This window comes from Ochotona princeps, chromosome 3, assembly GCF_030435755.1.
Source record: "Ochotona princeps isolate mOchPri1 chromosome 3, mOchPri1.hap1, whole genome shotgun sequence".
NCBI lineage: Eukaryota > Metazoa > Chordata > Mammalia > Lagomorpha > Ochotonidae > Ochotona > Ochotona princeps.
Window position 1 is genome coordinate 26,881,221 of NC_080834.1, and position 69,477 is coordinate 26,950,697.

Below are 69,477 nucleotides of genomic sequence, written 5' to 3' on the forward strand. Positions count from 1 at the left end.
GAACACCTGCTGCAGATGTTACCACAGCAACCCTAAACTTGGGCTGCTGGCCTGGCGCCCCCTGGCACGGGGCAAGGAAGCTGGCGTTAGCTGCAAAGCATGGAGCCAGGAGCCCTGCAGCTGCCACTTAATTCCCAGTACCTTGGCTGCACTCCACGGCTGTCTGACCAGGGGTTTGTTTTCATTCTTAGGTGTCCTGGGTCCCGTGTCCACTGCTGGGCAGGTGCCGGCAGGACCCCTGGGCCCCAGGACACAGCTGCCATCACGTGTCTTCCTGGGGTGATTTTTGGGTGGAATTTCACGTGATCAACTTGTCGGCCAGCCGTCACGTTCCCATGACCTGTAAGAGAAGGACAGCGGCTTCCCCTGCGAAACAGGCTGACTTGCTTGAAGCTCATCAGGGGAGAGCCGAGACGCTGGCCAGATGGTGCTCCATACCTAGACAGGTGCAGGCGGGCCCTGAAACCTCCAGGGGTTCACTGGGGATCTTCAGCACATGCCCATGTCTGGGGTAGGGGGCCTGGGACTCTGCATTTGAAAAGAGCCCACCCAGGCTCTGAATGGAATTTGGCGGTGCCAAGTCCAGAACCCAGCTGAGGGCCAGCGGCGGTGCGGTTGTGGGTGGCCATTGTAGCTGGGACCAACAGGAAGCCCCTCGGCTGAAATGCTGCGGCCTCCTTCAGGGCGTGATGGAGTTGGTACAGGCTGCCTGCCAGCGCTTCCCTGCAGACAGCTCTCCCAGCGCCTGTTCACTGGCAGTAGCTATGGGCATCCACGAGCCCACCGGGGAGCAGTGACTGACAGCTCCTCCGAGAGTGGAAATGCAGATGACAGAAGCTTGATGGAAATGCAAGAGGCACTATTTTTAAGGGCGTGGGCAGGGAAAGCAGCTGGTGGGGCTGTTAGTCCTTCGGCAGCACCGCTGGGAGCGTCGGCGACCGAGACGACGTGACAGGCGTTTCCATCAAGGTCACAGGCGTGTTGTCGGGGGCACTGTGAGCATGGTCCCTGGCGGCAGTCTCCTGAGCCCCACTAGCTCCAGCCTCAGGCTGGGAACCCATGGGCTTTCCCCCTGGGCTGGCAGCTCCACTGCTCCCCGGACACCTTCCAAGCCAGGCACATTTGTCAGCGACCCCCGGACAGTGCCAGCTGGGATGCTCTGGCCAGGTGGGGAGGGCCAGACATGGTCCTGTCTCCACACACGAGACACCTCAGGCCCTAAAATCAGATTCAGAGTGTCCCAGGAGCTGGCAAGGTGGCGCAGCACGTGGGCTGCCATCTGCAGGGTCAGCAGCCCCCTCCAGGCGCTGCTTCAGGCTTGAGTGTTCTGCTAAAGTGCCTGCCTGGGAAGCAGCAGAGGGTGGCCCCAGCGGAGGGTGGCCCTAGCGGAGGGTGGCCCCAGCGGAGGGTGCCACTCAGCTGGGAGACCTGCATGGAGTTCCCGGTTTCAACCTGGCTAGCCGCAGCGGGTGTGGCCATCTGGGGAGTGAACCAGTGGGTGAACAATCTGTCTCTCCTTCCCTTACAAGTAAATAATAGAAATCTTCTAAAAATTCAAAAAAAGAAGACCCCAGATTGTTGATACATTGGGGTGTCTGAAAGTTACCAAAACATCATAGGGAGAGATTCTTATCAATAAATTATTTCTACAAAATGCTTTGAATGCAAAGTTGAGCATATAGTCAAAACTGAACACACAGAGAAAAGACAGTGTGGGCGCGGGGCAAGAGAAGTGAAAGACAGGGCCCGGCGCCGTGGCCTAGTGGCTAAAGTCCGCGCCTTGCACCCACCAGGATCCCCTATGGGCGCCGGTTCTAATCCCGGCAGCTCCACTTCCATCCAGCTCCCTGCCTGTGGCCTGAGAAAGCAGTCGAGGGCGGCCCAATGCATTGGGACCCTGCACCCCTGTGGGAGACCTGGAGGAAGTTCCTGGCTCCTGGCTCTGGATCGGCGCAGCACTGGCCGTTGTGCTCACTTGGGGAGTGAATCATCGGATGGAAGATCTTCCTCTCCATCTCTCCTCCTCTCTGTATATCTGACTTTGTAATAAAAATAATAAATAAATCATTTATTTCTGTATTTGAATTTTTAATAAATATGTATTATTTCTAATAAAAAATAATAAGTAAATCTTTAAAAAAGAGAGAGAGAGAAGTGGAAGCCAGTGGATGAAGGAGCCCTGCAGGGGCCAGCTGCTCAGACCAGCCGGGAAGGCCTTGAAAGATAGAAGTAAAAACGTTTTTAACAGATCGGACAGATGTTTAACCGTACAAGTACAAATGTGATAACTGCAATATGCAATTGTGGAAACAGCTCGGTTTTAGAAGCGCGTTAGACCAGTCCATGAGAAAACCAGTGAACGTGGACTTGAAGAAGCTGTGCTGAATAAAGCACATTGGAAAATCACAGCTCGATACACAGGAATCATGAACAATACCACAAACCTTCATTTAAAAAAATATTCATTTATTTTCATCAGAAAGGCAGATGTACAGAGAGAAAGAGACAGAAAGAGCTTCCATTCACTGGCCCACTCCCCAAATGGCCGCAACGGCCGGAACTGAGCTGATCCGACACCAGGAGCCAGGAGATTCTCCTGGGTCTCCCACGCGGGTGCAGGGTCCCAAGCACTTGGAGCATCTTTTACTGTCTTCCCAGGCCAGTCAGGGAGTTGGATGGGAAGTGGAGAAGCCGGGACACGAACCAGTGCTCCTATGGAATGCCAGTGCTTGTAGATGGAAGATTGGTCTGTACACCACTGTGTTGGCCCCAAGAAAGAATTTAAACCTCAAGAAAGGCGTGTGGGACTGGGATTGCTTTTTTCTGAGCATTGCTCCGCTGTATCCCAGCACATCTGAAATACAAGAATACAGACGCTCTAAAGCAGCTGCCAAAATCCACATACAGCAAGTGGGTGCTTGCCTTTAGTATCAAACAGGAAGCACTGCAATCCGCCAAGGTGCTTCAGAAAGTTCCTGGGAAAATCAAGAGAAAGGAGAAAGTAACACATTGTTACAAGTGTGTTATGTGGGGGAGGGCGGAGGAGGTGATGGTTCAATGGGTCAACGGACTAGTCCTCCCCTCATGAGCGGCAGAATCTCATCTGGGTGTGGGTTCATGTCCCAGCTGCCCTGCTTCCCATCCAGCTCCCTGCCTGTGGCCTGGGAAAGCAGTCGAGGACGGCCCAAAGCTTTGGGACCCTGCACCCGTGTGGGAGACCTGGAAGAGCTCCTGGCTCCTGGCTTTGGATCAGTTCAGCTCCAGCCGCTGTGGACGCTTGGGGAGTGAACCAGGGGGTGGAAGATCTTTCTCTGTCTCTCCTTTTCTCTGTAAATCTGCCTTTGTGGAGAGAGAGAGGGGAGAGAGAGAGAGAGAGAGAGAGAGAGAGAGAGAGAGAGAGAGAGAGACATTGCTGTAACTGGAAGACTTGCTCCTGATATATACACATCTCATTATCTGATATCTACAGGAAACATAGCTTTGTGTATCTAACAACAGGAAATACACTTTTATGCACCTAACAACAGGAGACATACTTTTGTGTATCTAACAGAGTGAGGATTGGTTTCAAAGTCCACAGTTGCAGGCAGGTATTTGGCTAACGGAGACGCCTGTTCCTGTGTCAGTGCCTGGGCCCCAGTCTTGGGTTCCTAGTTCCTGCAAACCCTGGAGGAGGCGGATGACGGTGCAGGGAAGTGGGTTCTGCTCCCAGCCCCGATGCGGAGATCTGGACCGAGCTCCCGGCTGCTCGCTCCAGCCCCGACTCAGCCCTGGCCACTGGCAGCACTGGCGAGTGTGAATGGTAGCTCTTGTGTCTGCCCCTCCTCTGCTGAATTTTTTTTTTTTTTTTTTTTGGTAGAAACCATAATTCCAATCAAAGCAGGCAATCTCGGCATACTCTTGTCCTTCATGCCCAGGGAACACGGACCAAAAGACTGTGGAGTGTCTGAATAAAACCAGCAAATCCGACACAGGGAACACGTGGGGTCCTTAGTGAACACGTGGGGTCCTGAGTGAATACGTGGGGGTCTCTAGTGAACAAGTTTGGTCCTTAGTGAACACATGGGGTCCTTCAGAAAGCTCGTGGAAAATGGGTTAAAGATAAGCTTGTTTTGGCACAAGGAAAATTTTGAAACCTCTACAGTTTTTTGGAAAATACATGCTTTTAAAAAAAGCATGTTTTTTTTTTTTTAAATTTATTTTTATTGAAAAGTCAAATTTACAGAGGAGAGACAGAGAAAGATCTTCCATCCACTGGTTCACTCCCCAAGTGGCTGCAACAGCTGGAGCTGAGCCGATCCAAAGCTAGGAGCCAGGAGCTTTGTTTGGATCTCTCATGCAGGTGCAGGGTCCTAAGGCTTTGGGCTGTCTTCCACTGCTTTCCCAGGCCACAGGCAGGGAGCAGGGTGGGAAGTGGAGCAGCCGGGATGTGAACTGGCGCCCATATGGGATCCTGGTGGATGCATGGTGAGAACTTTAGCCACTAGGCTACCACTCAGGGCCTGGAAATACACATTTTTTGGAGTACTTTATATTTGGAACATGAGGCCACATAAGTACTGAAAACCCATTCCTCCTGAGCACATTTGAAACATTCATCAAAATAGACTGCGGCGTCCCAACAAATTTCAAAGATTGAGCAAATCCAGAGTTAGTTCTCTGACTGTAAGAAAATTAAGTCAGAAAGCAATAACAAAACAAGAAATCCCCGTGCTTAGAACACAGTGTTTCTTAAGACTCCCAAGTGCTAGGAGACACAGCAGAGGTGCCAGATGCGGCATACCAGAGCTGCAGGGGAGTTCTGCCACGCCGAGGGATAGAGCCTCCATCATTTCACAGAAAGACGGAGACTAAAAATGCCCGAGGATTTGTTTCAAGAAATGAGGACCAGGAGAATCAAGATGGCGGAATAGGGTAAGGACACATTTAAACGGATGGAAAAACATTTAATCAGGATGAAGCAGAGAGGACACATTCCAGGAAATAGGAGAGGACAGAACAACAGCAGAGGGTTACCTGGAGACCGACAGACACGGGAAAGCAGCGGACATAACGGTGTGGTGTTGCAGTGACTGATACCCCAGCAGCATTCAGCTAACGGCGATCCGAACTCCACCAGCAGCCGGAACTCCACCAGCAACCAGGTGGGAAGGGACTTTCACTGGGAGCTTGGGAGGTGAACCCAAAGAACTGTCCATCCTGCTGGTCCGTTTGACTTGACCAGGAGCAGAGACACAGCAGCAGATCCCAGACGGGCAGTGCGAGAACAGGGTGGATTTCACAGCCTGGTCAGCCCCCTAGAGCTGAACTGGGCGCCATTTTGCTTACGGAGGCAAAGGCAAGGGAAAGGACTGAGCATATGCTGAGCTGGGAGTGAACTCATTTCTGACTCAGTGAACAGCAGCAATGTGGCATTCTACAGGTTCCACCCAAGACAGGTCTGGGTAGCCCTCAGGCCTGACGGCCAGCAGATCAAGAACTCTAGTAGTGGTACGTCAGGCACCATTTTGTACACTGTGGCAATAGCTTTAGGACTGCAGGGGACAACAGTGAACTGCGCATGTGCTGAGCTTGCGAGAACTCACTGAGTTCCGTGGATTGCACTGGTCCCGCAGAAAAATAATACCGACTGTGACATCGTACAGGTCAAAATAGGTCTGTGTGGCACCCAGACCTAACGTCCAACAGGTTCCAGCAAGATTAGCACCACCAATAACCTAGCTATGTAGGACACCTGTGTCTCTCTAATCCTGGACCTGCTCCAACCGGAAGTGGGAGAAAGTTTGCAGAGACAACGGTGCAGCCTCAGCATGGTATCACAGAGGGTGAAGAGTGGTGAGGCAGGAGCTGGGGCTGTGGAGACCACGGTGGAAATCTAACAATAAAAACCCAGACCTGGAACTTGCTGGAGGTTGTGGCACAAGTGGCTGCAAGCAAAAAAGTTGTGTACCAACTGCAATAAGTAAAATCTCATTGTAGACCTGTGGGTGACACAGCTTAGAAACCTGCCCCAAGGAGAAGACTCTGCTAACCAGAAGTACAATGATCAAGAGCAAAAGAAGAGACAAAGGCACAATGAATATTACTGAAAACTCCCCTGTAAAGGAGCAAAACCGTATGCCAACCTCAGAGTTCACTGAGGAAGACATCGAGAAAATGGGGGACACAGAACCCATAAAATTCATTTTAAAGATTCTGATAAAAAATGAGAAGCACATACAAGAGTTCAAAGAATTTAAAGAGGGGGAAGGTTTGGGGAGGGGTGGGGGGAATCCCAGTACCTATAAAACTGTGTCACATAATGCAATGTAATTAATTAAAAAAAAAGAATTTAAGGAAGCAATAAAGCAAATCAAGGCAGATATATCAGAAATTAAGAACACAGTAGAGCAAATTAAAAGTACAGTGGAGAGTCTCCAAAATAGAATGAAGCAAGCAGAAGAAAGAATCTCAGAATTGGAAGGTATTTCCTGTCATCAGGGGGAAGCAAACAAAAAGCTGGAAGCTGGATCAGGCCAAAAAAATATATAAATGAATTGAAAGACACTATTAAGAGGCCAAATCTAAGAGTTATGGGAGTCCCAGAAGGTGCAGAAAGAGAAGCTGAGTTTGCAAATGTATTGAATGAAATAATAAAGGAAAATTTCCCTACTCTAGAGAAAGAATTGGGAAACAAGATCCAGGAGGAGCACAGAACTCCCAACAGGGTTGATCAAAAGCGATCTTTACCAAGACACATGATCATCAAGCTCTCTTCAATTGTACATAAGGAAAAGATATTTAAATGTGCACGTGAAAAAAAATCAATTGACATATAAAGGAATGCCAATTAAACTCACAGGAGATCTCTCACAGGAAACTCTACAGGCAAGAAGAGAATGGAGTGACATATTCCAGATTCTAAAACAAAAATATTGTCAGCCTAGGATAACATATCCAGCGAAGCTTTCTTTTGTCTTTGAAAATGAAATAAAGGGCCCGGCGGCGTGGCCTTGAAGCTAAAGTCCTCGCCTTGAAAGTCCCGGGATCCCATCTGGGCGCCGGTTCTAATCCCGGCAGCTCCACTTCCCATCCAGCTCCCTGCTTGTGGCCTGGGAAAGCAGTTGAGGACGGCCCAATGCATTGGGACACTGCACCCGCGTGGGAGACCCGGAAGAGGTTCCAGGTTCCTGGCTTCGGATCGGCGCGCATCGGCCCGTTGCGGCTCACTTAGGGAGTGAATCATCGGACGGAAGATCTTCCTCTCTGTCTCTCCTCCTCTGTGTATATCTGGCTGTAATAAAATGAATAAATCTAAAAAAAAATTCTTCCACAGTAAAGAAAAGTTAAAAGAATTTGCCTCTTCCAAACCTGCCCTACAAATGATACTTCAAGATGTTCTCTTGACAGAGAAGAGGAATAGCACCCACCAAAACCAAAGGCAAATGGGAAGAACATTCCAGTAAAATGACAACAGAAGACTAAACCAATGAACAACCCATTCCTAAAATGACAGGACCAAAGTACCATCCATACATATTAAACTGAATGTGAATGGCTTAAGCTCAATCAAACATCATAGATTAGTACACTGGTTTAAAAAACAAAGCCCATCTATTTATTGTCTGGAAGAGACACACTTTACCAACAAAAATCAGCGGAAACTCTATCGCATGGGTTTTGATGTTTTCTGTTAGTTTCATCTCTTCAAAATACTTTCTTCTGATTAAATCATTCAGTGACTTATAGATCATGCAGTGACATTATTTTCTTCAAGAAGGTTCTTGATTTTCATTTATTCAGCTACACATTAGTCATTTAATAGCATGTTATTTAACTTCATGGTGTTGTTAACTTCTTTTTTCTCCCGGATGTTGATTTTGTTTTGTGGCTCTTCATTTAAAGGGATGTATAGTAGCTGTGTAATAGAGACTGTCATACCTAGTAACATGTCATTTAACTTCATGGCATTATAAATTTCTATTTTTCTTTCTATTGTTGATTTTGAATCATGACTTTTCATTTAAGGGGAAGTACAGTAGCTGTGAAATGGAGACTAACATCCAGACGTGAGGATACAATGCAGTATGCATTTCTGCTTCCAGACAAAGATGGACTTGCAATGAAACTGTTCATTGTATCTTAACAATAGGATGCTGGACTCTGCCATTGTCCATGCCCGCAATGATGGACATATGACTGAGTATGAAGAACTATATGTTAGTAATGATATAGAGGAACTAGGTGGGGGGAGGGAACTGGGGAGGGGATAAGGGACATGCCAGGAGCCTATGGAACTATATCATAAAATGATAATAATAATAAAATATAAAAACAAAATTTAAAAAAGAAATTAGGACCCAACACATAAGCAGAAGGAAGGAAAAAAGACAGAAATGATGAAAATAGAAAACAATCATACAACAGAAAAATCAACCAAGCAAAAATGTATTGGTGGAAAAACAAGGCAAAAAGGGCAAGGGCACCAACAATTTATGCTGCTGTTCGAGGAGACGTCTCTGCCACGTGTACACACTGCACACACACCACACACATCACACACATCACACACACTGACACGTGCTCACTGACACGTGTACACACTCCACACACACCACACACACTGACATGCGTTCACTGACATGTGTACACACTCCACACACTGACGCGTGTACACACTACACACACTACACACACATCACACACACTGACGCGTGTTCACTGACACACTCATGGTACATGCACTGTAGACACCACACGCACACGTATACACACATTCACTCACACACACTGACACACTCCACACAGACTCACACTACGCAAACACTGACACGTGCACACTCTTGTACACTCACACTTACACACATGCACACATACACATCAACATACAGACATTTACACACTGATGCACTGACATACACGTATCCACACAGACACACTTACACACAATTTACTCTCACAGTTATGCACATTCACACATACACACATTTGCGTGTACACACATTCACTCAAGCACACTCACATTCATTCACACACATTCACTCACACACCCCCCCACATTCATTCACACACTTCACACACACTGTCACACACATTCTCACAGATTCTGTGATCAGTTTTGTGCCCATGACTCTAAAAACGGAGGGGGCCACACGTCCTGCACACGGGCCTTTCCAGAACTAGCTCAACAAGAAGCAGAGGTAGGGTGGCTCTGTGGCATGGCAGGGTAAGCTGGCACGCAGGACACGTGCGGGCTGCAGGGGAGTGCCAGCTTCAGCTGCTCTGCTGCTGACCCAGCTCTTAGCTAGGGGCTCTGGAAGGCAGCTGAGTGTCCGGCAGCAACCCAGCACAAGCCACCTGAGTTCCTGGCTCATGGTTTCCTCCTGGGGTGGCCCTGGTTGTTGTGGCCAGTCGGGGTCTCTTCCCTAAGAGGCCAGCCCAGCTCTCTTCTAAGCATCTGGCGGTAGGACAGGAAGTCACCTCTTCTCCTTGGCAAGTGGGCTTGCTGGGGTAGGCACAGTGTGTGAGACCAGAAACCTGGGTGATGGCTGTGTCCCCCAGAGTAGCCTGGAGGTCCCAAGCCATGGGTGCTGTGCTGGTGAGCAGAGCTCTGGCTCTCCTGTGTCACCCAGGGTTGGCCATAGGGGAGGCCCAGAAACGAGAGGTCCAGAAGCCGGGTGCTGTGGTTCAGGGGTCTGTTCCCAAGCATGTGTGCCCAATTCCTGGGCCTCACGACCCTGAGGGTGGGCCCTCGTTATAAGGAGTTAGAGCCTTTCCAGAAGGCAAGTGGGCCCTGACCGGCACCGACTCCACCTTGACCTTCAACTGCGTGGTTTCCCAGACCGTGGATGCACCTGCCATTCACGGGCTTCTGGCTTGGGTGCTCTGACACAGTGGCTTGGGTGCTCTGACACAGTGGCTTGGAAGAGCGAGGATGGCAGGCTGTGGCGCTCAGATGTCATTGCTGCCGGGAGCAGAGAGGCCAGTGTGCCTGCAACCTGTGACGCTGGCTAACAGACCACAGCGTGACAAGACGGGAAAAAGGGCTTCAAAGAGAACTCTTTCTTGGTGCAGTGCCTTCTTGGAGGCTCAAGCACTGTTTCCTTGCCATGGTGATCTTCTAGAAGCTTCTGGAAGGCTCTGTAGACCTGCCCTGCGGGCATGAATGGCAGTTGTTTTTGCATCTGAAGTTTTATGTCAGAATCCTTCCGCAGCGTGGGAGTGAAGCCACACTGTCTACCTGCACCTCCGAGAAGCTGCTGGGGTCCTGCTGCCCACCCTGAGCCAGGGGAGACACTGAGCGTGCCACTGGGTCTACTCAGAACCAGCAGGATTGCAGGGTGAGGGTTGGGGATAGTGGTGCTGTGATGCAGCAAGTTAAGCCACTGTCTGCAAAGCTGACATTCTATGCATACACCAGTTGGAGTCCTGGCTGCTCTCCTGATCCAGTTTCCTGCTAACGTGCCCAAGAGAACAGCAGACGTTCCTAGGTCATTGGCTTCAACACGTTGCAGCCATCTGGGAGTATGAGCCAGTGGCTAGAAGTCAAGAAATATATACACATATATTTTTTAAAAGACAGAAAACTCATGAATAATGCCTGATGCAGGGGAGGAGAGTTCTGGGAGCTGTAGAAACAGGTACCCGGGCAGGCGGGCGGCGCCCTGTCCTGTCGCCCCACCCTCCATGGAGTTCTGCACCCTCTCCTCATGTGTGGCTGCTGCAGGGGTGAAGTCACAGTGAAGCAGCCCAGGAGGCACACTGGCTGGGTGATGCTCGGGTCCCCAGGCTGCCCAGGGCCAGCCCCAGTGGCCTGCTTAGCACCTCCCAGCCTTGGCCAGTGTTGTGCTTTAAGAAGCCTTCCTGTGGCCGGAGCTTTGGGCCTGTTGGCTTGTCCACTGGGTGTGGAAGCCAAGGCGGCCAGCAGGGAGAGAAGGTTCTTGAACTGGGGCCAGGGCGCTGCTGTGGCTGTCTGGGATGCCGGGAGGGACAGGGGAGAGGGGAATGGTGGCTGGGCACAAGGCTGTTGCTTAGAGTTGGGCGGAGTCGTGAGGGCCCCTGGGTGGCAGCGGACAGCACGCTTGGTGGAAGAGGCCTCGAAGGCCCCACTGAAGGGTAATCCCCAGCTGTTCTGGCCCACACATGCCAGCCTCATGGGCTGCATCTGCTCAGATCTCACCATGGGGCCACAGCTGCGCCATACCCAATGCCATGCCTGGTGCTGGCTCCTTCCGGTAGCCATCGACCCCAAGGGTCTACACTGCGCTGGCATCCGCCTGCTGGCCCATTTCCTGGGAGCCCACCTGCGATGCCCACCCTTTCCAGGAAGGACGAGTCAATGAGGCTGTGCAGTACCTGTATCCACACAACTTCCCCGTCGCATGATGTCCCTCAACCATCACTCAGACGCCCACTCCCTCCCTCACCAACTGTGAGCACCAAGCTTGGCAGGCCTGGGGGTGGCACCAGAGGAGTGTGTGTGCCCAGTACTCCTCAGCGGGTCAGGTCGAGATCTGACAAGGACATGTCTGCTTTTTTTTTTTAAAGATTTATTTATTTTATTACAAAGTCAGGTATACAGAGAGGAGGAGAGACAGAGAGGAAGATCTTCCATCTGATGATTCACTCCCCAAGTGAGCACAACGGCCGGTGCTGCGTTGATCAGAAGCCAGGAACCAGGAACCTCTTCCGGGTCTCCCACACAGGTGCAGGGTCCCAGTGCATTGGGCCATCCTCGACTGCTTTCCCAGGCTACAAGCAGGGAGCTGGATGGGAAGTGGAGCTGCCGGGATTAGAGCCGGCACCCATATGGGATCCCAGGGCGTTCAAGGCAAGGACTTTAGCTGCAAGGCCACGCCGCCGGGCCCCATGTCTGCTTTCTTGTCTGGGCTCTACGTTGTAGGCAAGGACCACATTGCCCCCTTGTTTTCGTGATCATTTTGTTTACAGTGGCTGTGGCACTGCTCTTAACTTCTGCCCCACGTGCCTAACCAAGCAGGCTGTGACGTGCCTGACAGGGACACGCCGAGAGAGACGGGCTCGGCAAGCAGGGCACAGCAGGGTGCAGTCAGTGGCGTCTTCAAGCAGAGGCCCTGCCTGACTGAATGTCCATGTGCAAGGTGGCTGGGTCTCAAGGGTGTCTACAGGGGCGCTGGTGCACACTGGCTCATTCTCTGCTCAGTGATTCCTAGAAGGCTACTACTGCCATCACCTCAGAAAACAGCACCACCTCTGTCACGTCAAACATCACCATCAGCGTCATCTCAGGGAAAAGCACCACCTTTGTCACCTCAGAGAGCACCACCTCCGTCACCTCAGAGAGAGCATCACCTCCATCACCTCCGAGAGAGCACCACCTCCATCACCTCCGAGAGAGCACCACCTCCATCACCTCCGAGAGAGCACTGCCTCCATCACCTCAGAGAGCATCACCTCCATCACCTCAGAGAGAGCATTACCTCCATCACCTCAGAGAGCACCACCTCCGTCACCTCAGAGAGCACCACCTCCATCACCTCAGAGAGAGCATTACCTCCATCACCTCAGAGAGCACCACCTCCGTCACCTCAGAGAGCATCACCCCCATCACCTCAGAGAGAGCATTACCTCCATCACCTCAGAGAGCACCACCTCCGTCACCTCAGAGAGCACCACCTCCATCACCTCAGAGAGAGCATTACCACCTCCATCACCTCAGAGAGACCACCCCTCCATTACCTCAGAGAGCACCACCTCCATCACCTCAGAGAACATCACCTCCATCACCTCAGAGAGAGCATCACCTCCATTACCTCAGAGAGCATCACCTCCATTACCTCACAGAGCACCACCTCCATCACGTCAGAGAACATCACCTCCATCACCTCAGAGAGAGCATCACCTCCATCACCTCAGAGAGAGCATCAACACCTCCATCACCTCAGAGAGCATCACCTCCATCACCTCAGAGAGAGCATCACCTCCATCACCTCAGAGAGAGCATCAACACCTCCATCACCTCAGAGAGCATCACCTCCATCACCTCAGAGAGAGCATCAACACCTCCATCACCTCAGAGAGCATCACCTCCATCACCTCAGAGAACATCACCTCCATCACCTCAGAGAGAGCACCACCTCCATCACCTCAGAGAGCATCACCTCCATCACCTCAGAGAGAGCATTACCACCTCCATCACCTCAGAGAGAGCATCACCTCCATTACCTCAGAGAGCATCACCTCCATCACCTCAGAGAACATCACCTCCATCACCTCAGAGAGAGCATCACCTTCATCACCTCAGAGAACATCACCTCATCACCTCAGAGAGAGCATCACCTCCATTACCTCAGAGAGCATCACCTTCATCACCTCAGAGAACATCACCTCCATTACCTCAGAGAGCATCACCTCCATTACCTCACAGAGCACCACCTCCATCACCTCAGAGAACATCACCTCCATCACCTCAGAGAGCATCACCTCCATCACCTCAGAGAGCATCACCTCCATCACCTCAGAGAGAGCATTACCACCTCCATCACCTCAGAGAGACCACCCCTCCATTACCTGAGAGCACCACCTCCATCACCTCAGAGAACATCACCTCCATCACCTCAGAGAGCATCACCTCCATCACCTCAGAGAGAGCATCACCTCCATCACCTCAGAGAGCATCACCTCCATCACCTCAGAGAGAGCATCACTTCCATCACCTCAGAAAGCATCACCTCCATCACTTCAGAGAGAGCATTACCACCTCCATCACCTCAGAGAGACCACCCCTCCATTACCTGAGAGCACCACCTCCATCACCTCAGAGAGACCACCCCTCCATTACCTGAGAGCACCACCTCCATCACCTCAGAGAACATCACCTCATCACCTCAGAGACCACCCCTCCATTACCTCAGAGAGCATCACCTCCATCACCTCAGAGAGAGCATCACCTCCATCACCTCAGAGAGCATCACCTCCATCACCTCAGAGAGAGCATCACCTCCATCACCTCAGAGAGCATCACCTCCATCACCTCAGAGAGAGCATCACCTCCATCACCTCAGAGAGAGCATCAACACCTCCATCACCTCAGAGAGCATCACCTCCATCACCTCAGAGAGAGCACCACCTCCATTACCTCCGAGAGAGCATTACCACCTCCATCACCTCAGAGAGAGCACCACCTCCATTACCTCAGAGAGCACCACCTCCATCACCTCAGAGAACATCACCTCCATCACCTCAGAGAGCATCACCTTCATCACCTCAGAGAGAACATCACCTCATCACCTCAGAGACCACCCCTCCATTACCTCAGAGAGCACCACCTCCATCACCTCAGAGAGAGCACCACCTCCATTACCTCCGAGAGAGCATTACCACCTCCATCACCTCAGAGAGAGCACCACCTCCATTACCTCAGAGAGCACCACCTCCATCACCTCAGAGAACATCACCTCCATCACCTCAGAGAGCATCACCTTCATCACCTCAGAGAGAACATCACCTCATCACCTCAGAGACCACCCCTCCATTACCTCAGAGAGCACCACCTCCATCACCTCAGAGAGAGCATCACCTCCGTCACCTCAGAGAGAGCATCAACACCTCCATCACCTCAGAGAGCATCACCTCCATCACCTCAGAGAGCATCACCTCCATCACCTCAGAGAGAGCATCACCTCCATCACCTCAGAGAGAGCATCAACACCTCCATCACCTCAGAGAGCATCACCTCCATCACCTCAGAGAGAGCATCAACACCTCCATCACCTCAGAGAGCATCACCTCCATCACCTCAGAGAGCATCACCTCCATCACCTCAGAGAGAGCATTACCACCTCCATCACCTCAGAGAGACCACCCCTCCATTACCTCAGAGTACCACCTCCATCACCTCAGAGAACATCACCTCCATCACCTCAGAGAGCATCACCTCCATCACCTCAGAGAACATCACCTCATCACCTCAGAGACCACCCCTCCATTACCTCAGAGAGCATCACCTCCATCACCTCAGAGAGAGCATCACCTCCATCACCTCAGAGAACATCACCTCATCACCTCAGAGAGCATCACCTCCATCACCTCAGAGAGCATCACCTCCATCACCTCAGAGAGAGCATCACCTCCATCACCTCAGAGAGCATCACCTCCATCACCTCAGAGAGAGCATCACCTCCATCACCTCAGAGAGAGCATCAACACCTCCATCACCTCAGATAGCATCACCTCCATCACCTCAGAGAGAGCACCACCTCCATTACCTCCGAGAGAGCATTACCACCTCCATCACCTCAGAGAGACCACCCCTCCATTACCTCAGAGAGCACCACCTCCATCACCTCAGAGAACATCACCTCCATCACCTCAGAGAGCATCACCTTCATCACCTCAGAGAGAACATCACCTCATCACCTCAGAGACCACCCCTCCATTACCTCAGAGAGCACCACCTCCATCACCTCAGAGAGAGCATCACCTCCGTCACCTCAGAGAGAGCATCAACACCTCCATCACCTCAGAGAGCATCACCTCCATCACCTCAGAGAGCATCACCTCCATCACCTCAGAGAGAGCATCACCTCCATCACCTCAGAGAGAGCATCAACACCTCCATCACCTCAGAGAGCATCACCTCCATCACCTCAGAGAGAGCATCAACACCTCCATCACCTCAGAGAGCATCACCTCCATCACCTCAGAGAGCATCACCTCCATCACCTCAGAGAGCATCACCTCCATCACCTCAGAGAGAGCATTACCACCTCCATCACCTCAGAGAGACCACCCCTCCATTACCTCAGAGTACCACCTCCATCACCTCAGAGAACATCACCTCCATCACCTCAGAGAGCATCACCTCCATCACCTCAGAGAACATCACCTCATCACCTCAGAGACCACCCCTCCATTACCTCAGAGAGCATCACCTCCATCACCTCAGAGAGAGCATCACCTCCATCACCTCAGAGAACATCACCTCATCACCTCAGAGAGCATCACCTCCATCACCTCAGAGAGAGCATTACCACCTCCATCACCTCAGAGACCACCCCTCCATTACCTCAGAGAGCATCACCTCCATCACCTCAGAGAGAGCATCAGCTCCATCACCTCAGAGAGAGCATCAACACCTCCATCACCTCAGAGAGAGCATCACCTCCATCACCTCAGAGAACATCACCTCATCACCTCAGAGAGCATTACCACCTCCATCACCTCAGAGAGACCACCCCTCCATTACCTCAGAGAGCATCACCTCCGTCACCTCAGAGAGAGCATCACCTCCATCACCTCAGAGAGAGCACCACCTCCATCACCTCAGAGAGAGCACCACCTCCATCACCTCAGAGAGCATCACCTCCATCACCTCAGAGAGCATCACCTCCATCACCTCAGAGAGAGCATCAACACCTCCATCACCTCAGAGAGCATCAACACCTCCATCACCTCAGAGAGCACCACTGCTGTCACCTGAGAGAGAATACTTCCATTACAATCTGTATCCCTGTGCTTTTCTTTCCATGAGCATGGATTTTTGGGCAACAACATACCCTCCTCCCCACATGGTGGTTGGCTTCTGACCGCAGCCTTGGAGAGGGCCTTGCAGGCCTGCTGTGGGGGTGGGCAGCCCCTCCTCGAGCAGTCGTGTCTGGTGGGAGTCTCTAGGCATGCCTCCACCTGCTGGCCATGGGGCGCTGTGCCTGGCCACAGCCTTGCCTGTTGCTGAGTCCGAGGGGCTGTCCCTTCTGGCGGTGTCTCTCCTTTATGCCTTTGCCGTCCTGTGAGGAGTGCTGGCTTGCAGATCCCACCCGTCCCGGGCTGGTTTCCAGTTCCCTTGGAGCCCTGTGTACACCTGTCCTCTGATCTCACCTTTGCCCTTGGCTCGGCTTCTCCAAGGCAACCAGCATCTGCTCTGTTGGAAGCGCAACCCTGCCGACCACAACTCCCAGGTGACAGTCCCCACACCCTGCAGACACAGCCCGTCTGGCCTCTGGGCCCCTCGTGTCCTGCTGTAGTCCTGTCACGTTGGTTTCCGGCTGGGGACTCTGCCTACTATGTGTCCCAGCCACTCTCATGTCACCATGCGGCTGGTCAGCACAGTGAGGGAAAAGGGCTCCTCCGTGGTGGCCTCTACCCAAGCCAGAGGGGACACGTCATCACTCCAAATGCAGCACTTTGGCCAGCACAGCAAGTAGCAGTGCAGGTGCCAGAGGGAGTGAGGCCCAGGGAGTCTTGGCAACAGCTACGGAGGACGCTTGAGAGACTGGAGGGGATACGAGGGGCTCCCAGGCCTGGGTGCGGTGCTGGACGTGACCATGACGCTGTCCTGCGGGCAACCAAGGCAGGTGGGACAGCAGGCTGGGTGCCTGGTTCCGTTTGGGGTTCAGGTGGCCTGGGATACCTTGGAAGGGAGCTGGCTTTCCCTGGAGGATGTCACACCCACGGCCCCGAACGTGCTCTTGGAGCTCCCTGTCCCCCCACGTGGTCAGGGCGTCACCAGCCCCAGGGGGAGGGCTCACCGTGACGCCTGTCCCCTGGAGGGTGCCGTGTCCCCCCACATAGCCAGGGCGTCACCAGTCCTGGGGGAACGGGGTTCACGGTGACGCCTGTCCCCTGGAGGGTGCCTGTCCCCTGGAGGGTGCCTGTCCCCTGGAGGGTGCCTGTCCCCTGGAGGGTGCCTGTCTCATCGTCCCCTCTCTGCCAGAGACACTTTGCGTCTTCATTTCATGTTGTGATTGCTAAAAATAACCCTGCTGGTGACTCCAACTTCCGCCTCGTTTCTCTCACCTTTCAGCAGGGGCTGACGGGATGTGGCAAGCTCGGCGGAGCACATCGCCCTGGAGTTTGTCCTTGCTACCCAGTCACCCCGGGTTGGGGCGGGTGGCATTTGGGCGATGGCTGCTCTCCACCCTGGACTTGACTGGCCCAGCTGTCATCCCAGCATGTGCGCCTGTGCTCCAGGCCAGTGGGACACGCGTGGCTGGACAGAGTGCTAAGCTGGGGCTGTGTGTGTGGAGTGGGGAGGCGGCAGCAGCTGCTTCCAGGCGTCTACAAGGAGAACATGCAGCGTGACGGAGTAGGATGACGCCCGGGACAGGAAGTAGAGAACACTGACTGCGCTGTGGGGGACTGAGCCAGGCAGCGAGGAGCCAGCGGCCAGAATGACTGCTTCAGGGAGAAGCCCTGCAGAGACGTCACAGCCAAGCGAGTCAGGGGAGCCTGGGGGCGGGGGTCTGGCTTGGAAAGAAGGGAGCCATAGGCCAGAGACGAACCCAGTGCTGGGCTGTGCACCAGGGGCCGGGACCGCAGTGCTGGGCCATAGACCAGGGGCCGGGAGCTCAGTGCTGGCTGTGCACCAGGGGCCGGGACCCAGTGCTGGGCCGTAGACCAGGGGCCGGGAGCTCAGTGCTGGCCGTGGACCAGGGGCGCCGGGACCCAGTGCTGGGCCGTAGACCAGGGGCCGGGACCCAATACTGGGCCATAGACCAGGGGCCGGGAGCTCAGTGCTGGCTGTAGACCAGGGGCCGGGACCCAGTGCTGGGCCGTGCACCAGGGGCCGGTACCCGATGCTGGGCTGTGGACCAGGGGCCGGGACCTCAGTGCTGGGCTGTGCACCAGGGGTCAGGATCGCAGTGCTGGGTCGTAGACCAGGGATCCGGGCTGCAGCCCTGAGCTGTAGACCACAGGCCTTGGGCCCCAGACCCAGCTTGGCCAGCTTGCCTCTGAGGCAGCCTGAGCAGCTGACATGCAAGGTCTTGCTTCTCTGTCCATGGAGAGCAGAGAGGCCTGGTGGAATGGCGGGGTGGAGGGGTAGGAGGGGGTAAGAGGTGGTAAAATGGTGCCCCTGCCCCGTTCTGCTCCTCAGCCCCTGTTCACAGGCCTGCTCCCTCCAGGGCCCGCACCAAACACACCTGCCGCTGGGGAGGGAGGGAAGCCCCAGTGGGTGCCAGGGAGGGGTGCTGGCGGCAGTGGTGGGAGAGCTGGTCCTGGAGGGAGGATACCTGTAGGCCTCCTGACCCCTGAGTTCTGGTACTGGCCAGCAGGGATACTGGGCAGCGGTCCCTTCCACCTGCACGGCCTGGGGGTGACCCAGGTGGGGCTGGAGCGCCCTCTGGTGGCAGCCAGGAAACTGGCGCCCAAAGCCCAGGCTGGACCTTTTAGGGAAGCTTCAATTTGATTCACGCAGATGCTCTGCAGTAGCCTTGACCCAACATCAACCAACTGGTCGCTTTTACCCGAAGTTGGGGCGGGGGGCGGTGGACACAGGGTTGGCATGTGGCCTCTTGGGGTCGGCCTGCCCTTGTCTTGTACCACCTGTTTCCCAGGTTCCCACTGGAGTGGCCCCAGATACACCTGGCGCAGGGACCCCCATCACACAGGGGCTTCCAGCCCTGCTGCTACGCTGGGCATGCCAAGGCCACCGGCTCGTTTTGACTCAAGGTCATGCATTTGTCTAGATGCCTCCATTTTCAGTTACAGTGGCCCTGGTCTTGCTCACACACATTGGACCGAGTCACGCTCGCAGCCGTGAGCCAGCAGGTACTGTGGGGACGTCCTCAGCCACAAACCCAGAGCTGAGGGGAGGAGGACATGATTGACATGGGACGGGAGGGACGGGAATACGAAGAGGTAAGCTGGGCTGGCCCTATGGCTCAACAGGTAAAGCCGCCACTGGCTGGAGTCCTGGCTGCTCCACTTCCAGCTCCCCACTGATGTGCCTGGAAGGGCAGTGGAGGACGTCCCCAGAGCTTGGGCCCCTGCACCCACGTGGGGGACCTGGCTGGAGTTCCAGACCCCTCACTGAGGTAGGTCTGGCCTCCCCCTGGCTCCCGCTGCCATTCGGGGAGTCAACTGGCAGATGGAACATCAGGCTGTTCTGCTCCCTGCAAACCTGCCCTTCAAATAAGGAAGCTGAACTTAACTGGCACAGGCTGGGAAGGCTGGCTGCGATGCTGGCCATGGTGCCGAGCCCGCCCACTCCCCATCCCCAGGCGAGCGGCACGGACCCTCCAGCCACGCCACTGTTTGGATGCTCAGGTGGTGGGGGGTCGTCTGTGGAAAGTGATTAGATGCAGCTGTGGGGGTGAGGCCCCGAGATTGCCCCTGGTGGTTTATAAAGGACATGGAGATTTTTCAACTGGTGATTCACTCCCCAAATGGCACAGCAGGCAGCGCTGGGCCAGGCTGAGCCAGGAGCTTCACGTGGGTCTCCCACATAGGTGCAGGGGCCCAAGCGCGTGGGCCATGCTCTGCTGCCATCCCAGGCGCGTTAGCAGGGAGCTGGACACTGGATGGAGGCGCCATGGGCAGTGGCTTAGCCAGCTGTGCGTGCCACAATGCTGGCCCCAGAGGCTGGCATTTGATTCCCTCGGTGTTTGCCGACCTGAATGGGAAAACCGGACGTCCAGTGGCATTGCCATGGCAACCCAGGGCTTCCTCATCCTGGCCATTTGGGGTGGACGTGGTCACGTGGTCATGTGGCTGCTCTGACGACAGAAGAGGTACTACCCAGCAAGTCCATGTTTCTTCCTCCGGGGTTGTGCGGACTCTTCTGCCCACACAGGTGGCCGGGCTACCGTTAAATGGAATTTTGTGTATTTGTTTTCAGAAAAGAGCGGCTGACCACCTCTTTCTGAAGAGCTCGGCCTAGAAGCTTCCAGAATGTGAAGCTGCCCCTTCCCTTGTAGGTTGCACAGTTTCCTTCTGCTGTCAGGCAGCAATGGGCAGTGGCCGAGGGCTGGAGGCCGGGCTGGCATGGCTGCTGGATACCCTCACCCCCGCATCCGGCCAGCCTTGGAGGGATTGGCTCTGCAGCGGCTGGGGGCAGTGGCATCTCCGTGTACTTCCTAAGCCAGCTCTGGGGTGTCAGCTTCGTGCCCCAGGCAGACACCTGGGGAAAAGTGGCTGGTGCTGATGGCAGCTCAGGGCCACTGCAGGCAGCGTGGCAAGGAGGCAGAGGGGCCTCCGGGGAGCAAACTGCAGGACAGGAGGCATGGGTAGGGGTGTGGCAGGGGTGCCCAGTTCTGCGCATCCAAGGCTGAGGAAGCCAGAAACCCCCTCCAGTGTCTGTAAGCCCCTCCTCCCACTTGACGGACTCATCAATCTTCCATGCACCCTGCTTGAGGTTTTTGTTAAAAAAAAAAAACACTTTATTTTAAAGGTCAGAGAAGCACTTTTGCGAGAGAAACGAGGAAACAGCCAGCCAGGGGATGCCTGGCACCTGTTGGAATAAATAACCAAAGGCTATCTCTACTCCATAACACGTTCTGAATAAATAACCCAGGGGTGCCTGCACCAGGGAGGGAGCGCAGCCCAGAGCTCCCGGCGTTGACCGCGAGGGGGCGCCCGCCTCCTGGCCCGCTGCCCTGCCCGGGACCCTGCAGTGGACCTGCCACGTGGTGACCCCTGGGTGACAGCGCACGCCCAGCAGCTGGGAGCACGGGGCCAGGACCCTGTGGCTGGCGCACCTGGTGTCTCCATGTCACAGCTGGGCTTATTGCTTTATGACTGTAGACTTCCCGGTGGCGACCGACCTCGGGGCAGGAGTGTGGAGGTGCTGAGACCGCTGTGGGGCGAGGGGACTGGTCAGCCCCTTCTGTCCCGGTGCTCCCGGCCGGGCGCCAGCCCCAACCCACGCAGGTGGACTCTCAGCCTCCCCAGCTCGGCCACGCAGCCGCCCACAAGCCTTGGTGCTCTGCACAAGCACCTAAGCGGGGACAGGGTGGTTCCTGTCGCCTGTTGTGTCGGAGTGAGGTCTGCAGCTGGCTGGGCCACCGTGCCAGGGGCACAGTTAAGGCAGTGGACGGCAGCAGTCCCTTGAGGCCATCCTGGCCTCCATGTGTGGTGTGAACGGTGGCAGGAATTCTCCTGCTGGACTCTGTCATTGCCGGGGTGTGAAAGGCAAGCTCAGCCGTGCTCCCCAACACAGGATGCCTCAGCTAACTTCTCCAGGGACAGCATGTGACGGACAACTGGCTGTCAGTGTTCCTTCAGTCTGAAAGAGAAGGATGAGGAACAGCAGGTCACGGGTGGGAGCTGGGCGGCACGTGGCGCACGTGGGCCTGGCCCCATTCACACAGGAATCTCACAGGACAGCGGCACAGCCGTGCGCCACCCCCACGGTCCATGGCGGACAGAGTGTGGGAGGGACGGAGGGGAGTGAAGGAGCCACAGCCCACACAGCCGCAGTGGAGGAGCCCTCTTTGGGGAGGGATGACCCTACTCAGCCCACACTGGTCCAGGAGCGGGGGAGGGGGCCGTGGCACCCTAGGGACACGCTGGCCAGGGCACTCGGAGCTGCCCTTTGACCCCCGGATGGGCCGGAGTGGGGTCCCGCCGTGGACTTACGGAGCCTGGTCACTCGCCACTGGACCTGGACAGCTCAGCTCCTTGTGGATGAGGCGGATCAGAAACTGCACCCGAACAAAGGCAGGATGGCTCGTCAGGGCTCATGGGAACCGGGGCGCCGCTGCTGTGACCCCCACGGACGCACATGTGAGCTACATGGCACGGGAGCCTCAGGGACACGCCCAGGCCACAGCCACGCCGGCTGGCCGGCCAGAGGACAGCAGCCCTGTGTGCCCTGGACCTGCCTGGGACTGTAGAGCAATGCGCAGCCCCACTTGATGTCTTCTGTCGGTTTCTGGCCAGGGAGCCCCGGGGCCTTGGGGGTCACACAGAGTGCCCTGCAATCCCAGGGGCCACCTTACCAGCAAGGCACAGGCGTCAGCAAACATCAGCATGTAGAACACGTTGCCCCACCCGGACGGGGAGATGAGGCCGGCCAGCAGAGGACCCAGGGCGGCTCCTGGAGTGACACGGAGGGAACAGTTAGCCTGGGATGACGTGGCTGTGCCCTGAACCAGCTCTGTCAGATGGGGTGGCAGGCGCAGTCGGAGTGGGCGTGGTGGAGTGAGGCAGGGCGTATGGACAGCACCCTCTTCCGGACGATTCTAGATGCATATATTTAGTTACGAAATGTCCACTGTTTGGCTCCAGCAGGCCTACTCCTGGTGAGTTGGATGCCATGATAAACATGACCCGGGGGAGACAACGTTGGCAGATGCTGTGGCCGGGGCTCCGGCGGCCACTGCCCTCGTCCTGGGAGCCGTGTGGATGAGGAGGACGGGCAGGAGGCAGAAGGGGTCTGCAGCATGGGGGTGGGGCCGGAGCAAAGTCGGGGGCAGCATGGGGTTGGGGACGTGTACAGACAGGAGCCATGTAGCGTGTCACCCCAGAAAGCACGGGGTGCTCAGTGGGGACACAGAAGCAGCCACAGCGTGAGTGGCACGGGCACGTGGGGCATGTGAGGGGTGAAGCCCAGTGCAGGGCACATATGGCCACGGCCACAAGTGGGGCGGGGGGCCTCCCCAGCTTCTCAGGTTATGGCCATTTTTCATTCCGACACAGTGAGCATTAGCCAGGGCAATGGGGCCATGGCACTCGCCCCATGGCCGCAGTGGCTCCCCTCTCCCCCTTGGGGCCAGTGTGCCAGGTCCCCGCCACATGGGGCCTCCACCGCAGGCCTGCTCTGTCCCCGTCTCCCAGGAGGCAGCGATGAGTGGACACAGTGTGTGCCGCTTCCACGGTGACCATCCACAGCACTCACTCCAAGGTGGCCCAGGACAAAGGAATGCTGGGGGAGAGTGCTGCCCAACGCAGGTGGCCTGTGGAAAGTACCTGCCTGCTTGCCACCACCTTCCTTCCGGGCTGGGGGTGGGCACTCTTCTCACCCACACAGCCAGGAAGGTGGCATCTGGTGCCCTGCCCCAGGCACAGAGGGCACAGATGGGGGGCCACCACCTGCAGCCCCTCCCACTTGGTTGACAGCAGGGAGAGTGAGTTATCCCGCTGGTTGGTGATTTTCCTCTCTTTAAACTTTGCTCCTCTGTTTCAAAATAGCCACCAGGGCTGCCTGCAGAGTTCCAAATTAGCTGCAGGGACCGGACCCCACACAGGGAATCAGCCCCATCCACTGACCTCCGGGGCCGTGACCAGGCTGCTGGGACCCAAGCCCAGCCCTGGTGGCTCCTGTCTCCAGGCTTCTGGAAGCTTCTGAAAGCTCCGCTAGCCATGCGGGTGGGGGAGGGGGAACTGGGCTACTCCATGGGACCCATCAGCAGATGCAGCCTCAGCCCACCCGTCCTGACCTCGTCCCGGCTCCAGGAGGGAGTCTTAAAGGGAGCATCAGCCACCCATGGCATCTGTCTATTAAAGTCATCAGCTGGGAACACCTGCCACCCGGCCAGCACCGAGGCCACAGCGCCTGCTGCATGGGGGGGTGTAAGAGCCGGGCTCTGAGTGAAGGCCCCAACCCCCTGAACTGCCTGTGTCCATCCATCCACCCGTCCCTGGTCAGCAGGAACAGGAGCAGTAGAAGGTACCAGGCAGCCCCCAAGATTCAGTCTCACAGGGGCAGCATGGGCTCCCCAGGGCTGGTGCTGTGAGCGGCCAAGGTCAAGGCCACAGCCATCTCCGACTGGCAGGTTAGGAGGGGTCTGCTAGTCTCCACTGCCTGTGCTCCAAGTTCACTGATTCCACCATGTCTGTGCACTGCACAGCCTCTGGGAATCACACGGATGCTAAGCGTGGGAACCATGACCCTGCCCAGCATGGCCAGGTCAGGAGGAGTGTGTCCATGCGTCCTGCCTAATACCACGGTGATGGTGGCCAGTGGTCAGGGCACCAGGCTTGGCACCTGCTCTCAGATGGAAACTTGGACCACCGCCACATGCATGCCCAGGGAGCTGGATTGTCTAGTTTCACACCTGCCTCCTCCCTTCCCTGAACCCAGCCGGCCACACAGGATGGCTGCCCTGGCGTCCCCCAGGCCCAGAGAGGAGGCCACATGTGCCCCGACCATGCGAGGTTACGCACCTACGGAGCCAGTCCCATCAATGATGGCCGTCACGGTGGACAAGGCGTGGGAGTTCCCCTTCAGACTCTTGTGAGTGCCCTGGGGAGGTGGGGAGAGGGCACGGGTGAACCATGAGAGAGCGAGAGAGAGCAAGAGAAACAGAGACACCCAGGCCCCCCAGAGGACTTCCCGTGATTGCTCTGACAGCCAATTTAGCACACTGTGTGTCTTCCAGCTCCATCCCTGGCTCCCCTTATGGGGGACCAAGTTCCTGGGGACCAAGTTGCCCATGGCAGCTCATTGGCTCCTTGCCTGGCACCGTGGCAGCTGATGGCACACATGAGATGAATGGGTCCCATCCCTGCCCCAAGCTGGGCTGGGCTCCCTGGGAGCTAGGGTCCTTCCAGGGGGTGTGGCAGAGGCCTCTGTGTACTCCAAAACCAGCATGTGCCAGGGGACGGAGAAGGGCCCCCAAGACATTCAGGCACAGGTGCCAAATGGTCAGCCAGCTAGTGGCAGCCCTGGTCTTTAAAAGCTGCCCCAGGAGGCAGGGAGCAGGTGTGGGGTAGAGGGCACTCACCAGGTCGGCAGAGACGGCAGTGGTGATGAGCGCGTAGGGCCCGCTGACCAGGGCCCCACTGAGCAGCAGCATGGCTGTGGAAGGAGTGGGTGGCAGGGATTAGAGTGGAGCCGTGTCCGCTGGGAGCACTTCTGGGCACATCTGGCCTCTCTGGGCGCCCAGAGGGCTCTGCACTGGCCCAGGCGGCTGCTATCTGTCTCTTATATCCCGTACCGGTCCATGGCACCTGCTGCCGTCTGCAAGCCGCAGGCATCATCTGACAGCCCCAGCTGCAGGGCGCTCACCAACAGTTAACCTGGTGGCTAACACAGGCCAGCTGGGACCCTTGCCTCTGCCCATCACGGGCCTGTGGTGGCCATGGCACCTCCTGCAGGTGCTGATGCCTCCTGCTGGCCCTCCCTCAGGCTCTGCTCCCTGAGCCACACGGACCACGCAGGTGCTGGGCAAGCGGCAGGGTGCCACGCACTCACCCACGGTGGCCTCTAGGCCCATCCTGCTGACGGTGGAAAAGATGTAGAGCTGTGGACGGATGAGAACACGGTCAGGCCAGAGGTGCGGCTGGGGGGGCCTGCAGCTGGGGGGCACAGCAGGGCTCAGGGGCAGAGGGGCAGGCTGGGAGGATGCGAGGCTGGTCAGGCAGGGCACAGGGGCAGGCGGGGCTGACCGTGGGTGCCGCCAGCAGCAACATGAGGCCGCAGGTGGAGGCCCGTTTCTCCAGGCGGTCTGAGATCACGCCTGCCAGGATCCCACCTGTAAGGGACAGGGGGAGGCGAAGGGGGTGCAGTGACCACGAAGCCCCTCTTGCCTCCCCCACCTGCAGAAGCCCCTCCACCTGCCAGGTTGGCCCCTGCACTGCCTGTCACCTGCTGAGGCTATTAGTCCTAGAAAAAGAGGGGCACAGGTCATTCAGGCCCAGTGAACCCCTTGGTGACACAGCCTTGTCCCCGTAAGGGCGGAGCCAGCAACCCCCAGCTCACCGAAGATCCCGCCCACATCGAACAGGGTGGAGAGCTCGCCAGCTTTCTTGGCGTCCAGGTGATCTGCGGGGACAGCAGCAGGGCGCTATGGGGCGGCTGGGACTCCCGCAGGGGAGGGGCTTCCGCGGGTGGGGGAGGCAAGAAGGACTCTGTGGTCACTCCACCCGTTTGGCCTGCCCCTGTCCCTGGCAGGTGGGATCCTGGCAGGAGCAGGACTCCCGGCCTGTTAGCGATGGGAGATTTACAGGGCAAGGAAACAGAACAGCTTGGGGGTGGGGGAGTCCCCTGCTGTCCTCTGTTTCTCATTCCCCGGGGACTGCAGGAGCCCTGGCCACTGCCCACCATCTTGAGAACCTTTTCTTGGGGTTACACACAGTCCAGTTTGGGGCAGGCAGGCTCTGTCTGCCCATCACAGCCCCTGGCTCCACCCGCTCAGCTCAGCTCAGCAAGGACTTGCTGACTCAGGCTGGCGGGGCCCTGTACCTGTTCCCCAGCACAGATGGAAAACAGAGTACCCCAGGGAGCCAAGCCTCAGCGGGGATGTGGCTGCCCAGGGGGCCCTGGATTGTGTGACCACGGTTAGAGTCACGTAGGGTAATCCACGCGCTCACCCACGCTCGTGATGTACAGTGGCAGCCAGAAGAGGAAGGTGTAGCTGACCAGCTTGGCAAACAGCAGACACAGCGAGAACTCGATGACCCCCTGCAACACACAGGCAAGGGCGCTGGCCTCCACGCGGGGCCTCGGCACCCATAGCACAGCCCACGGCCTAGGGCTGGGGGGCCTGACCCAGTGGCTTCTGCAAACAGGTGTCCCCCCGGGGGCTGCACAGACCAACAGTGGGTCTGGCCATGCTGCCACATGCCAGGGGTGGCCTGCGTGTGACACCTGCCAGGGGCTGCAGGGGATGGCAGTGGGCCCAGGAAGGAGGGGCTTGCAGGGACAGGTGTGGGGTGAACTGGCACCTGTGGCAGGCCCATCAGGGTGGAGGGGGCAGCAGGGCTGTGGATGCCAGCAGGATGTGTGGGTGGGGAAGCCAGGGACCCAAGCCCTCCTCTGGCTGTCCCCACGCTGTCCCGGCTTAGGGTCTGGGCCGTTTCCCTTGGTCATTTTCCAAGTGTCCACAGCTGCTCTCTGCTGGTGGGGACGTGTGTGGGAGTCGCTGACCATGGGGCAGCCAGCTCACTTCATCTAGAGCAGCAGCAGCACTGTGCCAGGCAGGGGCCAGTGAGCACCAGGCCGCCCTACTTTCCCCCAGTATTTGGGGCAGTGGAGGGTGACTGGCCACTAATGAGAACACGCTGTTTCATAGCACTTTCTTTAAGTTGGCAGCCACAGGCTGGCCCCCCTGGCTCCCCTGAGCCCGCTGGCATTAGCCACTGTCGCCACAGGGACCCAGTTTCTCCTGGGGCCCTGGCAGCGCTCTCTGTGGGCCTTCTCTGATTACCCAGTGTTGTTATATTAAGGTCCTGCACCCTGGGGGGCGTGCCTGATTTCCATTCGCAGCCTCTGCACCCAGGGGCCCCCAAGGCAGGGCCTGGGGGAAGGACACAGGCCTGGTCACCACGTGGGGGGCAGGCCAGGTGGCTTGTCCTGCCTCGCTCCCTGGACATGGGCTGCTCCCCTCACCCCCAACACACCTGTTGTGGGCTTGGCACCCCCCGGCAGCCTGTGTGTGTGTGTGTGTGTGTAGGCCTCCATCCGTAGTGGGGGCCGGTGGAGGCCACTGCAGGATCGGCCTTAATGCCAGTCTCCAGGGCAGAGCAACAGCTGCCTGTTGGCGTCCCACACCACCCACTGCACAACTCCTCCAAAGGGGGGTTCCTGAACGAGGGGGCTTTTATGTTCATCTACTTGAATCTCACGTGGGGTCTCTGGGTGCTGGCCCGGGCTGGGAGCGCGTGCCCACTGGCCTGTTCTCTAGTGGGTCTGAGGGTGCTTAGTGCTGGTGCTGGTGTTTTCTAGGGAAAACACCCAGGAACCCCAGAGCAGTGTCAGTTGGGGGTATGTGTGTTAGGGTCAAGGCCGCCGCTCCCCTGCCTGGTCACGGTCACACGGGTGTGCAATGGGTCTAGAGCAGCCATATTTTTTTTTGAAGGGGATTAAAAATATGTCTTTGTTTATGGAATGTTGAATTTCTAAGTTGAAAAACACCTCATTTCAGAACAACCGAAGCCTAATAGGAGGGCAGAGAAAGACTGCTGGGGTCTCACTCCGCACTGTGGCCCGGCTCCATGCTGTGGCCTCACTGGGAGCCTTGGTGTCGCTCTGTGCCATGGCCACCTGGCCCGGGCAGCGTGCAGGCCAGATGTCTGCCTGCAGGCCTGATGTCCACAGCCAGCCCCAGCGGACCTCGGCCCAGCGTCCACTCACCGGGATCCTCAAGGCCCCCAGGAAGCTGATGGCGGCCATGCCGCTGCCCCCGTCCCCCGGAAGGACGACCACGTGGTTCGGGTGGCCGGAGCTCTTGCCGTCTGACAGCAGCAGGCACTGCATCTCGGGGTCCTGGGGGTGGAGAGAGCGCGAGAATGGTGAGGCCGCGTCCTTTTCACTGCTGCCTGCTGCTGGACAGCATCCTCACGAGGCCACAGGCCTGGCCTTCGTCCAGGACGAGTCACACAACGGAGCGCACACAGGCGCTCCAGAGAGCTCTTAGCGAAAAGTGACTTGAAAAGTGAAAAAAAAAAAAAGCCAGTCAAGACCAAGTGCATAAGCACAGGACAGATACCACGGCACGGCTGAGCCAACACAGCAAGGCAAAACACAATAAAGGGACGGTGCGAGAAGCTGAGGGTACTTCAGTACACAAACACTTTGAACTCTGGTGCGGTGGCTGAACAGGCTAAGCCTCCCCCTGTGGCGCTGGCTCCCATATGGGCACTGGTTCATGCCCTGGCTGCTCCACTCCCCTCCAGCTCCCTGCTTGTGGCCTGGGAAAGCAGTGGAGGACGGCCCAAAGCCTTGAGGCCTTGCACTCACATGGGAGACCTAGAGGAGGCTCCTGGCTCCTGGCTTTGGATCAGTTCGGCTCTGGCTGTTGCAGCCACTTGGGGAGTGAGCCAACAGATGGAAAAGCTTTCTCTCTCTTTCCTCTCTGTAAATCTGCCTTTCTAATAAAAATAAATAAATCTTTAAAAAATAAATTAAAAAGTGTTCTTCATGAGTAATTATGAACTTCTGGGCCTTAAAAAGAAATGTTTCCATGTATTTCAGTTACCTCAAAACTCAAACTGGTTCTTCGGAACTTATCTCACTCCAACCTATGTGGTTGCATTCAACGTACGGTGAAATGGTTGAAATAAAGAAAATAGATTCTGTACCCCCTATCTAAAAGATTTACAATTTTCTTCCAGTTAAAAAAGAAACAAAAGAAGAAAGAAAGAAAGACCAGAAATTTAGGACTGGGGGTGGCAGGCTGTAGCAGGTGCAGCCCAGGTGGTGCTAAGTGCCCAGTGTGGGCTCAGGAGGCTGACAGGGACAGTGGCCTCCAGTGATGGCCTCTGGCTAGCCACTTCACTCGTGTCCACGCTGTCTGCAGCTTCACCATGGAGTCTGAGAACAGGTGGAGAAGGCAGTGGCCATTCCGGGAAGGAATGCGGAAATGAAGCCTTGCCTGGGGCTTGGGAACCGCTGGTTCCTTCCCTGAGTTATGGCCTGGGGGGGCCTGGAGCACCAGACAAGCCCCCACCTCCATGTTACAATCCAGCCACTGCAAGGGTCAGACTGTTTCATCTAAAAATCCAGATGAAATGTGAGCTAGAGAAAAACAAACAAGCAAGCACGGGCAAGGGGCCTCCTCCGCCAGCGCTGGGGGCGCAGGGCACCCCTGCTGACCTCCAGGCAAGCAGCTCAGCAGATCAGCGTTCCCGGGGTTCCCCCGCACTCAGGGGAGCCTGCGTGGAGGTCGAAACGTGGTGCTTGATTTACTCCTGTCACACCTTTGCCAGTTGTGCCTGGCACACCGCAGAACTCCAAGGACCAGCCAGGACTGGGCGCCTCCCACTCCGAGCCCCGTGTGGCTGAGCCAGGACAACCAAGTGTCCTGCCAAACTCAGGGGACATGCAGCTGGTGACCCAAACCCACGGGCAAGCCAGCACTGTCCAGGTCACGTCCACACCATGGTCAGCCTGAAGAAAACAGCTCCTGCTTGGGGTGCTGGCCTGCAGATTCTCATAGAACAGAAAGGAAAGCGGGGCTATGTTCCCAAAGCCAAAGCCAGGTCACCGGACACTCGGGGATACAGGGCCAGGTCATAGGTCACCGGGCATGCCTGGACACAGGCCCAGGTCATAGGTCACTGGCACACCCAAACACACAGCCAGGTCATAGGTTACCGGGCACTCCTGGACGCAGGGCCATGATTTTGACGTAGACAGGCAAAGGTGAGCCTTCAAATCGTGACAGTGGACAGTGATTAAGTGACATTTCTTGGGCCATGCACAGTAGACTAGTGGTTAAACCCTCACATTGCAGGTACCAGGATCTCATCTGTGCACCAGTTCATGTCTTGGCTGCTCTACTCCCTTTCCGGCTCCCTGCTTGTGGCCTGGGAAAGCAGTTGAGGATGGCCCGGAGCCTTGGGACCCTGCACCCGTGTGGGAGACCCGCAAGAGGCTCCTGGCTCCTTGCTCCTGGCTTCTGGCCTCAGATCGGCTCAGTTCCAGCCATTGCAGCCACTTGGGCAGTGAACCAGCGGGTGGAAGATTCTCTCTGTGTCTCTCTGTCTCCCTGGGGGTCTGACGCCATCTGTGTCCTGTCCACAGCCTGAGGCAGTGCGGGGAAACTGACTCCAGATGACAGTTGTTGAATCACGTTCCAAGTGGATCCAAAATAAATCAGACAACGGATTTAACTGACTGTCCAGGTGAAGCCCACTGCTCTAAGACCCCAGGGCTCGTGGTGCCTGTGCTGGCGGGGAAGCAGGGCTCGGGGAACTCACCAGCGGCCTGCTCTTGTCACTGCTCAAGCTTGTCTTCTGTACTCGGAATCGATTTGTGCTGTTCTCACAGCCTCTGGCATGCTGGGAGGAAAAAAAATCAGAGCAGTAACTGAATCAGGAACAAATCCCAAGTTCACTGTCACAAGCTGGCACGTGATAGGACAGCCAGCCAAGCACCCTGAGTCGTTCGCAGGGGTGGACGGCGTGTCCGTCCACGGCTGACCTCAAGTTCACTGCCACAAGCTGGCACGTGATAGGACAGCCAGCCAAGCACCCTGTCGTTCGCAGGGTGGATGGCATGTCCGTCTACGGCTGACCTCAAGGACGAGTCTGTTCACTCAAGCCCCAGAACCTTCTTTGTAACCATCTGTGTGGCACAGCCCAGGGCATCCGGGTGTGCAGCAGGGGGGCAATGCCAACTCCCTCTCCTGTGGGCAGGACTCCAGGCTCTGGGACCTGGCAGGCTGGGCTGGCAGACACAGCGGAAGCAGGCAGGAATATGGCGGGAGCTGCTGAGTGACTGGGCAAGGCGGTAGCATGTTCTGACTGCTGTTTCCAGGGAGTCTCGCAGGTGCGGTGGAGGAAGAGGTGTTACAGCAGCAAGAACAGGAGGAGGAGCAGGGGGAGGAAGGGGAGAAGAGGAGGAGGAGGAGGAGAGAAGGGAGGAGGAGGGGAGGCTGGCAGGGGTGAAGGGTGTGTGCATGGAGAAGGTGAGGTGGAGAGGGCACAGATGCGGACGAGGGCAGCAGCCAGGTCCCTGGAGCTGGGCAGGGACTCCAGGGGAATGGAGGACAGTCACGGAGCACCGTCAGCCACCCTGCCCTGCTGAGTGTGAGTGGGGGCGGGGGAGAGGGCCCAGTCCATGGTCACGATGGCCAGTGGGCTGGGCAGGCCCGGTGGCTGCTGCAGGGGATTGTCCAATCTCAGGTGATGTCAGCCAGCTCCCCCATAGGTTTCCCTACCATCTCCTGAGGGCCCTGCTTCTGGTTGCCCCCAGTGAGGTGGCACCAAGCCTCCTGTATGGGTGCACCGTAACTGGCCCATGACTGCAGAGATGGGTAAGGCTGGGAGAGTGTGGGACTTCCCTCTCCCACCCCCGCAGGCAGCCCACCCATCCACGTGTCCTTACCGCCAGCAGGGAGGAGGAGCACCGGATGTCCTTCGGATCTGAGGGGCAGGAGAGGACACTGAGGGCACCAGGCAGGACTGCAGAGCCCAGCACAAGGCCCAGCGGGCTGCGTGCCCTGGTCCAGCCAAGAGGACGCCACCAAAGGGGACACCATGGAAGTGGGCGGCCTCCCTCCGCACCCCATGTAATGCACCTGACATAGACACAGCTCATTGGCTTAAAGACACAAGGTGCCAGCTTTTGCTGAATGAGCCTGAGTTCTGCAGGAAGACAGAGCAAGCTCGCTGGGTGTGAGGGCGTGGCTGGGGTACACCAGCACCAGTGGCAGGTGCCCCCTGCTACCCACTGCACTCTCCATGCAGTGTTGCAGACTGCCAGCAGGGGGTGTTGAAATACAACACCAGGATGGCACGGCTGGAATTACATCCCTTCACAAACTGACCCAGTGGAGACCACGCATCTACCTGGTGGTGGGCAGCATAGTGGGGAGGGGAGGGCCCAGGAACCTGGCTGCACCAGGGATGTGACGGAGCTGCATGGGCGCTGATGGCCGGGCGAGGTGTCTGTCACTTCAGGGCCTGGGCTTTAGGCAGCCTTGGTCAAGCAGCTCATGTCATGGCTCCCCACTGTAGGGGGGCGTGAGGCTGGAGCTGAGCTCGGGGCTGGACTGTGCAGGGTGCCCACAGATGGAGGAGCCAGAGAGGCCGTGGTCAGGGCTGCAAGGCTGGTGTGCCAGTGTGGGGTGACACCAGCCAGCTCCCCAGTCTGTCCTCGTTGTGTTGTGATGCCCCTGGGGGTAGGCCAGGGGAACCCCTCGCCTCTGAGGCTTGCCCAGCCCTCATGCAGGGCTCTGCCTTGCAGGACATGTCTCTTGGCCAGGGTCCACAGTGGCTTCAGTGCACATTCTGAGGACATCAGTCATTGGGTCTTGCCCTGGGCGGGAGTCGGTGGAAGAGCAGGACACACAGCTCCAGCAAGAATGAAGCCTGATGCGTTTGGTGTCCACCCTGGCTGATGACCAGGGCATGAGGCCCGGCCTTCTCACCCTCGCGCTGGCTTGTGTCCCCTGCATGCATTTCCTCTCTCTGGCTCCACAGTGGACACCCCAGGCAGCAGGGCCAGGGAACCACCTGGAGACTGGAAGGCTCCTGAGGGACAGCCCTCCTAGCTGCTCCACTTCCCATCCAGCTCCCTGCTGGTGCACCTGGCAGAGTAATGTAGGATGACCCAAGTTCCTGAGTCCCCGCATAGCAGACCCCGAAGCAGCTCCTAGCTTCAGATTAGCCCAGCTTAGGCCACTGTGGCCATTTGCGGAGTGTGACCAACAGAGGAAAGAGCTCTGACTCTTCTTCCTCTATAATGCTTCCAAGGGAAATAATTAAAACTCTATTTCCAATGTACGTCTTTGCCATAAGAGACACCAATACTTGGAATTGGTGAGGTTGGCCTCGTGGCGTGGTTCTACAAGAGGAGCAATACTCAAACCCATGGGGACACATATGTCCCAGGAACTTCAGTTCCCACGGCCCAGCCGGACAATGTGCGAGTCGGGATGAAATGGCCATGCCAGTCCCACAGCCCACAATGCTCGAGCCTCGGCTGGGTCCCTGGAAGCCCCCCCCACCCCAGCGGGCAGTGCTGATGGCCCTGGGCCTGGCAGGTATCTGGACGGGCTGGGGTGGCGGTGCCCAGCAGGGAACTGCCCAGAATCAAGGGCTAGTCACTTCCCACAGGGCAGGCGCCCTTCACCCAGCACTGGCTGCCTGCGGGATCCTTGTCCCACCGGCTCTTCACTCTGGAACTTCATTTGAAAGTCAATTAAATCTGGGCTCAGCGGCGTGGCCTAGTGGCTAAGGTCCTCGCCTTGATCCCATATGGCTGCTGGTTCTGGTCCCGGCAGCTCCAGTTCCTCTCTATCTCTCCTCCTCTCAGTATATCTGACTTTGTAATAAAAATAAAATAAATCTTTAAAAAAAAAAAAAGAAAGAAAGTCAATTAAATCTGAGGTTGGTATTGACTCTGGAAGGAGCAAGGAGTTTGACTTTCCGCTTAGACACCCTTTAACGGATGAAGACAAACAGGGAGAGCCCTCGCTCTGATTTTACAGCATCATCTAGGATGTTGCTTATCAGAAAGCAAACAGAAGGCCAAGATGATCTCAGTACACGGCTGCCAAGCAGGTGCAGCTGTGTCGGCTGGGCCTGCACGGTCCCCTGCACCCCACCAGGGCACCGGCAGCAGCAGACTCCCACACGCAAACGCCTCCTGCTGGGCGCGGGGCTGAGGACGGGGAGGAGTTTCCAGGAGGGACGATCTAACACGTGGGAATCACAGAAAATCGTACATGCACAGCCCTGTCTACCCCTGCCCGCCCCGTCCACACCTACCCACCCCTGCCTGCCTTTGCCCGCACCTCAGCCCGCCCGCCTCCGGTGGGCTGCAGCCAAAGCCAGTGTACTCACGCTCAATGAGGAAGAGGAAGCATACGATGCCCATGGCTGCCACGATGGCCCCGGGCACGACGAAGGACAGGCCCCAGCAGGTGGACACCCAGTAGCCAGCGATCAGGGACCCGAGGATGTTGCCCACAGACGTATGTGAGTTCCAGACGCCCATGACCAGGCCTCGCCTGCAGGACACACAAGCCCACGCGGGGAAGCAGGGCCAGGAGGCTCCTGCAGTCCGCAGACATGCAGGGAGATCCCACCCCGAGACAAGTGGACATCGAGAGGCTTGTGGGAAACAGGCCCTGCGTATGGCCCCTTTATTGTACAATTCAAAAGGCAGGAAGCCTTTTCCTGAAACCCCTGAACAGTGTTGGTAACAGAAATCAAGGCGCACGCTGGGCAATTACCCAGGCACCCACAGGGCACGCTGGGCCTGTGACTCAGCTGAACATCCGGGGTGAGCATCCCAGCTGGGCGCCCCGGCTAGGTGTCCCGGCTGGGTGTCCCGGCTGTCCCGGCTGTCCCGGCTGGGCGTCCCGACTGAGCTGTGTTCCATGTTCTCATCCCAGAGTCAGGATGCAGAACTGGGACCCAGCACTGAAGCCCGAGAGGGGTCTGGGCTTTTTTCAGACACTCGGCCTGGGTACCCCCTCTCTGCATCTCCCAACAGCCCCAGGGTTTCCAGACTCTGTGTTTTGAAGAGGAGCCATTTAACCATGGGGTCTGGTTTTTTTTTTGGTATTTTTTTTTTACCAGAACCTTCTAGAAAAGCAATGCAGTGGGAAACCCCAGCCATTTCCTCTTACCTTCCTTTCCCAAACCAGTTGCCAAGGCAGGTGACGACGCTGGGCCAGCCGGTGGTCTGCACCAGCCCGTTGATGACCTGCAGTGGGGTAAGGGTGGGAGATGTGGCTCAGTGGGGTGGCGGGAAAGGCCCCCACGTTCCGGTGCCCCTGCGAGCTCCCCAGGGACTCACACACAGGGAGGCCTTAGCAGGCAGGGCCGTGAGCCGAATCTCTTGTTTATGTGTGGTATGTGTGAGTGTGTGACGTAAACACAGAACCCGGAAACAGAAGGACACATGTCGGTAGAAAAGGGAACTGAGGGGACGATGTTATTTTGGGGCCAACAACAATTTTCAAATTCATGCCTACTTTTTTCAAAAAAGATTTTTATTTATTTTTATTGGAAAGTCAGATACACAGAGGAGAGACAGAGAGGAAGATCTTCCACCTGCTGATTCACTCCCCAAGTGGCTGGAACAGTTAGAGCTGAGCTGATCTGAAGCCAGGAGCCAGGAGCTCTTTCTCCCACATGGGCACAGGGTCCCAAGGATTTGAGCCGTCCTCGACTGCTTTCCCAGGCCACAAGCAGGGACCTGGATGGGAAGCAGGGCTGCAGGGACACGAACTGGCACCCTTAGGGATCCTGTTGCATGTAGGGTGAGGACTTTAGCTGCTAGGCTACTGTGCCAGGCCCTACTTTTTTTAAATAATATTTTTAAAAAACCTTCTGCACCAAATTTTTTAACTCCAAAATAAATTCATATTTTTAGTTCAAATTTTCCAAGAACATCTTGAAGTACCCTCACAGTTGACACATAAAACAGAGCTATTTCAGGTACATATGCTCACTTTAGAATGTTACTTCCTGGAACACTTCACTTCCTGGTGCTGCCTGCGGAGGCCGCACCTCTTCTCGGAGCGCTGGTTCAAGTCTGGCCTGTTCCTCTTTCGGTGCAGGGCTCTGCTAACATGCCTGGGAGGCAGCAGAGGACGGCTCCAATCCTTGAGCCCCTGACACCGGTGGGAGACCAGCCGGAGCTGCTGGCTGCAGACTGGGCCAAGCTGTTGTGGCTGATTGAGGAGCGAACCAGGGATGAAAAAGCCTTTCCTTCTCTCTGCCATGCTTTCAAATAAACAAATAAATCTTAACAAAAAAGAATAAATACATTTAAGAAAAGAAAGATATTTCATTTGAAAGACAGAATGAGAGATGAATCTTCTAACTGCCCCGTTCACTGCGCAGGTGCCTGCAAGTTAGGGCTGGCCAGGCCAGGGGCTCCATCGGGGTCTCCCACGGGGTGGCACAGACCCCCGCCCTCGAGCCATCATCTGCTGCCCGTGAGCATGGCATCAGAAGGGCACTGGATCAGGAGCAGCGTGAAGCATCGGCCATGGGACCAGGTGTCTGTAGTCCTGGGCCACGACACCGCCTCACTGTGCCCGCTGTGGATATTCCAGAACAAGGAGAGGAGACCTGGCCAGGCAGTAACCCCGGCTACCAGCCCAGCTCCGTCCAGGGCGAGTACACGTCACCCTGCAGATCTGGCTTGCCGCTGGCAGGCTGCCCTCGTTGAACCCGGAAGAAGGAAGTGTCACTCCGTGTCCTCCTAAGGGAATGACCTTAGCCTTGCAGGAGGCACGCCAGCCCTTCCCAGCATGCGCTGGGCTCGCTTCTCAGGAAGGACACAGGTACCGGGAGGAACTCTGCTTCGCTCTTCTGAGGGTCGGGGCAGCTCCAGGGGGCGCCAGTGGGCAAGGCCAGGCAGGTCTCCCACAGATGGCGGGCAGGGGCAGGGAGGCATATGGGCGCTGGCTGACCAGGCTGGGCTGCACCCCAGGGACAGCTGCCCTTTCTCTTTCTTGCAGTCCTGCAAGGCTCGAAGCAGAACTGCAGTGGGGGTCTCGGGGGGCTGGCTCTGTCCTGAACAGACTGTTCTCCTTGCGACCCCACTGTGGCACAGCGGGCAGACGGCTGCAGCGTACTCATGCCACCCCAGTGCCCCCGGCCTCAGACTGACACAGGGCTGCCCCCTCTTGGCAGGTGTGTGGTCCTGTGACACCAAGAGCCCACCCACTCACCAACAGGGACCCTTCGTGTGGCGAAGCCAGAGCCCCGAGCCCGTACCTGAGTCACCACGTAGAAGCTCAGGCTGTGCACATCATAGAAGTAGCCGAGCCCGAAGAGGGCAGTGAAGGCACCGCTGGCCAGCATGCCGAACGTCAGGTAGTACCTGATTGGCAGGCGCTCCCCGATGATGCCGCTGCGGAGAGGGGAGGGCGGCTGTGAGTGGGCCGGCGTGCCCTGCAGAGCATGGTGGCCCTGGCTTTCTCTTCCCTGTGTTTGCTCCCAGCTTCCAGATCCTGGAGAGCTGTCATTTCCAGGAGGACTGGACACATGGGTCCTTTTTGGGCCACTGCCTCCCAGAACCCACGTCCTCACTGCCGTACACTGTGGCTTCCCTAGGTCAGCTGCCAGCGTCTGGAAACGCAAATTGAGCCCGCTGGTTCATCCTGCTCCTATGCAGCCAACGTGTCGTACCTCACAGCTCCAATTGTGAGCACAGCAAATGTCCCCCAAAGCAGACTGTCACAACCTTGAACAGGCCGCACAGTCCAAGAACTGTAACGACGCCGTGCGCATGGGCGCATGGGCGCATGGGCTGGAGGACACCTGGCGGGGTAGGGAAGATGGAACTTTGTCCCTCTGTGGTGACCGCCTTCTGCTACAGCCACCCTTACCTGTCTCCGACACTGCAAGTCCCCTCACCCCATGAGGCAGGTCTGGGTCCACGGGGTGGGGTACAATCTCTCCACTCCCCTTGAGCAGTAATGGGGGGACCTTGGAGTTGCACTATGGCCAGGAGGGTGACGTCGCCAGTCCTGCCCCTTGGCACGTGTTCAGCAGGCTCCCACCACCCTCGCCTAATACCACCTACACTGACACACACCTCACACTTGCTGCACTGTTGTAACAGAAATGTTACCTGCGGGGCGACACCCTGACTTTCCTAGCGAGCAAATGAGACACCAGATGGTGCCAGCTGATGCTGGAGCCGCCCCGGCAGTTGCTGGAACACTGCGGATGCCATCATCCTTAGCCTGGTCACTCTTGGAGCCTGACAAGCCACAGCCCGCGGGGCAGATAGACCCACATGCCTGTTGGGGTGCCCCAGGAGGTGGTGCTGGCATGTTCATACTGCGTCCACTCCACAGACACATCCGCCTGAATCACCACGTCAGTGGCCTCTACAGCACCACAGCAGAGTGGAGGAATTCGGTGTTATAAGCAGCAGCTGGGCCACACCAGCCACCTGTGGCTCACGGGTTTTCTGCTTCGATGTGCGCATCTTAGGTTAGGACCCATTTCCTGGACTGGGGAGCCGGGACCGCCAGCCAGGGCTTAGTGACGTTGTCCAGCATGGCCCTGGATTCACCTTGGCTCTGTTACAGGCCAACAAAGAACAGGCCCACACCCTGTTGTATCAGTCAAGGTGCACCTGCTGGGACCTGCCAGACAGGACCCTGGGGGTCACCCCGACCCCACCTACCTACCGCACAGAACCAAACGACCCCCAAGGCTATCCGCTCGGGCAGCAGAGACACACAGGTGCCTGGTCACAGGGCTGGGGGTCCTAGTAGAAGTCCCTTTGGTGAAGTCCTGGGCCAGGAGACTTCTTTGGGGGACGGTGGGGACATACCACATCACGTGGAGCATTGTGTTTCAGTAACTTTGTCGATGAACGGTGTTGAACAGCCAGCTCCGCCAGCGAAAGCAATGAATGCCACGTGACCGACTTGGCTTGCTGGGGCTGCTGGGTCTTGGCACTGGCAACTCGGAAGGCAGAGCCCTCTGTGTGCTGGGGGAGAGTGGCCGCAGCCCCTGGTGCCTTCCTGTCTATCCCCACCTGGCTTCCTTTCCTGATCTCGCTGCCTCTGAGCTTCAGCTTGCCTGGGGAGCTGACTGCCTGGGCACCCTGGGCTCACCACAGCCCTCCCAGCTCTGCAGAACCACAAATGCTGGGGGTTTTTCATGTCCCTTTACATATCCAGTGAAGGGGGTACTGCACATCCCAGGGGCAGAGACCACCTGGCCCTCCAGCTCCGTGATCTTGGGGATCCTTCCAACTCCCAAGGTGCTGGAGACCTGCACAGCGCAGCCTCTGTGTCAGGCGGCTCTGCCCTGGCTGCTGCTTTCTGGCCAGGGCTGGCTCAGCGTACACGGCTGATGCCTGTTCCTCACCTGTTGCTGCTTACGCAGGCCAAGCCAGGAACAGAGGGAGGGCACTGTGCATTCCTGTCCACCTCCTTTCACCACAGTCCTAAGACACAGCAACTCGCCCGGGGCCACACCCTGGAGGATGGGCTGGGGTCGTGGCTTACAAGCAAGGTGTGGGGCTCCTCGGCCTTGGGGGTGGAGCCGGGCACCGCATGACCCAGCCTCTTCCCAGGCCACAGGAAAGTGGCCTGCCAGGGGGGCAGCACGCCCGCTCCGGGCCCTGCCGACCTACCTGAGGTACATGCCCACGGCATACGCGCACAGGAAGGAGTAGTCCAGGGCCCCGAGCAGCTGCTGGTAGTTGCTCTTATCTGCAGGGTGGGAGGTTGGGGGGGACGATCAGTGCGTCTGTTACTGCTGGGGGCGCGGCCACCGACACACAGACTGGCAGTGTGGGGAGAGCAGAAGTTGTCCTGATCCTGGTGACCCCCAAACGCCAGGGAGAGCACACCCTGGCCACTCGCTCGTAGGAGGGAGACTTACTGTTGCTGCCTCCAGGGCACCTCCCCTGCTCTCCCCCCAACCTCCAGGCTGACCAGTGGTGGACAGCAGGGCTGCCCTAGTCTAGGCATTGCCATGGAAACACTGCAACGCTTGGGAAGGGTGCCACTGCTGCTGAAGCGGGTCCAGCGGGCACTCACCAAATGGTGCCCAGCCGCAGTCTGTCTGGTTGACTTGGAGCTGGCGAGGGGGCGCGTACCCGGCTCTGCCGCCATCGCCGCTGGATCTGACGTCAGCCTCCTCCCAGGTGGTGCAGTACCTGTGCAGCTCCCCCTGGGGGACACAGGGCATGACAGAGCACAGCTGCCCCTCCTGCTGGGGCAGGGAGTGAGTCCCCGGGGTGGCCGAGGGCACCTGCTGCTGAGGGGTGGTCTTGGCAGGACCCCTCAGCAACTCCACTTGCACACACGTGGCCACTAGAGACCAAGGACACCTGCAGGGTGTTGGTGAGAGCTGGCCCTGGGGCCTGGGCACTGCCCGGTAGGCAGGCAGCACCTGGGCACAGGGAAGAATGGGACATTCTCCATGGATTCAGGCTGCCGAGCAAGAGCCCAGGCAGCCAGGCACCAAGAGGACAAAGTGGCCTCCTGTTACATGACGCGCTGGATCACACAGACCACGCATGGGGACAGCAGTGAGGCCTGCGGCTGCCTGGGGGAGGGGATTGTGGCGACGGGCCTCAGGAGCCTACCGGGACCATGCCGGTGACACCTCAGGTGGCCACTAGGCCACCACATGGTATATGGAGCCAGCAAGTGCCAGGGCACAGGAGGAGGGTGCAGGGGAGTGGGGTAGGGGTGGCCTTGCATGAGCTGGCACCAGAGGGTGGCCAGGGGTCTGCAGGGCAGGGCAGGGCAGAGAGCTGGCTCTGGGGCTAAGGTGCAGCACCCAGGCAGGGAGCCTGCACTCACTGCCCAGCCTCACTTAGAGCATGGCCCACCTGTTGGGAGGCAGCTGGACATACACAGACAGCTGGTGGCACTGGGGCACACGTCCCTAAGGCCTTGCACACAGGTGGTCTCATGGCTGTGTCTCCAGAGCTGGGCTGTCCTGTTGTCACACACTGCTTGGGAATGCTTGCCCAGCCTTCTGCCTGGCAAACTTACCACCGGGCTACAGCAAGCTGTCCCCAGAGACACCGGGTACTGGTCTCTGAGCAGCACTGCTGGCCACCTGCTGTGTCCCTGGCCCCTGCTCTTCCCCAACCCTCTGGAGGTCAGGGGCTTCTGTCCACTTTTCCCGAGGGCAGTCTGGCCACACCCAAGGGACCTAACTGTGGCTGTTCCCAAGCGGAGCTGAGACTGAGCCGAAGTGAGTTCCAATGTCACGTTTGGCCACAGATGGGCCTGAGCTGGGACCTCGGCCCCCTTGCTCAAGGCCCCAGCCCCCGTGAGCATATGCTGCCCCCCAGGAGACCTGCTGTGACTGCGTCTCAGGGTGACAGCTGTGGCTTGGCATCCAGGTTGTGGTGCAGCCCTGCCGTGACCTGGTGTCCAGCCTGTGACACAGCCCTGCCGTGACCTGGTGTCCAGCCTGCGACACAGCCCTGCCGTGACCTGGTGTCCAGCCTGTGACACAGCCCTGCCGTGACCTGGTGCCCAGCCTGTGGCACAGCCCTGCCGTGACCTGGTGTCCAGCCTACGACACAGCCCTGCCGTGACTCAGTGTCCTGGCTGCCGGGGGAATTTGAATACCGCATGTTAGTTTCCACAGCGCTGCTGTGCTCAGTGTTTCTACGACTTGTACCCCCACACCTAGTGTGGGAGGGCCCTGTCAGGCTCATGTGAGCTGAGATGTGCTGGACCTCTCCCAGACAAGTGCTTCGACATGTGTCTGTCACCACACGGGGCGTCCTTGAGTCCTTTGGGATTCGTGTCCCATAAAAGCGGTTTCCTTTGCAATCCATTTACAGGAGAGCTTTCAGCAGGGCATCAATCAACCCGCTGCATCAGGCAGCCAATTCACACTGTGGCACATGGCTTAGGACACACCCGAGGAGAAGCCCCGGGAGCTGCCACTACCCCAGCACAGCGACAAGAAGCCAACAGCAAACTGGGCTGTATCTGGAGGGTGGTGGCCACAGTGCAAGGCTCAGGAAGAACTGGGCATTGTGGGAGGCAGGCACAGACACAGCAGGGGTACAGTGAGTGGGCGACAGGCACAGAAGGGGGACAGTGGGAGGGCACCTTCGCCAGCAGAGTCCCCTCCTGCAGTGCACTGCCCCTTACTCCTTAGGTAGTTGGGGGATGCCACCTCCAGGAAGCACCAAGGGCTTCCACCTGCAGTGGGCACTGGAAGGACTGGCCTGTGGCGGTGTCCACTAAGACAGACCTGGGCAGCCACTGGGCATCTGTGTTGTGCCCACTAAGACAGACCTGGGCAGCCACTGGGCATCTGTGCCGTGTCTACCCGCAGCCGGTGCAGCCCCTGGGCATCTGTGCTGTGTCCACCCGCAGCCGGTGCAGCCACTGGGACCTCTGTGCTACATCCACCAGCAGCTGGTGCGGACTTGGAATGTGGGCAGGACAAAACCACAGAGCCAGGAGGGGGCACCAGGAGCTGCTTCTGAGAGGGGTGACAGGGCAGGGGATTTGGGCAGCCCCTACATACTCAGGGGAAGAGAGGGGCCCTGCATGTATGTGTGGGGTGTGTGTGTGCACGTGTGTGTGTGTGTGTATATCCACAAACGCAGAGTGCAGGGAATGACGTATTCTGTTCACGTGGTCACTAGGCTGTGTTGGCTCATTCATTCTGAGGTATCCTCCGGGGGTGGGTGACACACAGTGCTGGGCACCACGGGGACCCCTGCCTCCCGTACTTGGGGGGACTTCACTCCAGTCCCCCTGTGTGCCCCATTCAGCTTCCCGCTAGCCCCTGGCTCCCGGCTCCGGCCAAGCCCAGCCCTGGCTACTATGAGCATGGTGGATGAACCAGCAGACGGGGTCTCAGCAGCAACTGGCACCTGTAAAATCCTGCCGAACGTGAACCCTGGGATCTGCCTGCCCCTCCCCTTCACCGACCCACCTTCCAGCCTCACGCTGAGACGGGCCTAACTGTAACCGTGTTCAGTGTTCTCATCATACCCTTTCAAATTTTTCTTCCATCTTTTTTTTTTTCCTGGAAGGGGGCAGGTAAGGCAAGATCCGATTTTTATCTCTTCTAGACATAATGTCTGCTGTGCCAACACCATTCCCTAAGTCAACTACACTAGTCTGTCGCCTGTCACAGCTGTCATTTCTATTCTGTTCAACACCTTTCTATCTATATCCGTGCAGCACAACTGATTCAGTATTTGGGAATCTATTCTTCTTTTTCATATCTTAATCTTGTATCATAAAAATGTTATCTTTTCCACACTTGCCTGGGCGATTCATTCTTAGCCACTCTTTCATATGGACTTTTTTACATAAAAGACTTAAATGTTTTGATTGGAAAGGTAGAGGAGATTTTTCAGAAAGAAGGAGAGACAGAAAGGTCTTCCATCCACAGGTTCACTCCCCAAGTGGCTGAGGGCCGGAGCTGAGCTGGTCTGAAGCCAGGAGCTCTTCCAGGTCTCCCAAGTGGGTACAGGGTCCCAAGGCTTTGGGCCATCATCTACTGCTTACCCAGGCCACAAGCAGGGAGCGGGATGGGAAGTGGAGCAGCTGGGAGACACACTGGTGCCCATAAGCGATCCTGGCACTTGCAGTGTGAGGATTAGCCAATTGAACCATCATGTTGGGCTCTCATACATATAAACTTTTTTATTTAAAGTTTTATTCTACTTGAAAGTCAGAATTGCAGGTCTATCTATCTATCTATCTATTTATCTATCTATCTATCTTTTGGTTCCTCCCTAAATGGCTGCATGGCCCACAGCTGAGCTGGTCTGAAGCCAGGGGCCAGGAGCTTCTGGATCTCCCACGTGGGTACAGGGTCCCAAGTCTTTGGGCCGTCTTCGACTGCCTTCCTAGGCCACAAGCAGGGGGCTGGACTGAAAGTAGAGTAGCCAGGACTCAAACCAGTACTCACACTGAGGGTTTTACAGGTATTCTATAGGTCCCTGGTGCACACAGAGGTGGGCCCTCAGACTGTTCAAGCCACCCCTCTGCCTGGCGCCAGGGTCTCCGCAGCCTGAGTTCTAAACCACCGGCTGGTTTCTGCTGTGGCCCCCCTAGATCCCCACGTGGATCTGGCGCTTGGTGGGAGGACACCTGCCCCAAGCCGTGAGGTTCGGCCACGGGAGGGAGAGAAGGCAGCAGGCAGAAGGCCGCTTTTCTCAGCCATCCTCCAAACCATGCTGCCATCATTTAAAAGATATTTTGTTTATTTGAAAGGCAGAGTGACAGAGAGGAAGAATCTTGCAATTATAGCTCACTCCTCCGACAGCCATGAAGGTCAGGGCTGGGCCACATCCAGCTAGGATCCAGGAGCTAGGTCTAGGTCTCCCACATGGGTACAAGGCCAAGCTCTCAGACCAGGCTTGACTGCATTAGCAGGCAGCAGGATGGGAAGTGGAGCAGCTGGGATTTGAACCCATGCTTCAATGTGGGATGTTGGCGGCATAGGCAGCAGATGAACCTGCAACACCGTAAGGCAGCCCAGGAGATACAGTTTTTATAGAGGACTTATCTAGAGGCTGGAGCTGTGGCACATGTGGGATGCCCACAGGCCCTATCAGAGCTCCCAAGGCTGAGTCCTGCTTCACAGCTCCCTCGGAGCCAGCTCTGCTAACGTGCGCCTGGGAGAGAGCAGGTTGCTGTTCCATTCCAGGAGACCCAGGCTCAGGTCTCAGGCAGGTACAATCACTGCACCTTGGCTCACGCTGTTTACGCATGAGCTGCAGCAAGTGAACGCCCAGTGCCCAGCGAGGCACCGCAGCGTGTGGGCAGCTGTGTGCGGTGTGAATCTCTTATCCAGGAGCTTCACCTGAAGCAAGTGTGTGCCCAGGCATGGGCCAGCGTGGTCAGATCCTGGGTGAGCTACAGTGTCAGCTTGGAGCTGCCCATCTGCTGGGAGTGAAGCCCCCCCACAGGCCCCGAGGAACACAAGCTGGGGGTGGCCATGGGGGGACCCTGCAGTGGGTGTCTCTCAGCAGATTTCTGAGCCAGGCAGGCCTGGGGTGTAGGGCAGGGAGGATCCGCTTCCTCCAAGGCCACTCTCAGGGAGGGGCACGAAGTGTGCTCTGGGTATGGCCACCTTGGAAGGGCCGGCCTTGAGATGTCCCTTGGGGCTAAGCCATGGGGGCCGGAGTCCTCTTTGGGCGCTGCCTGGGAAGGTGACCGTAAGGGGGACCCCTAAGGCTGCCAGCCAGGCCCTCCTACGGCCAGCCCACGACTGTCCCGATGGATGGGCAGCTCCAGGCCGATACTCTCTCCCTGCACATGGCACCGGCGTGCTCACCCACCAAGCTGCCCAACCCCCCCAGGCTCCCTAGGCTGCACTTGGGCTCTCAGCTCCCCAGGGCTCGCCATGGCTCTGCAGCCGTCTGGACGTGTCCCTAAGTGGGAAGAGGCAGCATTCGTCCTCGCAGGGGCCAGTCCCTGTGAGTCACTGGGAGAGGATTCGAGGAGTCCTCAAGGTGTCTGGTCCTGCTGTGCTACCTGTGTCTGTGAAAGCTATAGCTGTAAACATCTCCTTCAGCATGGAAGGTCCTGCCTCCTATGATGCATGGCCCATGGGCAAGGTGGAACAGCACCTGCGAAGGTGCCACCGGACTCCAAGCGGTCTCCCGTAGCCTAGGTCATTACCAGCTTGGCAGCTGCCCGCCCGCCCAGCTCTCAGACACACCCAGGGTCCTGGGAACCAGAGGGACTGTCCCCAGCCAGGCTGAGGGGGAGGCGGCACAGGGCGCTCCCAGCAGCACATCTTACCTTCACTATGCTGATGGGCTTGCGGGACAAGTGGAAACTCGCGTACAGCACAAAGGTCAAGGTGAAGATGAAGGCTCTGTACCTGCAACGCCGGACAGCAGGTGTGAGCAAGGCGGACAGCAGCGGTGTCACTGTCCACAACATCCCACCCCCCACCGGTCAGTCCTCCTGATCATGGAGCGGTGACATACCACATGTGTTGTCACACTGGCTTGTTTAAGGTGAAATTCCTTCAGATACAGTCAAAGTAACCCTTTCTGATCATCACCAGCAATGCCAGGTGTCCTCTAACCCAGGCCAACCCTGCTCGCCACCCCACCGGTTGATGTCAGGCCCCCAGACTGCTCCACCCACTTCAGCAGCCACAGGTGTTATCTATAGCCTGTGATGGGGCTGCTGTCAACCTGGGGTTCCCTGGTTTGCTGGGGCAGCACCCAGTGCTCGGGAGAACCCTCTTTCCCCATCTGCACACTTCCTGTAGAGGATGAGGCAAAGGGCATATACGGGCACCAGAAGACACACATGGGGCGAGGGGTGGGTTCTGGGCAGGGGCACTGCCACTAGGAAGCTCTTTGAACCTTGCCCTGTAGGAGGTTCTGGGGGGCCTGATTGTAGGACCAGAGTGATTGACACTCCATAGCCCCACCCCCTCCTGACACCAGTGATTGATGCCTGGAAGCCACGCCCCCTCGACTGCACAACCACAGGTAATGGGCTCACCCTGCGGCACAGCTGGGGTCACTCTGGTTACCCGAGGGACCCAAGAGCCGCAGCCACCCATCACCTTTTTTGCACACACAGCATGCTCATCCCTGTAGAGATGCCCAGGGCAGCTGGGTGCCAGGAGCAGGTGCAGAAACTAGATACAGTGTGCTCATTCTGCCCTCATGAGGCCATGCATGTTTGTAATGCGATAACCAAGCAGAGAGAAACGTGGGGCTTTGAAGACGTGACGTCTGCTCCCCAGGCACACGTCAGGGGCTGCTGGCTCGGCAAACAGCAAAATGGGCTGCCGTCTCCTGCCACCCGCTAGCCGTTTGGGCATTAAGATCATGTTTATTTTTGGCTGCTTGGTTTCTACACAACCTTCCAGAGCTGACATAAATATCACAGTGACCTCGATGGGAGACAGTGAGCAAGGCCGGCCAGCTCCGCTCGAGGCCCATAAAAACACTGGGACGCCGCCACACTGCCCGGGCGTGAGAGGGCAGAAGACCTGCAGGGGGATGTGGGGCGCAGGCAGTCGCTGGGCCCCCTCACCCACCACCCCTGTGGGCAACACACAGAGCCTGGAGGAAGGGTTCTTCTCAGTCAGGAAGGGAGTTTGAACCCCTCAATCCTCCCTGTCCCCCGTCTCAGGTGCTGGCACAGCAGGGGGCGGCGCCCCAGACTCCAGCCTTCAAGTTCTCCAGCAGCAGCAGCCAACACACGCGTTCCCTCCCACTGCCCCCACACATCTCGGGGTGCTGGTGATCCCAGGCCCCCACACTTTCCCAGCCCTCCAAAGCTGCCCTGCCTTTCCTACCCACACCATGCTCATCTGGTCAGGGAGAGACAACAGGACAGGGAAGAGACCATGAATGACCTCAACTTACCCTGTCTTGGAACTGAGTTTCCTTTGCTTTTAAAAAACAATAATATTTGAGAAGCTGAGAGGGGGTGCCCGTTCTGCTCACCCTCAAGCCTGCAATGGCCTGCCCTGGGCAGATGCCGGGAGCTGGGACCTCAGTCCTGCTGTCCCATGCGAATGGCAGGGACCCAACCACCGAAGGCATCCCCGCACTGCCCCTTGGCGTTTACCGGGCAGGACACAGGTCTGCAGCCACAGTGAGCGGCTGATGCGGGCATCTTAACTGTGAAGCTGGACACTAGCCCCCACAGTTCTTAGACGGAGCAGCCTGCACTAACGCGGGGCGCCTCTGCTGAGCCCTGGCTGCAGGTGCCTGCCCCCGTTCCGCTCTCACCCCAGAGGACCTGAACTTCACAGGGCTCCAGGATGTGGGGATTCACAGCGTGGCTCCTCAGAGGGGCCTTCAGGGCCTGCCCAAGGAGGGGAGACAGAGCAGGGAGGAGGCAGGAAGGCCCTGACACGCACTGTGTTGGTTGGGGATCAGGCCTGGCGGCCAGCCAGAATCCCCTCCCTCCCTGGCCATTCTGCAGGTGGTGCCACTGGCCCAGTGGCTCAGCAGCACAGCCCCTCGCTGGGGGATGCGGAGACAGACTGCATCCGGGGGTGTGCACAGAAGTGCAGGACCACGTAGGAGCAGCACCTGCTCCAAGAGGTAAAACACCCTCACGGGGTGGGACCCCTTCCGGAAGGTCAGCGGGGGGCTCAGACTGTCCGGCAGAATCAGGGTGATAGGCACTGTGCGTGGCAGGAGATAAGGCTCCTACAGGGGAAAAGGTTGTCTTCCTTTAGCTGCTATCCGGCCAACTCCACTTCCTCTGTTTCCAAACCCATCCTCTACTGCTTGCCGCATCCTCACATGGGACTCCATGCGTTCACGGACTGCAAGGACTAGGGCTGGGGCACACTGTAGCCAGGAGCCAGGAGCTTCTCTCGGGTCTCCCACGTGGCTGCAAGGTCCTAAGACCTTGGACCAACTCCTGCCGCTTTCCCAGGCCATAAGCAAGGAGCTGGCTCCGGAGCGCAGCAGTCAGGACAGGAACCAGTGGCCATGTGGGGTGCTGGTTGTCGAAGGCTGCAGCCGTTAGTGACCCCTCAACTCTGGCCCCACGGTTTCATTGCTTGTCAACTGAAGGTGTCTAATGACTAATTTCTACTGCACCACCTTGCCCGGCAACCCTCCGAGTTTGAAGGGGGCCACGCAGATGTCTCCAGCATGCACTGTCATTGTTGGGAGGGCTTAGAGTTCTTTTTGCCTGGCTCCTGGCTTCAGTCAGCCCAGCCCTGGATGCCACAGCCATTGGGGAGTGGATCAATGAATGAAACATCTCTCCTTCTCTCTCTTTCATTCCAACTTAACAACAAATAAATCTTTGAAAATGAAACAATGAAACCGAATGCTGAAGCAATTTATGGGCCATCAGTGTTCTCCCAGGTACCTCGGACACCTTGGAAGGGACAACTTCTTCCTGGATCAGGAATGTGGGGTGTGAGCACACGCACTGTGCGGGTGCGGACTGCTTCACAGGCGTGCAGGCTGAAGTCCTGGCTCTTCCACTCGTCATCCAGCTTCCTCCCAATGCAGAAGGTCCAAGTGCTGGGCCCTGCACCCGCGTAGGAGACCCAGATGGAGCTCCCGGCGCCTGGCTGGCCTGGCCCTGAGCACTGTGGCCATTTGGGGAATGAACCAGTGGGTGGAAGCTCTCACTCTCAGTCTTTCCCTTTCTGTAATTCTTTCAAGTAAATAAATAAATCCTTTTTAAAAAAGTTATTGGGCCCGGCGGCGTGGCCTAGCGGCTAAAGTCCTCGCCTTGAACGCCCCGGGATCCCATATGGGCGCCGGTTCTAATCCTGGCAGCTCCACTTCCCATCCAGCTCCCTGCTTGTGGCCTGGGAAAGCAGTTGAGGACGGCCCAATGCATTGGGACCCTGCACCTGCGTGGGAGACCCGGAAGAGGTTCCAGGTTCCCGGCTTCGGATCGGCGCGCACCGGCCCATTGCGGCTCACTTGGGGAGTGAAACATCGGATGGAAGATCTTCCTCTCTGTCTCTCCTCCTCTCTGTATATCCGGCTTTCCAATAATAATAAAATCTTTAAAAAAAAAAAAAGGCTTTGGGATTTGATAGAATTTTAAATTGGGACTGTGGGTTAGATAACAGTCCCTTATCACTCTTGAATGTCCTGATCTTAATCTTCAGGCTGTACCTCCATAACAGAATGTCTTGTTCACAGTGAACACACCCAGGGGAGCACTCAGAAAGAACTGGCCAAGCAACGGAGTGTCAACTGGTTCATAAAGGAGGGTGTAGGTGCGAGCGTGTGCGTACACACACACACACACACACACACTCCTTAACAAGGGGCAGGGGGAGAAGTAACAGAGGCAAAATGCTGGCTGGATCCCAGCCCCACAGGAGTTTGGAGTTCCTTGTAACAGGCTTACCAATGTCAGCACACAGACTGTGTTGAGGTTCAAGCTGCTACAAAATTCAGTTGCAAAACAAAGAAGCTCAGCAGGAGAGCCCCAACACTTGGGGCTAACTTGACCTAGCCCAATGGCCTGGGTGGGGGGCAGGTTCCGGAGTAGGGGGCGGAAAGGAGGCAGGTGCAGGGCTGTGGTGCCTTTAGGGATACCTGGAATAGGGTCCTAGTACTCCGCTCCAGTTCCCCTTTAATGTTCACCCTGGGAGGCAGTACATGGTGGCCTGTGCCACCAAGTGGGAGACCTGGTGGGGCTCCTGGCTTGGCCTGGTCCAGCTCTGGCTGGTGCAGGCATGTGGGAAGTGAACGTGGGGGTGGAAATCTCCCTCTCTGTATCACTCTACCTTTCAAATATATTTTTTTTTAAGTGAGAGGAGGATCAGCAGGGGCTGGATCTCGGTCAAAAGTGTGATATCAAGTCAGATCCAACGCCCACCAGGGGCAGGGGCGGTGGGTGCTGCAGAGTGCCATAGGAAGGAGACCAACAGACCACAGCGTGGGCTTGGGAGCTGTTGTTGCCAGCTGCGGCCATTCAAAGTCCTGCCTACGAATGCTCTGCCCAACCCGGCCACTCCGGGGTCCAGCATTCGCCGCTGCCCTAGGACGACTCTTCCAGCAGCCAGTGGGCCCCTTTTCACAGTTGCGACTACCATGGAAACCGCAGAGGGCCACGAGAGGCATCTGCGATGCCTGGGTCAGGGCTCCACTGTGCCCCAAGAACAATGACTCACCACTGGTCCCTGGAGAAAGAGACGAAGAAGCGGATGCCCATGGGGAGTCGAGCCATCTACGCTGCTGCTGATCTGGGTTGTGCTTGCCGGGTCCCAGTGTCACCCCCAAGGCTTCAGGGCATGCACGTGGGGGTGGGCGTCCGGGCCAGGCCTGGGGCCCTCTTCCTTTGGGCTCTGTGAGCTACAAAGCAGAAGGAGAAGCATTGAGAATCAGGTGCCCCGTTTGCCGTGGGTAACCATGGAGCTACCCGCAGAGCTCGGCTCCCAGTGGATAGGGAAGGTGTTTGCTCTTGTCTTCAAAGCATACTGGATGAGAACCCAATCACCCCTGAAGCCGGAGAAGCTTCTAGCATTTGTGGGCTGAGCACAGAGAAGTGGCCGAAGCGCTGGAGGGAACCCAGCATCTGACTGTAGCCAAACGGAAGTCCCCACTGCTGTGGGTAGACCTGCGCCCTCTATCCGCCTCTTTGTTTCTCAAGACCTCTTCAGGAAGGCGAAGGGCAGGGTAGGGTGGGGAGGAATGGGGAAGGAAACCTGGGGCACGCCTGGCGGTCCTGGTTGGCCTGGCCAAAGCCCCTGTCCAGGCCTGCATCTCCGAGTCGCAACCTGGCCTTCCGCAGCATGCAGGCCTGCGTGGCTGTCCCCTCCACAGAACCAGGTTGGTTCCTGGTGTAGCCCCACCCCCAGCACACCCTGACCTTTCCCTATAGCCCCAGAGGGCCTCAATCAGGACTATTTATTCCACCTGGAATGCTTCTGGCCCACAGCTGCCTTGTGCTGGGTGAGCCCAGGTAAGCCACTTAACCCCTCTGCTCCCGACAGGAAGGGCGGATCAGTATCAGCTGGCCCTGCCCCGTTCTAGCAGCTGCTTCAGACGTGCGACCACAAACGCCCCACCACGACTTTCGATGAGATATCCAGAGTTTGCTAGAATTTTGCTCAAGACAAGTGGCCTCCATTCTGCGCCTAGACTGACTTTGGGAAACACTTTTGGGCTGAAAATGAAGCTGTCTTCCTCCAAACGCTGCTCACTGTGCTCTCACTACCTGCAGATTCTGAGCTCCTAAGCCAAGCGGCCACGCAAGCGGCCAAGCAGCTTCAGTCCCACTCTGGGCAAGCTGCACCAAGTGGCCGACACCTTTTAAAAACACAGTGGGCTTTCCCCTGCAGAATGAGTGAACATTCAGTAAGTTCTCATGGCAGGTGCAGCTGTGCTGCGTGAAAATGATGACTTTACAACTGGGGTGTTAGGAGCTCAGCCATTCCCCAGGCCCCAGCAGCACTCCGGAGGAAGCCAAAACCCCCACTCCCCCACACACCGCTGCCAGGGCCGGGCCTCCCTCAGGGGCGTCCCCAAGCCCACCAGGAAGTAGCAACAGGAGTGGGCCGGGCTGCTGGATGTTGTGGGGCAAATTCCAGTTTATCCTGTTTGCCTTGTCGCCTCTCCCTACAACCACTTCCTCCTGCCCAGCCCGTGCTGGCTGGGCCAGGAAAGCGGAGCAAGCACAGAACCTGCTAGGAACCCGGGATCTGGCACACAGCCTGGGCACAGGAGAAAAAAGCAAAGAACAGCAAGTCCCCCCCCCAAAGATTTAAAAACAGTCTCTGCACCCCCAAAGGAGGTGAATTCGGACCTTACTGTATGTCAGACAGCAGGTGGGAAGTGGCCTTCAGAGCACCTCCAGCCAACACGTGCACAAGCCCATTCTCTCGGTGGTGCTGCGTGGGGAGTTGTGGGGGCCTGGGGCAGCTCCTGAGTTCTGTCCCAGGCAAGACCCATTCAATCACAGCTCCACCTAGTCGCAGCGTGGCCCACAGATAAGACCAGTAACCCCACGTTAAGGGCAGCAGGTGAAACTGAGGCCAGAGGAAGGAGTGTCTGGCTCCCTTCCCCATCCTCAAAGCTTTCCCTGTGTCTCTTCTTCTTTGGCCCAAGCCCGGGGAACACAACTTCTTCCCAGGGTGAGCGTGGCCAGGCTGTGTTCCCTAGGACCCAAGGGCCATCCCCTCCTTCCCCAGGATCTACCCACCACCCAGGAGACCCAAGAGGTCTGCTGAAGCCTCCACTCCGGGTCTTCTCTATTGCTCTAAAAGGGGGATAATAAGTGGGGGGCCCTATACACTCACCACTCATCCAACTTCCAACTGGCAGGAAAAGGCACCCGGGGAATCCCGTCCCTCCTCCCCGTCTCCACTCCGCCATCACCCAAGCGGAAACGCAGACCAGGACCCGCAGTTCAAATGCAAAGAAAGCTTGAGCTCGCTACCTTTCCGAACTGGGATCGGCGCCCCCCACCCCGCCCCAGGGGCTGCGGGACCTCTCGGCGAGTCTTATTGTCACCCTAGAAGGTCGCGGTTATTTACGCCGGCCGGGAGGCCCAGGGGCTCCGGGAACCAGCTGCTCCACGGAGTGACAAGCCAGAGCCCAGGGTGTGGGCGCCCGAGCCTTGCCGAGGGCTCCTGGCGCCGGCTCCTCCCCGACTCGATGCCGTTGCCTGGTCCCGGAGGAGGCGAATGCGGCGGGCACGCCCACTCCCCATCGCGCGGCAGACAATGCGCGGGGCTCCTCCGCCCGCTTTCGGGCCCCAGCTGTCACGGCGGCAGGCCCCGGTAGGGAGGGTTCCCGGCAGGTCAGCTAAGCTCGCCCTTGCCGGAGACTCCGGCCCAGAGCCGGCTCCCTGGGCGTCTCCTTGCCCGGCTCCCTGTAGCGCCAGGTCCGGGAACACCCGGCAGGGTCGCCTGGGGCCACCCTTTCAATGAGACCTTCTGGGGAAGAGCTGGAGCCGGCCCCCGGCCTTGCCCCAAACAAAACAAAACACAAATCGGAACAAACCAGAAATAAAGAGAGCGCGGGGAGGGGCCGAGGCGGGAGGCGCACTAGCGGCGCGCGCGGCAGGTGCGCGCGGCTGCGGCACAGCCACCGCAGGTGCGGCGACAGGGAGGGGTCCCGCGCCGCCCGCCGTCTCCCGGTCCCGCATCTCACCTGCGCAGCCGGGGCCCCGCAGCACAGCCCGGCGCGACCCGGCGGGCGCTTCCTGCTCGCGACTTCCTGGAGTGGCGCGCCGGCGGCCCCGGCGCCCTTTCGCTTTTCCCGGCCCGCGGGGCGCCGGGCCCGGGCGGCGGCGTTGCCTCGCGGCTCCTCCTCCTCCTCCTGCTCCGCCGCGGCTCGCCCCGGCCCCAGCGGGCGCCCGGCACTCCCAACGGCTGCGGCGAGGCCAGGCGAGGGCGCCCGCGCGCGCAGTGCCGCTGCCCAGGCGGCCGGCTGCGGACAGCGCCTGGACATCGCCACGGCAGCCTCCTCGCACTTGTCCCTCCGGCGGCGCCTTCTCTGACCCCGTGCCACACGGGCATCCATGGACACGGTGCCTACCGGCCTGCCAGGAACTCCGAAGGACCCTGTGTCCTCTGGCGGATCTTACCCTGTGGCAGCGAGAGCTGCAGCGACTGTGCTGCGCCCGCGCGCTGGGCGTCTTGTCACGCTGGGCTGGCTGGAGTGACCGCGCAGCCTACAAGGCAAGTCTGAAGAACCTCACCTCTTGCGGAAAATTGACCTTGGCCGGAGAGGGTAATGGTTGTTTCGTGGGGATACCCGAGAGACACGCCCTGTGGACCCATCTTGCCTGGGCGGCCCCTAGCAAGCAGGCTAACACCCCAAGCCTGGCAGCTCAGCAGCGCCCCTCCCCTCGGACTGCCCCAGGGCCCTGAGGTTGTTTGTCTAGAATGCTCGTGTCACCGTGTCCGCGGCTCAGCTGAGTGGAGTCCACCACCGCTCTGGGCACTTGGGCAGCAGTGTGGAGCCGTGGGTGGCTTGGCCCAACAAGGCTGCTCGTGGTGTCTTGCTCCCTGGGTCTTCTGACTGCACTGCTGGTGAGCCCCACACGGCCCAGCCCGGCTCCCTTCCTTCTCCCCGGCCTGTGCCCTCCATCAGGGGGGCCTGGCCCTGGTCGTCCCTCTGCCTGACCGTGTGCAACCGTCGCCGCACTCGCGAGCCTTGCGGTGTGCAGCCTTGTAATGGCCCTGCAGAAGGCGGCACCTCCTTTACAGCATCTGCAGAGTCGGATTCCTTAGGAACTAGCAATGGGGCCTCCAGCACGCCTGCCGCCCCAGCCCTCCTGGGCCCCGGCTGTTTGTGTGTCTGTCTGCCCGATGCTGGCCTTTTCCGGGGGCGGCGGGAAGGGCTGCTCTGCTGTCCCGCGTGCTCTGCCTGCAGGCCCTGGCCAGCGGTGAGCCTCCCGACTGACCGCAGCGGCTCATCACTGGCTGAGCACACAGGAAGGGCTCGCTCCGGGGGTCCATATTTTCTCCCATAAAACATACTCTTTGTGGACCTGTGCGTAGCCTGGCGGTTAAAGTGCTTGTCCTGAAGGCGGTGGGATCCCATGCAGGCACCGGTTCCAGTCCCGGGAGCCCTGCTTGCCATCCGGCTCCCTGGGAAAGCAGACAGCCCAGAGCCTTGGGACCCTGCACCCGCGTGGGAGTCCCAGAAGAAACTCCTGACTTCGGATCAGCTCAGCTCCAGTTCTTGTGGAGTGAACTAATCTGTCTCTTTTTTTAAATCTGCCTTTCCAATAAAAATAAATTGTGAAAAAATCCATCTTTTTTTAAGTGTTCATTTTCTATGATTATAAGAAACATTGTAATGAAGGAGACAGGAAATTTTGGCAACCTTTCGAATCAAATATTTCACCTTTTGAGATGAAAATTGGGATTGCTTCGTGAAGCAAATCAGCTTTTCTGTAACAAGGCCCAGGGCAGCTGGGGCGGTGCCCACCTCTCCCACTCAGCCCAGCTCCAGTAAGCGAGAAATAAAAATCACACTCATGGGTACGCGATGCTTCGGCCCCATTTCTGTGCACTGGCCTCGTGTGTCGGGGCCCCATGATGCTTTTGTCCCCGTGTGTGTGTGCTGTGAAGTTCCAAGCACCACCAGGCTCCCCGGCATGCTCTGACCGCACGGCTTTGGCTGGGGTTTGGGGGTGCTGAGAACATTTAGGGTTGACTGTTCCTGTTCAAGTAGCCAGCATGGGGTTGGCACCAGTCCCCACGCTGCACACTCACCCCCCCTGCCCACATGGCCACTCTGCTTCTGTGAGGCCGGCTCTTTCAGAATCCACACGAGAACCGGGCGTGTGTCTCTGCCTGTGTTATCACATTTGCTTCCTTATAACTTTATTTCCCTTCTACTTGGAAAGCAGAAAGGCAGAGAGGCCAGGGGTAGGAGGTGTGGGGGATGGGCAGGGGAAGGGAGAAGAGGGTGGGCAGAGTTAGGGAAGGGTGAGGGGAGGGGATGGCGCCAACTGCCATCCAAGGCTCAAGCCCCGGCTCTGGCAGCAGCTGAGGCTGGACCAGGCTGAAGCCAGGGGTCAGGAACTTCCAGACTTCCCCTGGGTGGCGGACCCGCGTGCTTGAGCCCACACCTGCTGCCTCCCAGGGCGCACATTAGCTGGGAGTGGATGGTAAGTGGAGCCAAGGGTAGCAGCAAACACAAAGCCCGGGGCGGGGGCAGGCGCCCACACCCCGGTCCCAGACACCCTCTGGTCTGATGGCATGGATTTTGTAGGCATCAACTATTATGCAATTTTTAAACTCCAAGGAGGAAATGCATTTGCTATATTTGCATAAAAACACTTGCTGTCTCCATAGAAACCCCTCCAGCACTTTGATCTCTGGTGTTGTGTTTGGTCCTCAGGCTGTGACTCCAGCAGGGTAGCTCAGCTTCGGGGGACCCACGGAGTCGCTGTGGGGGTGCAGGGAGGGCCCAGGTGCCTGCCCATCACTGCATCCAGGAGGTAGCTCTGTGTACAGACACGGCAGTGAAGAGCCACGGTTGTTTTAGGAGTAGCATGGAGCCCCGCGGCGGGGCATCTGAACAGAACGTCCTACCCTGACAGCCATGCAGGTGACTTACACAGGTAGGGACTCGGTGCACATGATAAACACAGTCCAAGCTACTGTGGTACTAGGTACTCAGTACTAGCACTTTCCTGCTAAGGTGCTGTGGCACTAGGTACTCAGCACTACCACTTTTCTGCTAAGATGTCATGGTACCTTGGGGTGAGGAGCATTCTCAGGATTTGAGGCCATTTGTAAACAAAGCATGAAACCACCTTACCATGGCACACACCTGCAATACAACTTCACAGATGGCCACAGGGGACAGATGACTGACCTGAGCAGATGGCTGAAAGGCAGGTGTTTGCAGAATGGCTGATATGGGGCATTGGCCAGTCTCTGGAGAATGGACAGGCATGTCAGAGGAGTGGCCCGGGGATTGTGGGAGGGGAGGGCTGGTGGCCAATCCTCGTGCAGCTGGGGCAGAGCGGTGTAGGTAGGCATGCATCCGGGTCTCTCTGACATGGCTGAGGCCCCAGGCTGCAGGCAGAAGGGCTGGTCAGCACAGTGGGGACGGAGGCGGAGTGGACGTGGGCAAATAGACATGCAGGTGCAGACACACGTGTGTGGAAAAATGCATATGCATGTGTGTGGGAGCGAGCTACTGCATGTGTACAAGTGTGCACATGCATGTGTGTGAACCTGTTCGCATGTATACCTGTTTGTGCGTGTGTACGCAAGCACGCAGTGCATCACGTACATGATGTGTGTGGTGAGGCGCCCTTCCCGTTGCTATGACAGCACGCGACGCCTACCGGGGTGCCTTCCTGCTCCCCGGCCACGCCCTCATTCCCGCCCCCGTCTCTTCCCGGCCGGCGATTGGCTGAGGTGCCTCGACAGCACATGACATCTACCAGTGGCTGCTTCCTTCTCTCCTGGCCACGCCCTCTCGCACGCTCCCCGCCTCTTTCCGGACGGCGATTGGTTGGGTGCCCCGTCCGTTGCCGTCACCACACGAGAAGGCCCGTCGCCCTTCATTTCCCGGCATCCCAGGCTGGCCTCGTCTCCATGGCGACGGCAGACGCGACGGCGGCAGAGGCTGGGAGCGGGATCGAGGCCGGGGCGAGGCCATGTCGGACTTGGGCTCGGAAGAGCTAGAGGAAGAGAGGGAGAACGATCTTGGGGTGAGCGGGCTGTGGTGGGGGCCCGGGGTGGGGGACCCTGCTGCCCCCGTGTTGGCCCAGGGCGGTCTCCCTGGCGGACCCGACCCACCCATGCTGTGTGACAGGGGAGGGCGGGGAGGATGGTTACCTCCGGGAAGCCTCCGGAATGCTGAGGGCCGGGGTGTGGGGAGCCCTCCCATGTGTCCCCATGCCCGGGTGGCACCCGGCAGACGGGATGTGGGGGTGTCTTCCTTCTCCTCCCCTTCCTTCTTTCTTCTCCGTTTTTCTTCTTCCTTTTTGGAAGTCAGAGCTACACGTAGAGATCTCCCACCTTCTGGTCACTCCCCAAATGGTCACAGCAGCCAGAGCTGCATCAGTCCAGGGCCGGGAGCCAGAAGCCTCTTCCAGGTCTCCCACACGGTGCAGGGTCCTAGGGCTTTGGGCCGTCTTCTGCTGCTTTCCCAGGCCACAAGCAGGGAGCTGGCTGACAAGTGGAGCAGCCGGGATTCAAACCGGCACCCGTTTGGGATGCTCAGTGCTTCGCACTGCCACGCCACCCCTTGGTGTGTCTTTGTTGGGCAACATGGTATTACAAGATGCTCATGTTAGAACCCTTCCTGGAGGTATGTGTGCCCGGCTAGTGGTTAACACGGTGCCCTCCACACAGGCTGATGCTGCACGGAGTTTCTGTATGAAGAGCAGGGAAGTGACATGCTTGTGTTATGTTTTTTAATTGTTTTGTATTTACTACAGCTTAGCTTAAGGCTACTTGAGTCTTGAGGCTCCTGTCCCGGTGGCCCCACTTCCCATCCAGCTCCCTGCCTGTGGCCTGGGAGAGCAGTGGAGGACGGCCCAAAGCCTTGGGACCCTGCACCCACCTGGGAGACCCCGAAAAAGCTCCTGATTCCTGGATTCAGCTTGGCTTAGCTCTGGCCTTTTGGCCATTTGGGGAGTGAACCAGTGAATGGCCAATCTCTCTTTGTCTCTTCTGTAACTTTCAAATTTAAATAAAATAAATCTTTTTTTTTAAGATTTATTCATGTTATTACAGCCAGATATACACAGAGGAGGAGAGACAGAGAGGAAGATCTTCCGTCCGATGATTCACTCCCCAAGTGAGCCGCAACGGGCCGATGCACACCGATCCGAAGCCGGGAACCAGGAACCTCTTCCGGGTCTCCCACGCGGGTGCAGTGTCCCAGTGCACTGGGCCGTCCTCGACTGCTTTCCCAGGCCACAAGCAGGGAGCTGGATGGGAAGTGGAGCTGCCGGGATTAGAACCGGCGCCCATATGGGATCCTGGGGCTTTCAAGGCGAGGACTTTAGCCGCTAGGCCACGCCGCCGGGCCCAATAAATCTTTTTTTTTAAAAAAATTGAGTCAGTGGATGCCAGACCCCAGGACCTGTCCATCGCCCTGCCCCCTGTCGTGGGAATTTCCTTGTGGGGAGTAAGCCAGAAAGCCTGTGGAGGGAGGACTGGCCTCCCTGGGGCGGGGGCACCCACCCTTCTCCCTGCGCACTGTGGGGCGTGAGCAGGAGGATAGTGGGGCTGAGTGGGACTGTGCTGCCACTAGCACTTCCCCAGGTGCCCCTGTGTAGAGGACACACTTGTCCCAGCTCCATTCTCGAGCCTGCACTGTGTCAGGGCTGCGGAGTGCCCAGTTAGGGTTCGTCCAGGCTGGGAGCTGCAGGCGCGCCAGCTGGCTGTCTCCATGCCAGGAGTATGAGGGCGAGCGGAACGAGGCGGGCGAGCGGCACGGGCACGGCAAGGCAAGGCTGCCCAACGGCGACACCTACGAGGGCAGCTATGAGTTTGGTAAAAGGCATGGCCAGGTGAGAGGCAGTGGCGACAGGTGGGCGTCCTGCTCCGTGAGCGCAGGCGGCGGGAAACCAGCCGAGGGCCCCCTCCGTGTGTTTCAGGGTGTCTACAAGTTCAAAAACGGTGCCCGCTACATCGGAGAGTACGTCAAGAACAGAAAGCATGGGCAAGGCACGTTTATATACCCAGACGGCTCGAGATATGAAGGTACAGCGTCCTGACCAGGCGCATTTCCATGCTGCTGTCTCTCTCTCTCTCTCTCTCTCTCTCTCTCCCTCTCTCTCTCTCTCTCTCTCTCCCTCCCTCTCTCTCTCTCTCTCTCTCTCTCCTTTTCGGCCACTGAACTTGTACATGGGCGCTGCAGTGGAATAGCAGGGTTCAAGTTCTCCTGTTTAGTTGGACACTCAGCAAACATACCCTGTGGCCACTCACTCCTTTGTTCCTCCCGGGAATGTTGACAGCCCCCAGGAGTTCCAGCATGGGCAGCAGCGTGTGTGGGGCAGGCGGGGGTCCCCATACCTCGGGAGTGGGAGTACCAAGCCACCTCTCCCCTTCCTGTCTGTTGGTCCCCAGCCCCAGGATGTGTGTCTTGATGTTTCGGTCACGTTCCTGCCCCACACGGAGCAGAAGGAAGGTGTGTGAAGAAGGGCAGGGTCCCTGTAAGGAGAGGGAGTGGGTTTGCAGTCCCTGGGGGTGTGGCACGCTGCGGGGGAACGCACCTGTCGTGGGCAGGCCAGAGAGCTGCCCGTGAGGTAGGGTGTGGGGCCAGAATCCACTCCCACGTGCAATAGCCCCCTTTATGGGACAGGAGACGGGGTGCAGTTGGGGCTGGGTCCTGTGTGTGTGTGTGTGTGTGTGTCTGTCTGTCTGTCTTTGTGCTCCTCCGCATGACGCTTGGTTTCCCCATGGCCATGATGATGTCTTGGCTGGTGAAGGACAAACAGGTGCCTCTTGGGAAAGTGGGGGCGAGCTGGATTGGCAGGTGGAGGTGCGGCTCAGGTTAACTAAAGGGGAACCGTTCTTCTGCTCAAGATCTGACAACAGGTTGTGAGGTTTTTGTTTTTATCGCCAAGCAGTCCTCTGGCTCTCTGTGCTTATACTGACTCTGTTTCATCCTAGCACTGACCACCCAAACCAAGTATCAGACCCACACATGTCTCCCAATCCTGATCCCAAACTCAAGTATTGGGGTCCCCAGGTGACCCCCACACCTGTCCAGTGCGCTTCACCTGCTGCCTCTCTTCTGGTTTGCTGATGTCCGATGACAGCTCCCAGAACCCGGGGATCATACTTGAACCTACCAGTTTCCGGGCACTGGAATGGCTAGGGATGTGAATCGGCCGCCAGGTGCGGAGGGATACAGGCTCAGGCATGATGGAGTTGCAGGTACAGGAGCTTCTGTGCCCCTGGAGTTGGGATGCATCTCCCTTCCCCTCCCCTGGAAAGTGGCTGCAGCCATCGTGTTGGCTGCCCACTAGGCTGGAGAGCCCCTGTGTGAACATAGCCACCCTCCTCCCCCTCCTAGCCCGATCCCCCCCCATGTCATCAGCAGGCACCCCGTGTCATCCCAGGTGGCTCCTTAGTGGTAACTGCCACGTCTTGGGGAACTGCAAGGATCTGGGGGAGCTTGGTGTACCAGTAGCGGTGGCCGGACGCATGGACACATGGTCACCTGTGATGGCTGGTTTTATGCTGTTTGAGTTGGTGTACATGCCTCCTCCCACCATATCCCAAGGAAGGACAGGAGTGGCCACTGACCTCAGAGGCCGCCGCGTCTGTCTCAAGTTCTTGAGTCCGTCATGTTCTCAGGTGGTGGCTGGCTGAATTGCTCACAGTGGTGCCTCTAGACTGACTGCCACCCCCTGGGGCCAGCGTGTCCAAACCCAGGGCCTTGAGCCCCATCCCGCCCCCACTGGGAGACTTCCCCGTATCTGACAAGGTGGCCCAAGGCAGCAGCTCCAAGTCTTACCCTGGGGAGCAGCTGGGAGGCCCAGGGCTGCTGGGAGAGGGGAACTGAGGCAGGAGGCTGCAGCCGGGTTGTGGGGTGGTGAGTCGAGGCTACAGGTACAGACTGTGGAATCTGGGGGTGTGGGTGGGAGGCCCATGACAGCCAGAGGTGGCAACAGAATTGAGGATAGTGTCTTAGGTGCTGGTTACCTGCCAGAAGCGACTGGAATGGACGGGTACAAAGTGAGACCGTAGGGGAAAGGGAGAGTGACCCGGGGCTGGCCTTGCTGCAGCAGCAGGAACATTTGACCCCTGCAGGGTGCTGGTGGAGGAGGGTGAGGGATGTGCCTGCTCTGCTCTGGGGCTCTGCTCCGGTTCTGGGAATGCTGTGCCCCTCCGCCCGGAAGTGGGCAGACGCTGGCGGCACAGGCTCCTCCTGCTCCTCATCATAGTCCCTTCAGGACTATGTGTTCCGGGCTGTTCCGGCTGATCCCTCTTGTTTGGGGGTGCTCCCCAGCTCTGGCTCGTACTGTGTCTGTCCCCTGGGCCGTCTCCCCCTTACCCTCCTCCTTGGGGAGCTCTGGGGAGCCTGCTTGCTTTGGGTAGCAGTGTGGTTGTCTCTGCTGCCTCCCACCCCCAAGCTCTGTGGAGGCTATGGGGCTCCTGGCCCAGCTGATCATCCAGCTCACCCAGTGTCCAGGGCAGGGGCTCCTGGACAGCGTTCCAGTGGCCAAGGCAGGGCAGCAGGGGGCAGGGGCTCCTGGACAGCGCTCCAGTGGCCGAGGCAGGGCAGCAGGGGGCAGGGGCTCCTGGACAGCGCTCCAGTGGCCGAGGCAGGGCAGCAGGGGGCAGGGGCTCCTGGACAGCGCTCCAGTGGCCGAGGCAGGGCAGCAGGGGGCAGGGGCTCCTGGACAGCGCTCCAGTGGCCGAGGCAGGGCAGCAGGGGGCAGGGACTCCTGGACAGCGCTCCAGTGGCCGAGGCAGGGCAGCAGGGGGCAGGGGCTCCTGGACAGCGCTCCAGTGGCCGAGGCAGGGCAGCAGGGGGCAGGGGCTCCTGGACAGCGCTCCAGTGGCCGAGGCAGGGCAGCGGAATGTCCTTATGTAGAGACTTGGGGCACTTATTCATGCAAACATGTATCACTTGAATAACTAATGTTTTCTGAGCAGGCTATGAACTCTTATTGTTTCAGAAAGATGTATATTTTACTTGAAAGACAGATTTATAGAGAGAGACAGGGAGAAAGCTCCTCCATCCACTGGTTCACTCTCCAAATGACCACAACAGACAAAAACGGGCTGGTCTGAAGCCAGGAGCCAGGAGCTTCTTCTGGGTCTCCCACGTGGGTACAGGGGGCCGAGAGCTTGGGCCATCTTCCACTGCTTTCCCAGGCCATTAGCAAAGAGCTGGATGGGGAACAGAGCAGCTAGGATTCAAACCCAGTCCCATATGGGGTGCTATGCTGCAGGTGGAGGATTGATCTACTTTGCCATAGTGTTGACCCCTGTTGCTGTCCTGTGATGTCTGGCTGAGCCCTCCCTCTGCCAGCTTGCCAGGTAGCTTGGCCAGGTCAGGGCACCGGGAGGAGAGGCGGTGGGCCGGGGAGCGCTCAGCCTGGTGCAGTGTCTCGGGAGCACAGGGTCCGGCTCCCCTCACTCTGAGGAGTCCAACTACGTGGCTTCCCTCTCACCCAGGTCGTTCCCTTGCAGGGGAGTGGGCTGATGACCAGAGGCATGGCCACGGCGTGTACTATTATGTCAACAATGACACCTACACGGGGGAATGGTTCAACCACCAGAGGTGAGCCGCAGCCTGTTCCCATCCCGCAAGGAGTGTCCAGGGGTGTCCTGTCTGCTAGGAGCCAGTGGTCACCAGGCGCCCTCACTGGAATGGCCGGGGCTGCAGGAGGGCTGCAGGGGGGCTGCAGGGGGGCTGCCACAGGAAGCCTGAGCGAGGAGCTGCACCTGCAGTAGCTGCTGCCTCCCTGCTCCGTGGGGCCAAACCACGTGGGGCCAGACCATGTGGGGCCATCAGCGGGGAGCCCCAGAGGACACACAGCCCTCAGCTCACAGGGCCTCTGCCCAGGGAGACAGGAGTAGCCCATTCCCTGTGGGACACACAGCCCTCAGCTCACAGGGCCTCTGCCCAGGGAGACAGGAGTCGCCCATTCCCTGTGGGACACACAGCCCTCAGCTCACAGGGCCTCTGCCCGGGGAGACAGGTATCACCTGTCATTTGCCTCTCCCCCATGCACGCAGTCCTAAAGGAGGTGCCCCCTGCTCTTCTTGGCTTGTGAGCCTGCCTCCCCCGGCCCCAGGCCACCCTCATGCCCCGCTGTTGTGGCTCTCCACATGCAAGGCTCACCCCGATGCCGACACAGACTGCATCTATGTCCCCCTCTGTCATGGCCAGGCACGGGCAGGGCACCTACTTCTACGCGGAGACGGGCAGTAAGTACGTCGGTACCTGGGTGAACGGACAGCAGGAGGGCGCGGCCGAGCTCATCCACCTGAACCACAGGTACCAGGGCAAGTTCCTGAACAAAAATGTAAGTCGCTGGGAAGCCGCATTTGCCAATGCAGTGGGCGGGGACCTGCGTCCACTAAGCTGTGCTAGCCTGTGAGAACGGGGCACGTGGAACTCACTGCCCACACCTGGCGGGGGGATGCAGGGACATGCAGCTGTACTTCTGGGGGTCCCTCTGACACTCTAACTCCCCCCCATGCCCCTTGCTGGGCTGTGACCTGGCCCACAGCACCCTCTGATGGTGCCAGGGTGTCCAGGATGTCCAGGCTGGTTCTCGGTACCTACCTTTGCCCATTTAACGTTTGGAGGCCCCCTTTGTGGGCAGGACCCTCTAATACAGAGAAGCCCCAAAGTACTCGGAGCCTCCCACTGGAGCAGCGGTGGGAGGGTTCAGGAAACGCTGCTGCCTGATAACCATTTGGGAAGGCAGTCGAGGACGGCCCAAAGCCTTGGGATCCTGCACCCGTGTGGGAGACCTGAAAAAGCTTCTGGCTCCTGGCTGCGGATTGGATCAGCTCTGGCCGTTGTGGCCACTTGGGGAGTGAACCATCAGACGGAAGAGCTTTATGTCTGTCTCTCCCTTCTCTCTATAAATCTGACTTTCTGATTAAAAAAATAAATGAATCATTTTTAAAAAAAGAGATGAATTACAGTTGCAGTTAGACTATTATATAAATGCCTTTATCAACAACTGCAATTTCTATATAATTGTTTAAATTGGAAAGGCGGAGTGGCAGACGCTCCCATGCCCCGGTTCACTCCCCACGGCCTGCAATGGCTGGAGTGAGGGCCAGGGCCAGAACCAGGGGCCACGACGCGACCAGCTTTCCATGGTCAGCGACAGGGCCTCACTGTCGCCTTGCAGGGTCTGTGCTGGCAGGAAGTTGGGACTGAGGGTGCTAGGCCAAACCCCCAAACAGGCACTGTGACTTAGATGGTCAGGTTTTGGGGAAATGAGTGGGGGGATCGCATCTCGTGTGTAAGCCGTGTAGACACAAGAGGCTGGCCCCCTGAGAAAACCGGGGCGTGAGGCCACGTGCTCACGCATCCTGTTGACCACACATGCTTCTGAGAATGTCACCAAGGTAGGCGTGGAGATCTCCCGAAGGAACCTGCAGGACAGGGGCTACCTGTAGCATTCACTGTCAAGGACGGCAGTGGTCACCAAAGGCTGCCAGCGGCAGAGACCACAGGGTGGGTCGAGGCCCGGGCCGGTGGCCGCCGTAGGGGACACGGGTGAACGTGGGAAGTGGCAGGTTGAGCAGGGGTTAGCGTGTGGGTGAATGGGTCAGAGAGCACCCCATTCCCAGAAGCAGTCCCAGGAGGAGTGCCCCAAAAGCCAGCAGCAGCTGACTGCTGCTGGTTTGCTGGGGACGCTGGCTCAGCGAAGTGCGTACAATGAACACACCACTTTTGTAAAGCCAGGGGATGTGTTCTTTGTGAGTCCGTGGGGCATCAGTTGATAGGGGTGTCTGTCCGCCCGCACACTGGTGCCCTGTCTGCCCCGGGGAGGTGACCCTCTGGGGTGGGCTGCACTGTTTCCTGGTGCCATCCGCGACAGGCGTGAGTGAGGCTGGGGTTTCTCTCTGCTCCTAGCCCGTGGGCCCCGGGAAGTTCGTGTTTGATATCGGCTGTGAGCAGCACGGGGAGTACCGTTTAACTGACGTGGTAAGTGGCCTAGCACTTGAGCTCATTTTCTTTAAAGTTATATTTCTTTTGAAGACTTTTTAATGTTTTATTGGTTTGAAAGGCAGAGTTACAGAGAGAGGAGGAGAGGCAGAGAGAGAATCTTCCATCTGCTGGTTCTTTCTCTGGTTTCTTGGTGAGTTCCAGAGCCCAAGAGAGGAGCCAGGACTCCCTTGGGGTCTCCCACGGGGTGCAGGGGCCTCTACTGATTACACCATATTATTACAGTAACCCAGTCCTTCAGCAATGGTCACAAGTCCAGCCTTCTGCTCCTGAAGTGTATCCTGACATTGTAGGTACAGACAACTGGCAGAGAGCCCAGCATCTTGTTGTCAAGATAGATAGATTTAATAGCTTCCCTGGGAGTCCCCCTTGGACTTGCGAGTAGAGAGCACGCTGCACTGTATCCTCACAGTGTGCTCGTCTCTAGGTGAATATATGCACACACACGATAATCCAGATATGTGCTGATCGTATATTTTGCATGAAGTTGTCTTGTATCAGAGAGAACATATGGTATTTATCCTTTTGGGATTGACCCTAGAACGCACAAATAACTCCATGGCTGGGAAAAAACTCTTAAGTACAGTCCCTTTTAGAATAGTGGAGGAGAATCTTAAATACCTTGGTAAAGCTAACCAAAGACATGGAAGACCTCTATGATGAAAATTACAAAACACTGGAAAAAGAAGTAGAAGAAGACATTAAAAGATGGAGAAATTGACCATGTTCCTGGATGGGCAGGATCAAAATGTCCGTGTTAGCAAAAGTAAAACACAGATTCAACGCAATTGGAATCAAAATCCTAACAACGTTCTTCTCAGAAACAGAAAAGACGATACAAAACTTCATCTGGAAACACAGGAGACCATGAATAGCCAAAGAAATCCTGAAGAATTAAAATTAAGCTGGAGGGGGCCAGTGCAGTGGCCCAGTGGCTAAAGTCCTCACCTTGAACATGCCAGGATCCCATATGGGCGCCGGTTCTAATCCTGGAGCCCCACTTCCCATCCAGCTCCCTGCTTGTGGCCTGGGAAAGCAGTTGAGGATGGCCCAAAGCCTTGGGACCCTGCACCCGCATGGGAGACCTGGAGGAAGTCCCTGGCTCCTGGCTTTGGATCAGTGCAGCACCAGCCATTGTGGTTACTTGGGGAGCGAATCATCAGACAGAAGATCTTCCTCTCTGTTTCTCTTCCTCTCTGTATATCTGACTTTGCAATAAAAATAAACAAATCTTAAAAAAAATCAAGCTGGAGGAATCACAATTCCAGAGCTCAAGACATACTCCAGAGCAGTGGTCCTGAAATCAGTGTGGTGCTGGTGCAGAACCAGAGATCAACAGAACAGAATAGAAACCCCAGAAGGGAGCCCACGCATACACAGTCAACTGATCTTTGACAAGAAAACTGAAAACAATCCAGGCAAAAAGGCTGGTCTCCTCAACAATCGCTGTTGGGACAACTGGATAGCAACCAGCAGAGCTAAGAAGCAAGACCCACACCTGTCACATTGTACAAAAATCAGCTCTAAATGGATCAAGGACCTAAATCTGCACCCAGAAACCACCAAACTATTACAGAAAAATGTAGAAAGCACTCTCCAAGGTACAGGAATTGGGAAAGACTTGTTGGAAAAGTCACCAGAAGGCAGTCAAAGCTAGAGCAACTGGGACTGCGCCAAGCTGAGAAGGAGGAGGAGCCACGCTCCACAGGTGATGGGGACCAAGCAGCTCAGACTGTAAGCCTGAAGGACCCTCTGACGCTGCTCCCAGGGCCATCACCCTCCTGAACTGCTGGGCCTGGGGCCTGGGGACCCCACCCCTTGGTCCGGGCCCCTCCCTGTGGCCTCTCACTTCCTGCCCATCTGTCTGGCCACAGTCAGTTGTTTCCCCAGATAGCTCGAGGTCGCCCCTGGTCGCCCCTGGTCGCCCCTGGTCGCCTGTGGACTGCAGGGTTAATGTCAGGCTTCCGTGCCCTTGGTGGCCCCCCGCTCTGGGCCTGCCCGCCTGCCGCACCTGGCCTGTGCGCTGCCATGGCTGGGCTGCCAGCGAACCAGAAAACCAAACGACGTTGTTGACTGCGCCAGCTCTGGTTTCTTGGTGAAGCCCCGACCACTGGGTTTCAGGCCTTTCTGTAAGCTACCAGTCCCTAGCAGAAGCACAGAGGGGTGTGACAGTCCCCAGCCGTGTGGGCCAGGCTCACCATGCGTGTGCCTGTGGGCACCTGTGTGGACATGTGTGTACCTGTGTGGACATGTGTGTACCTGTGGACATGTGTGTACCTGTGTGGACATGTGGGCACCTGTGTGGACATGTGTGTACCTGTGTGGACATGTGGGCACCTGTGTGGACATGTGTGCACCTGTGCACTTTTGAGGTGACCGTGGGGATGCCTTCAGCGCCCGTCCGTGTTGTGGCAGGTCTCGAAAGCTCCCATCACACGGCTGACAAATCCTCCACTGTCCGCACGGGCCATCTTTTTATTGTCCATTCGTCTTTCACAGGGCACTGGGGTGGCGTCTGCTTGTCAGCTACTAAGAGTAATGTTGTGGTGAACGTGTGTGTATCCGTTTGAGTCTCTTTGAATTCTTCTTTAAAGCTTATTAATTTGAAATGCAAGAGAAGAGAGAGAAAGAGGGAGAGAGAGAGAGAGAGAGAGAGAGAGAGAGAGAGAGATCTTCCCTCAGCTGGTTCACTTCCCCAAAGTTCCCAACAGCTCAAGTTGGACCCAGCTGAAGCCACGAGCCGGGAGCTCTGTCCGGGCCCCCACCCTCGGGCAGTGGCCTGAGTACTAGCCGCCCCCCCCCCGCCCCCGTTGACTCCCAGGCGCCTTGGCAGGGAGCTGGTTTGGAGGCGTGGAGGAGCCGGGACTGCAGCTGGGCTTCTTGTGTCTCCTGCAGTGGTCCTGCCCTGTTCTGCCTCTGGGTCCAAACCCCCGTCTCTTGCTGGGCCCTGGCTGCTGTGCTGGGACGGAGGCAAACAGGAGCAGGCAGAAACTACAGCGGATCTGGGGCAGGTCCCACAGCCCTTGGGAGGAGCGGCTAGACCGCCTGTGGCCGTGCATGCCGGTGGAAGCTGGGGCCATGCCCGGTACTGGCACAGGACCTGCTGGCACATGGCAGTAGGGGGCAGTGGCTGAGCTCTCATTGGGGGCCCCTGCGTGGACAGTGGCATGTGTGGGCTGCTCCCTGCTGCTTTATTTGGATGTCACCCAGTGAGCCGCATGTTCTTATCTTACTCTGCTCTTACTGACTTTGCTTCCCATCGCTCTGGAGCCCTCTTCGCTGAGGGTTGGGGGACATGTCTCTGTGGATGCACCTCAGCATCTAGAACTCCCTAGAACTTTCTAGAACCAAAGTTA

At 57.6% G+C, this 69,477-nt stretch overlaps 2 protein-coding genes across 3 annotated transcripts in view; one reads left to right on the forward strand and one right to left on the reverse strand.

The window, feature by feature from the left end:
- Positions 1 to 21,851: 21,851 nt before the first annotated feature.
- On the reverse strand, positions 21,852 to 51,283 carry SLC37A1 (solute carrier family 37 member 1). The gene is made up of 19 exons (XM_058661588.1): positions 51,148 to 51,283; positions 46,308 to 46,389; positions 40,596 to 40,728; positions 40,187 to 40,265; positions 37,804 to 37,939; positions 35,700 to 35,776; positions 34,909 to 35,075; positions 32,447 to 32,484; positions 31,318 to 31,398; positions 28,751 to 28,882; positions 26,989 to 27,079; positions 26,378 to 26,440; positions 26,065 to 26,150; positions 25,871 to 25,919; positions 25,401 to 25,474; positions 24,841 to 24,919; positions 22,674 to 22,771; positions 22,312 to 22,376; positions 21,852 to 21,958 (listed from the first exon to the last, which is right to left on the reverse strand). Exons 1-19 carry the CDS (start codon positions 51,201 to 51,203, stop codon positions 21,943 to 21,945), a joined length of 1,602 nt encoding a protein of 533 aa, XP_058517571.1. The 5' UTR covers positions 51,204 to 51,283; the 3' UTR covers positions 21,852 to 21,942.
- A 6,801-nt stretch (positions 51,284 to 58,084) lies between these two features.
- RSPH1 (radial spoke head component 1) overlaps positions 58,085 to 69,477 on the forward strand; it is a 14,068-nt gene continuing 2,675 nt past the window's right edge. The window contains exons 1-6 of one of the 2 annotated variants that reach the window (XM_058661589.1): positions 58,085 to 58,163; positions 59,862 to 59,975; positions 60,063 to 60,168; positions 63,601 to 63,706; positions 64,319 to 64,454; positions 66,029 to 66,100. In XM_058661589.1, coding sequence (XP_058517572.1) covers positions 58,110 to 58,163; positions 59,862 to 59,975; positions 60,063 to 60,168; positions 63,601 to 63,706; positions 64,319 to 64,454; positions 66,029 to 66,100 — 588 coding nt within the window. In that variant the 5' untranslated portion in view covers positions 58,085 to 58,109. The remainder of the gene's footprint in view (positions 58,164 to 59,861; positions 59,976 to 60,062; positions 60,169 to 63,600; positions 63,707 to 64,318; positions 64,455 to 66,028; positions 66,101 to 69,477) is intronic. The other variant, XM_058661590.1, reaches the window with a different exon arrangement.

Bases quoted from the DNA above. Each gene is read 5' to 3' on its own strand.
- SLC37A1 (XM_058661588.1), bottom strand. From the start codon at position 51,203: ATGGCTCGACTCCCCATGGGCATCCGCTTCTTCGTCTCTTTCTCCAGG. The intron at 32,485-34,908 runs GTGAGTACACTG...CCTGCCCCTCAG, and splicing joins CTTCCTCTTCCTCATTGAGC to ATCCGAAGGACATCCGGTGC. The intron at 22,772-24,840 runs GTGCGTAACCTC...GTGTCACTCCAG, and splicing joins TGATGGGACTGGCTCCGTAG to GAGCCGCCCTGGGTCCTCTG.